This window comes from Diabrotica undecimpunctata, chromosome 10 (genome assembly GCF_040954645.1).
Source record: "Diabrotica undecimpunctata isolate CICGRU chromosome 10, icDiaUnde3, whole genome shotgun sequence".
Classification (NCBI taxonomy): domain Eukaryota; kingdom Metazoa; phylum Arthropoda; class Insecta; order Coleoptera; family Chrysomelidae; genus Diabrotica; species Diabrotica undecimpunctata.
The window spans coordinates 34,361,521-34,433,609 of NC_092812.1; the positions used below are offsets into that span (position 1 = coordinate 34,361,521).

Below are 72,089 nucleotides of genomic sequence, written 5' to 3' on the forward strand. Positions count from 1 at the left end.
AAAGTTTCATCAGAAAAAGTTTAGACTCAATTTGATCATTAGGAATGATCCACGTGGCGCCCTCTATGACAAAACGTAAAATTGTAAATAAAATACTATTTCTTGTCTAAGATTATGCCTCTGTGCCAATTTTGATAGCAATTTATAAATATACAGGGAAACTATTAGCAAAAAACGAAAAACAAAAATTAACTTTAACGCCCTGTATCTTTTTTCTCGGCAACATTTTATTAAGGCATATTTGGCCCAATAGCCAATACAGTGGTGTGTCGATATCGATTTGTAGGTTGATTGACTTATTGTAATGGAGGTTACTAAGAACGTTTAATTAGTTAATAGAGAAGGGATCAAAATTTTCGTTGGAACACACTGTATGAATGTAAATAAAACCGTATTTTTACTTGTCTTCGCAGTGCTTCAAATATTAGAAGAATTTGCTATTAACTTGCGCAGCAGACCGTTTAAGTTACAGCTTTAATCCCCAATCCAAAATGTCGCAAATTCGTGAAATATACTATAAAAATTTCTAATGTACTGATTTTTTACTATTGTACTGTTGATTAAATATAATTTTATGCTTTGACACGAATAAAAAATATATATCAAATACGTTTCTAACAATGTTAACTAGTATTCAATACTATTTAATAATATCAAAAATAATTTCGAAACTTGTACATTTACTAATGGCCGTGGGAATCATAATTTGCAGAAATGATTCTCCACAATAATTCCCGAGAATTAAAAAGCAACGAACTTGCGAAGGATTAAGAATATTAATCTCAGTCACTCATGACAATCAATAATTTCACCTACATCACTATTTATGATCTTGCGATTTTTAGCTACAAATCCTGAGTAGACGTGCATGCCCCTAATATGGTTACATTTTCTCTTAAGTACCAAAAATGCAGCGGTGAAAGTTCTAGGCACGGGTTGTCCCCATACAAGAACATTTTATGATCAAGGAATATAAGAGAACTTTACACAAAAAACTAATAAAGTAATTGCATAGATCATTAAATCTTATTTAAAAATTGCGTAAACGAATATACAGTAGTTGATCAAATAGTAGAACCATCTGCATCATATGCGTAGAATCATCATGCGTAATATATGCAATATGCAGACGGTAACTATTGCCTTGTTCGTAAATTTTGCATTTAAAAATCAATTCATATAGTAATAATAATCTAAAATGTCTTCCTGCTAGTATTTCGTATATCCATCAGTTCTAGGATTTCTCCTGTCATTCATCTTCTTCTTACCATCATCTTCTTCTTAACATTTCTTATGTTGTCTTGTAGTTTTACTGTTTGTGCGGTTGTGATTGTTATTGTGAAGGTGTGCCTAACAATCTCAACTATCTCTTCTGATTTAGTAGATGTTTCATTGAATTTTTCTTTGAGACTATCGCTCAGTATTTTTTTATCTGTGCTTGTACTTCTGGATATTTAAGTTTCCCGAAATTAGGTTTAATCTACTCTTTGTTTGATTTTCTTCAGTTTAATTGAGATTTTACCGACATCAGGATTGTAGTCAAAACCGATGTCAGAAACGAGATATATTTTAACTCCATTGATTCCATTTCTATAACGCTTGTCAATAGGTATAGAATCAAGCTGGTTTCTTATTCATCATCATCAATGGTGCTACAGCCCTATAAAAGAGCCTCGACCTTTCCAAGTCTATTACGCCAGTCAGTTCTATCCATTGCCAACTATTGCCAGTTTGCTGCGCCTATTTGTCCACCATCCTCATCTACACCATCTCTCCATCTGAGTTTTGGCCTACCCCTACTTCTACTTCCCACAGGTTGTGACATAAGGATTCTTCTAGGAGGGTTGTTCTGCTGTGATCATTTCCAGATGTCCTGCCCATCTTAGTCTTCCTATTTTTATAAAGGATACTACGTCTTTACCACCAAATATATGTTTATATCTGTGATATATCTCGTAGTTTTCACCATTTTCACAGATGCCACCGAATATTCTTCTCAGGATCCTTCGTTCAAATATAAGCAGGAGATTTTCATCTGCCTTGGAAATGGTCTATGTCTCCGACCCATATGTCATTTTGTAAGAAACCCATAGGGTTTCTTATTAAGTTGTTTTAATTATCTCCAGGTGGTTTCCATGTACATATTCTTATTTTTGGTAGTTGAAACCAAGTGTTTGCAATCATTAGGTTCTCTTTTTGGCAAAATGAAGCCAGTGTTTCTCTTCTATCATTTCTTTAACTCAAACCAAAGTTTTCCAAGTTTTCGATTATGCCTTCTATTCATCATGTACCCATCTTGGCATTCAAATCTCCCGTAATAATGTTTATACCATTTTTCGTTGTTATCTTCATCAGCAGTTTGACCTCTTGAACAAATTCTCGTATTTCTCTTTCTGGTTTTTCTCCTGTAGGAGAATAAACTTGAATAAAGTTAATATTTCGGACAGTGGTATTCATTTGCAGCATAGCTACTCTATCAGATATAGATATAAATTCCTTTACAATTTTTTTGCTTTTGTCGTCAAATATAAATGCCACTCCATTATAATGATGGATCGTCATTGCCATCTTATTGTTATCAATGTGTGTCTATCCAGATCTAGATCATCCAACTTTAGTAATTCCCAGAATATTGACTCCAATTCTTTTCATTTCTCTTACGATGTTATAATATTTTCCTTGGATAAAAACTGATTTTGTATTTCAGGTTCCAATTTTTAATTTGTTATTCTCTGATAGTGGAAGAGATAATAATGGTGCTGGTGATAATGGTATATGGCAAACGAACATATCTATAGGTCAAGAATTACAACGTAGTATACTTACAAATTGGCAGAGGGGTGCGGCAGGGAGATACCTTGTCGCCATAACTATTTATAACAGTTATGGAGTACGCATTTAAACGGCTAGAGTGGGAATCAAAGGGTATTAACATCGATGGAAAGATATTCAATCATCTCAGATATGCCGATGATATTGTTCTCATAACAGACAACTTAGGAGAAGCCAGAGTTATGCTACAACAACTACAGCAAGTAACCCAGAAAGTCGGTTTAAAAATAAACTATGGAAAAACAAAAATGATGACCAATCTCGTCCCCAATGAGCTAATAGAAATCGAAAAGTCGCCCATAGAAATTGTGGAAAAATGTGTGTATTTGGGTCACGAAATAAGGTTAACGCAAGATAATCAAACATGCGAGCTACTCAGAAGAATAAGTCTGGGTTGGGCTACATTCGGAAAAATGAGAGACGTATTTAAAACAAATATACCGATCCATTTAAAAAGAAAAGCTTTTAACCAGTGCGTTCTACCAGTCCTCACATACGGAGCAGAAACCTTAACTCTCACAAAAACATCAGCCGAAAAATTGAGAAGGACACAACGAAAGATCGAGAGATCAATGCTTGGAATAAGCTTAAGAAATAGAATAAGAAACGAGGAAGTTCTTAGACGAACCGAAGTGGAAGACATTATCGAACATATTACAAGGCAAAAATGGAGATGGGCAGGACATGTTGTAAGAATGAAAGACGACAGTTGGACAAAAAAATTGCTTGAGTGGAGACCACGGGCTGACAAGCGAAGCCGAGGAAGACCCCCAACGCGATGGACCGACGACCTCAAAACAATCGTGACCAATTGGATAGCAGAGGCGCAGAACAGAAGCAGATGGAAAAGTCTAGAGGAGGCCTATGTTCAACAACGGACAACTCAGGGCTGATTAATGATGATGATGATGATACTTACAATTGAAATACTAATTAAAACTCTAATCCTTCTTCTTCTTCAGGTTCCTTCTCCTATCGGAGGTTGGAAATCATCATCGCTATTTTAATTTTATTGGCCGCGCTTCTGAATAATTATAATGAACTGCAACCGAACCACTCTCTCAAATTTCTTAGCCAGGATATTTTACGTCGTCCACTCTAATCCTAATAATCCTAATTCTGGCGCTTATATTTATATTCTCGTATTAAGTTATAGTAAACAGCCGTGCTTTACTAATGTCAGTATTTATGATGTTGACGATCATCATGGCAATCTGCACTTTGCTTACTGCTACTATGAAAATATTTCTTGTTGTTTTGTTGAACCACGTACGTAGATCCTTCAATCAGAAAATTCTTAGGCTTCTTGGGCCTTAAAGTATATATTGAACAGCAGCGGTGATGGTATAAATCCCTGTTTGAATTTTAAAACATCGGATTCTCCTGAGCTGCCTATTAGCAAGCCTTACTGGATTTTTCAATTCCAGTAAGGCTTGCTAATAATAATTCGTAGATCACATGTGTTTATTCCAGTACTTGTTAATATCTCCATCAGCTTGTCGTGCTTTTTTGTATCGAGCCCCTTATGATAATCAATAAATCATGTATAAACATCGCGATTCACGTCTCTACATCTTTGAAATATCACTTGTCTGCTAAAGAGAGCCTCTGCTGTACCCACTGAATTCCTAAAACCAAACTGTGTACGGCTGATTTTATCTTCGAACAATCTATATCCTTTGATGTAAGAATACGCATTTGGTTTTCTTTTATAAAGCAATAAATGTGGACTTCAGCCATGTTTTCGGTGTTACTCCTGTTAAATATATGTCATTAAATATTTTTTTAGGAGTTGAATACCGTCAGTGTTAAATAGTCAGGTTCAGGAACTTTGCCATCTTTTAGTTGTGGTATTGCTTTTGCCATTTTATCTGATGTGATTGGTAAGTGGTCATAAAATATGTAGGATAGAGGTTTTTCGGACCCATTATCATCAAAAGGTTCTTGTATGAATTTGGTCTACATGAAAATCTCTTGATTTTCATCTGTGACGATGTTCCTGTGTTGATCTCACATTTTGCTAGCTGTGTTGGATTTCTGAAGACGTATTAAACGTATTGTGTTTTTGTTTCAACAACTCTATATTTTCACACTGTGCTTTTAACCAATTTTCTTTGGCCTTTCGTTCAGGTTATTCATATTTAAGTATTTAGGAGTTTATATATTATTATAAATTAAGTATATTATATTGTTTTTGATTATTATTTGAAGGTGATTTAACTTACTACAATTCTTGTTTTAAACACTTCAAAAATTCTGTCCTTTTTCCATTTTATGAATTCTTGTTTTCGGATGGTTCCTAAACTACTATAGATACCGTTATAATCTTTTGCTATAAAAATGTGTTTTCAAATCGAGTATATAAAATATACGTATATCTTTTTATTTTATGACGTTTCACGACTTTGGTTAAGAAATCATTGTTTAAAAATCTAGTTAAAATTCCTAAATCGCATCTAAATCATCGACTTTTCCAATACCCTGTACATCTTGCACAAATATATCAAGCGAAAGTGTTTATAATACGTTTTTAATGCTCTTTCGTTAGTCTCGAGCTAATGTAGGAGTGACATTCCCTTATAAGAACACTTGTTTCCGTTTTTTTTACTTTTTCCATTACGCTTTCTTTCACCTATTGAAGTAAATAAGTCTGTCAAGCATTTCTTATAGATCGCCAAGTAAATTTATTTTCATAACAGTTGCACTTGGATATATAGTATGTCTTGTATGTATGGACATTTTCTCCTTTGTCGTTTTTTAGTTGGCAAGTTCTAAAAATCTCAGATTTTATCCTTAGAAGAATATGTCACAAGGTGAGAAATCGACACTTTGTACAAGGTCAATGTTGTGCAATTTGGTGGGGTAAAAAGTTAGAAAATGAAGAAAATAAAAATCGGCACCTAAAATGTCCCTACCGCAGAGATAAACCGCAGAATTTGCATGGTCAACAAATGCTATTTTGGGCTCAATCACCTTCTTAAACCCTCAATTATATCAAGAAATACAAAGGTAAAACTCTACAACACAATAATATGCCCAGTCCTAACATATGGTTTATAGACCTGGATTCTAACAAAAAGTAATGAAAACAGGAGCAGTGAATATATAACAAATATGGAGCAGTGAAATACAACTTCGATCTTTATAGAATATACCAGGAACCAGATATCGTAAAATCTTAAATACTCCTTGAGAAACCCGTTGGTCAGAAAAGAAGAAAAAGATCCAGAGCAAGATTGCTTGATAATATAGATGAAGACATGGGAAATATGGGAATACGTGATTGGCGCAACCAAGCAAACAACCAATAGTTCAATTAAGAAAGAGAGACTTGCACACACTGTATGTATGACATTAAGGTGATACAATTCATTGGAGCGAGGAGAATTAACTCGCGTAAACAAGAATCACTCTACCTCGCTCCAATTCTCCAGACCATCCAGTTTCCCCTCGATAGCGCTCTGATTCGCCATAGAAGCTCTCTTGTCAGCAAAGTGTTTGTCATGTGGCAGTCGTGGGTACGAGGCCTCCCACACGAAATCCTACCCTGAACAATGCAGTCCAACGTAAGGCACTCTATTCCCGCTATCTCTAGTGACTTCTGTTTTCTGGACTGTCGAGTTAACATGTGGTGTGAATGTTAGACCTTGATCCATTGTGACTTTTAGATATTTAGCTTCGTTTTGCTATTCAATGGGTCTATCTTTCACTGTTAGCTGTTCTTCTGGGTTATCTCTTCTCTTTTTGAAGATAACCGCTTGGGTCTTTTCTGGATGTATTGCTATTTTCCATTGGATACTCCATTTTTCTATCGTATCCTGTGTCATCTGTAGATTTCTTATAGCCATATCCAGGTTCCTATGTTTTGCAGCGATTGCAGTGTCGTCTGCATAAAAGCTGATTATAATATACAGGAGGGGTGATAAGACTACCCCCTGTAGTACTCTAGTTTCCGGGATTCCGTGTTCAGATTAGTGAGTTTAGATTTCGTGTAGAACTAGTCCTATCTGGACCCTGAACCTCCGGTCGCTTAGGTACTAGAAGATGAGTTTCGTCATGGCCCCGCTGTATCCATAATTTCTCATTTTGTATGTCAGTCCTTCATGCCACACTCTGTCGAAGACTTTGCTTACATCCACAAAAGCTGCTCTTGTATATTTCTTGTCATTGACTGCAGCGGCTATGTATTCTTTAAGTCTGAGTACTTGTAGTTCGCTGGAATGTTGATCTCTGAATCCAAATTGTGCTTCTGGGATTAACCCTAGCTTGTCTGTCTCTGATTGAAATCTGATTTGGATGACTTGCTCTACTATCTTACCGATTGCTGAAAGTAAGCTAATCGGCCTGTAATTTCTTGTGGAAATGTGTGGTTATTTTCTGGCTTTGGTATCATGATTACATGGGCTTCCTTCCATCGGTTGGGAAGAGTCTGTATCTTAGTATTGTTTTCGATATTGCTTATAATTGCTTTCAAAGAAAGATATTTCAGGGCTTTACTAGTAATTTCGTCTGGATTAGGTGCTTACTTTAATGAACTGTTTCTAATTACTTAATTAGTTTACTTATTTCTCTTGGTAATGTGGGATTTATTATTTTCTATTGTTTTTTGGGCGTTTCTATTTCTGTTTCTTCGACTTCTTCGATAAAGTCTATGTCATTGTCTTGGTGATAATTTAGTGTACACACACTCTCTTTTTCTCTCAAGATACCTTCTCATCATCTCGGCTTTCTCTTCTACTTAGTAGACTATTTCGTTTTCTCCAAGTAGTGGGGGTATGGGTTTTCTATCGTTTCTTAACGTTCTTTGGAACCTCCATATTTCTTGCATATTTTGGCCCCCTTCCTCCATTTTTTTTAAGTAATTGTCCCACTGTTGGCTTCTATGTCCTATTACTGCCTGTTTGACTTGTCGATTCAGTCGGTTTTCCTTATTTTTATCTTTCTGATTTCTTTTTGGCTCTGTTCTTTTCCCTTATCATCTCTTTTATTTCCTGATTAATGGTTCTAAATCTTCCCATGTAAATTTCATATTCTTGTTCAGTAGTGCTATTCCTTAGTACTTCTTTTTTGATATTTTCTAGCTCTAGAACATTTTCACCTATTTCTTGTGGATTGTTAATTGTAGGAACGTTTTCAATTCGTATGCTAGCCATTTGAAGTTAGATCACTTCGTTTTCTTTTTTTTTTTCCTTGTTGTTTTGTTATCTTCTTTCCATGTACCTATTTCTAGGAATAAAGGGTTTGATCTCTTAATCCTTCGTTTAAGTTTTGGATGTCTGTTTGTAGTCCTAAGTTTTTAGCCCCTTATATATCCAATTGAGTTGGTAGAGCATTCCCTGGAAAGTAGGTTAGTTCGATAGGCACAATTGCCATGGTGTCTTCGTTGTTCACTAGATAATTAGTTAATATTCTTCCAATTAGGGGATCTGGCGTTTAGGTCCCCTATTATTATGGACGGTTCTCCTATGTTCATCCACGACGTTGTTGTTTAAACGATCTGTTGTCCTTACGTATGCTGAAGTGATCCTTATGTCGACTTGTCTCATCTGGATTTTTATTGTTGTTGTTTTCATAGCTTTTAAGGCTGGGATCTGTTGTAATGTATGATTATTCCTTTTCTTACTAGGATAGCAGTTCCTCCTGAATTTGCTCTGTAGTTATTTCTGTAGATGTTTTATCCTGGAAACTTGATATTGATGGTATTATTTAGTTAGTTTCTTATAATGCTACCACATCCATTTCATATCTTGTATTAGTTCGTCCAGCACGTTTACATTCGTTCTTATGTCGCCTGAGTTCCAGGAGCATATCTTCAGGTATCCCCTAGCTTCGTACCTTAGTTTAGTGTTATTTTTACATTTTTGATTGACTTACGATTATTTATGTTATAAAACCAGAATAATGATGATTGGTACAAGTTCTGGAGAAGTAGAGGCAATTTTTGTGAGCCCAATGTTCAGCATTGGACACTACAGACTGTGTATTATTGACCGATATTACAGGAAAAATATGAACTGTACATGCCAATCTGCGTTATTTTTTAAATATTCCCTAATTCTAATATGTTGCTCTTTTTTTTTTTCGAGTATTCCACTATTAATATTCGTGAACCTATCACACTCCTTATACAATTTTATTGACAACACTTTACGACTCAATTTGCGCCAAGTTCATCTACAGGATACATTTTGGGACACCCAGTATAATTAATAGCTCCAGTGTTATAAACTAAAACTACAGCAGCAGCATATTTCTTGAAAAAAGTAGGTTGTTTGTATTATCGGTACTACGGCGGCCATTTTTCATCCCAAAGATAATATTTCCTTATCAATGTACCTGTTATCTTACTCTAATCTTATTGACTCATTCAAGAGCAAGAGTTCATGCTAGACTATCCGTAAATGTGGAAGATGATGTTCAATTCACTTTGTGTAGTTATTTTTAAATAGCAATGAGAATGAGACGTTGGTGGTGCCTCTTTGGGATTATTCCAGTAGTAGAAATAGTTTTAGGGATGGTAAGGATGTCGGAACGATGCCCAGATGTATGTATTTGTGCGAACCATGTTACCGATTGTCAGAGAGCAGATTTGACTGATTTACCCAACGGTATAGACCCAGATGTAAGTATATCAATTGAATATTGAATATTTGCTAAAAACAATATTTGAATAAAAGATATGTTTACTCGAGGCAATATTTTGTATGATAGTCATGCCGAATACTGATAAAATAGATAAAATCATTGATTGTTTTTTCTGTTTTCTAAGTTAAGTTGTTGTTTAGTTCATATAATTGTTATAAAAATTGAAAACTCTGCTTTTATATATAGTAACTACAAAATTTAGTCATGTGTCTGAACTGAACAAACTGAAAATGCCTTTACAATCATTGTATTATTTATGGTTAAGTGTATACACATGTATGTGTATGTATATATATATATATATATATATATATATATATATATATATATATATATATATATATATATATATATATATATATTATATATATATATATATATATATATATATATATTATATATATATATATATATATTATATACAGTTTTTCTTTGAATATTTCTTGAGTGGAAGTCCATAGTATGCCCTATGTATGGGGTTTATTCTTCCTCAAGTCTTCCTCTTTTCTTTAGATTCTTCTGACATCCTTTAATCATGTTCATATCATCTGAATTTTTTGTGTCAATGTCTTATACCATATAATAGATATTTTTAACTGTTTTTTAATCATCTCGTATCAGTTCTTCTTCTTTTGCAAATTCTTCTTCACAGGATTATGCTATTTGTTAACTAGCGGTCATTATATGTATATTTCCAAAATAATGTTTCCATCTTATTGACAAAATTAAAGGGAAAATAATTGTCATATTAAAAATTGCTTTTAAAAAAACAGAAATTTCAAATAAAATTTGATCAGTTGTAGGTTTATTTCCAAAAGATACAGAAAACAGGCCACTAGGAAATAGCTTAGGTATAATAATAAACATATTGATTTTCACCGTCACTTTTATTAAGTCGTCAGATATACGCTACGGCCGGGATGATTATTGTATCTTCGGAATTTTTTAATTTAGGTAGACCAAGTTAATGGGAGTGGTTAAGGCCTCCTATGATGCAGGTAATAAGTACATTGGCACCTTATACAGGACGCTGCAACTTCTAATATCTAACGAAATTTTAACATTAACTCTTTTGTAAAATAAACTGTGTGTGGATTTTATCATAAATTATTAGGTAGTAAATAAATAAACAACAAGAGTTTTGGAGATTCTATATAATCGCTCGGAGCCGAGCTTCGGCATCCTCTTCGATGTCTTCTTCAGGGCTTCCGAGACCTCAGTCTCCCGAGCCCCCAGATACTACTCCACTGATCACTAACCAATGCAATACTATAATAGTAATGGATGGTTTGGACTGTATAATTCCTGTAGTTCATTATTTGATCTTCTTATCCATAACCTGTCTCTTAAAATGAAACTGTTCTTGTTGTACGTCTTCTTTTTGATATAGCTTGTTCTTGTCATTTAGTAATTCGTCGAATTTTTTTTCCATTTATCCAGTATTTCCACCTATTTACTTATATTATTTCTTGCTTTATTTTAAACAATATAGATTTTTGTTCCTATGCTCTTTTCTCATTTCTGCGTATTAATAAAGGTTTCGTACTTCTTTATTTTTGTAGTTATCTTCTATGTCTTTTAGTTTATTTTCTATTTGCTCTATTTATTTCTACTAACATATTTTTACTTTCTTCTTTTTCTCTATATATCTATTCCTTTTCTCTATTGTTATTTTCGTAATTATTTCCATCCTTAATTAATTTTTTCTTCTTTGTGATTCTACTTCAATTCGATAATATTAACCCATATTTTTTACTCTTGATTTCATTTTTTTAGTTTTTTGAGCAATATCTCTTATTTTTTTCTGGACTTCTGTTTTTTATCGTTAATATATCCTTTAGGTCAACTATCTATGTTAGGGATACCCAATAAGTTGGTTAAACTTATACGAATGACTCTGGAGGGTTCCAAAGCTATGGTGAGAATAGATGGAGATATGACGCAGGCCTTTGATATTGAAAATGGAGTTAGACAAGGTGATGCCTTATCAACAACACTTGTTAATCTAACTTTATGATGTTGCCATAATAAGCCGCAACAAAAGGGTATTAAGTGAAAAAGTTATAGAACTGAAACGAGAAGCTGCTACGTATGGTCTGTATATAAATGAAAGCAAAACAAAATATATGGAGTGCACAAAATCGAATGAACATGAGAATCTGAAGGTAGACAACCATACCTACAAATATGCCTCCACTTTTTCCTACCTAGGCTCAATAATAAATGACAAAAACAACATCAGTCAAGAAATACAAGCACGGATTCTTAGCGGTAATAACTGCTTTTATGCATACAAAGACTTAATGAAAAGTAAATTACTGAATCGTGAGTCTAAGCTGAGAATTTACAAAACAGTAATTAGACCAGTGGTCACATATGGATGTGAAACGTGGACCTTCTTAACCACTGATGAAAATCAACTGAGAATATTTGAGCGCAAAATACTAAGGAAGATACTTGGACCAACCCAATGCAGTGATGGTTCGTGGAGAATTAAAATGAACCACGAGCTGGATGAACTAATGTAGAGCGCAGATATTGTCAGATTTGTAAAGTCACAAAGACTAAACTGGCTTGGTCACCTAGAAAGAATGTCAGATAAGCGAGCTATAAAATTAGTACAGAGATGGAGGCCCCAAGGAAACAGAACAAGAGGAAGGCCCCGTAAAAGATGGATAGTCGACGTAAAGAGGTATCTTAAAACCATGAACATCAGGCAGTGGCGAAGGAAAGTATCCGACAGGGCAGAATGGAAGAACATTGTTAAGCAGGCCAAGACTCACAAAGGGTTGTAGCGCCATTAGAAGAAGAAGAAGAAAAAGATATCCTTTAGGTGCTTTAATATATTTTAGTTCTTTTCTTAGTCCGCTCATAACTACATTATTTTTTCGTCTGTGTTTTTCCATAATTTTTACGCTTTTTTTATTCCATTGAGTTTCTCCTTGATCTCCAATTTTCTTGTTTTAACTTTGCATTTTATTTTCTCTTTTTTTGTTTTCCATAATGAGTTATCGATTGTTATTGGGTTTAGTTTTCAGAGAAGAAATAGAAATTCTAGAATACCATTAGTCTTATGTATTTTATAAGCCAATATTTGTGTATTTGCATAGTTGCCAATAACTCTTTCATCATAATTTCATCATAATGCCTTCAAATAGATTTTTTGCTCCAAAAGTCAGAGAAATATTTATCCTTTTACTCAAGCAGTTGTAGTCAATTGGTCAGTTATGTAGCCAATTGGTTAAAATGGGACGAAGCATGTCTACAACAATTGCGAAATCTATAAAATAAATTGAACATCTATAAACAGGTACGTACACCTAAAGAATAGTTACTTGTTTCACTGTCAATTGGCTATTTCTTAGGTAATATTGTCAATTACTCCCCCTCTAAATACCAAATAAAGTTTAGATACGATTGTAATTTAATAAAACTGTCTTCAAGAAGTATTAGAATAAAAAAATATATAAACTAATATTCGACTGCAGACCGCATAGCAGTGCTCGTTTGCAGAACCCTGTAGAACATAGAACAAATCGTAAAAGTGGTTTCTGTAATGAATGGTTTAACCCTTTTATTATTGGCCGTCATATTTCTTGTAATTGTTATGTTAGGCACTGAATTACTGCAGAGATAAAAACGGAAGGTAGTCCATAAAACCATAGCAGAATGTAATATTTGTGAGTTCCTTAAAACATCTAAAAGTTTTAATTTTTGTTGATCGTTTGCTAAAGGTAAAGTCCAATCAGAGTTTATCTGCCTTAAAGACCATTTGTTGTATGTTTAAAGCCATCACTTCGTATTTAATTTAAGTTTGTATCAAATAATTTTTTGTAAATATACCGAAAATTTACCTTTTAAAGATCAAAAGTCAATGTTTGTTCAATTACACAAATATCTTCAAAAGCCATAAATTAAAAAGTCAACTGATATTGTATATGAGTTTTCTTTCTTTTAGAAACTTTTTATGCCTTCAGTTCTTACTTTTATTGCTCTTCTTTCCATTTCTTCCAGTTCTTTCGATCATAATCAGAAGATCGCAAATCTTGTCGTCCTCAGAGTTTTAAAAAATATTTGCAAGTACTTTAATTGCTTCATTTTGTACGTAGAGATATTTTCCAAAACAACATAAATATTATTTGTTGACATAAATGTAATTAGATGGATCTATGACAAGTTTGTTTTGATATATTATTGCAAATTACCTGAGAAAAAGTAGACAAACACCGGTAATGAATAAAAAACCTCTTAAATTATAATAATATAGTAATTACTGGTTTTGTTTAATTTTAAACTATTTTCCTCAATTCGTTCAATATGCTACGTTACATTGATTAGTCCAGTTACCTCTCTTCATAACCTTTTCTGGTACTAATAATAATATAAGAGAAAAGTAAAATTTTGTTTGTTGCAAAATAAATATTTATTTTAAAATGTTTAAACAAAGTACCCGGTTCAATAAACAATTCACATATTAACTAATTGAATTGTTATAATCTCTGTAACGAGGTACCGCAAAAAAACATCAATTTTCGTTGATTCATCACCATCGTCAGTAGCTCGATAAACCTTTCTGGGTCCTGGCTTGTTCTAGGATTTTCCGCCATTCTGTTCTGTTCCTTGCTTGGTTGATAATCTTAAGTGTTTTCAGATTTTGTTCCACTTGTTCCATGTATCTAAGGTTGGGTCTTCCCTTTGATCTTCTTCCTACTGGTGTTTGCCTTATTATATGTTTTGGTGTTTCAGTCTCCAACATCCGTTCAACATGGCCCATCCAGCGCAGACGTCCGATCTTTATGGATTTTATGACCTCGGGTTCATTGTATGCTGTGTATAGTTCAAAATTATATCTTCTGCGCAAAATATGTCATTTTCTTTCACCCCCTTATATATCTGTTTAAGGATTTTTCGTTCAAACGTACCTAATAGGTTCTCATCGCTTTTCGACAGTGTCCGTGTCTCTGATCCATATACAAGAACCGGTTTTATCAGGGTCTTGTATATTTTGCATTTGATTTTTCATGTGATATTGTTAGATCTTAGATGTTTAATTAGTCCATTATATGTTTTATTCTTCTCTTAACTTCTTCACTGAAATTGTTATCTGCGGTAACTAGTGAACCTAGATATGTAAAATTTTTCACGCTTTCGATGTTATAGTCTCCTATTGTCAGATTCTGTAGGTTTCTTTGGCCTGTCGATTTGCTGGCTTTCATGTATTTGGTTTTTATTTCGTTAATGCTTAGGCCACTGCTTTGTTCCGCTCTTTCTATCGCATTAAATGCTTCTATCATCTCTCTTTCGTTTCTAGTTATGATATCAACATCATCTGCAAATGCCAATAGTTGTACACTTTTTGTTATTATTGTTCCTCTGGTGTTAACTTTTGAAAGAACCAAAATGACTATCTACAGAACACTGATTAGACCCGTAGTAACCTATGGATGTGAAACTTGGGTAATGACGAAAAAAGATGAAGCCCAACTCAGGACATTCGAGAGAAAAATACTAAGGAAAGTATATGGCCCGGTACAAGAGGAAGATGGCACATGGAGAATCAGGAGAAACGACGAAGTTAATGAGTTAAATGAAGGTTATGACATTGTAAGATTTGTGAAAAGTCAAAGACTGTCACGGCTGGGACATGTGCAGAGACAAAGCGATGCAAAAACAACTAAGAAAATGTTACAATGGAAGCCCATAGGAAGGCGAAAAAAAGGAAGGCCCAGAACGAGATGGTTGGATGACGTGGAAGACGACCTGAAAACAATGAACATAAGACAATGGAGAAGAAGGGCACAAGAGAGATCTGAATGGAAGGACATAGCCAGACAGGCAAAGACCCACCCAGGGTTATGATGCCAAAAGAAGAAGAAGAAGGTGTTAACTTTTGACTCTCTAATGTGATATTGAATAGAATGCGGGATAGGGCATCTCCCTGTCGTAGGCCCGTTCTCATATGAATTGTATCTGTTAGTGCGTTTTGAATTCGAATTTTGCTTTGTACTTTAAGTGTTTCTTTTACTAGATCAATGAGTTGAGTTGGAATATTAAACTCTTTCAGTGCATGGATCAGAAATTCTCGATGGATGCTATCATAGACACTCTCAAAATCAATGAAAAGATGATGTGTGTCTATAATAAATTCACTAGTCTTTTTCAAGATTTGCCTCAATACGAAGATCTGATCTATTGTGGGCTTCTGTCCACAGAAACCACATTGATACCCCTTAACTATTTGTTCCGCATATGGTCTCAATTGGTCATACACAATATTTGACAGTATTTTATATGCCACAGTTAGTAGCGTTATTGCCCGGTAGTTTTTAGATTGAAGCTGATCTCCCTTTTTATGTAAACCTATTTTACAATATTTAACATGATATAACTGTTTTAATCATTACATGACTTAATTTTGTTTGTAATTGTAATGTTGTTTAATTTTGATTTAATATTGATTTACAATAACTGTTAAATGAAACTTCTTGAAATTTTTATAGCTGAATACATGTGGTAATGTCCTAATTATCACTCGAATTTATAGTTTTTTGTGCATTTATAGAAAAGTTATTAATAATTTTCAAAAAAGAAGACTTATGAAGCTAGAAGACTATGAAAAAAGTTATTTTTACAATAACTTACAACAAATTAATAAAAATAACTTAAAAAAAAACCCTTTTTGAAGGATTTTCTAACCTTTTTCAGTAAAATTGTGTCAATTACTTTTGATCTCACGGACAGTATAGACTTTTGTTCAGTTGATGCCTGAAACAAGGCCAAAACCATGTCATTATTTTTGGTCCAAAAATTGAGCTATATTAAAGAAGATTTTAAAAATAAACAAATCCGGAACTTTTACCAAGAAATAAAACGTGAGCGAACCAAGCATAACACCACATCAAGATATTAAAGAGGTAAAGTGGGAGATCTATTAGAAGGAATTGATGAAAAATTAAAAAGACGGGACTGTTCAATATATATTATGTGAAGTGATCTGAGAAAACTAAAAGAAACTGATATATACCAACAAATCAAAAAACAAGTGCACAAAGAAGTTCAGGAAGTAGAAAGGCAAAAGCAATTGACAACAACAGATAAATGGAGGAAACTAGAGGAGATCTTGAGAAATATTACAAAACAAAAACTTCAAGAAGACACATCATCTAAAAATAAACAACGGATCACACAAGAGATAAAAGAACTGATGACGAAAAGAAGGGCACACAAGAATAAAAACGAACATTACAAAAAAATTAATAAAATAATCAAACAGAAAATCAAAGAAGCTAAGGAACTGTGGCTATCAGAAAAGTGTGAAGAAATAGAAAGGTTAGATAATCAAATATACAAGGCATATACAAGAAGAAGGGTACCGGAAATATCATGGATAAAAATAACAAAATAATAACGGAATGTATAAATAAAATAAACAGATGGGAAGAATACATAAAAGAGCTATTCGAAGACGATGAGAAAATTTAGGTCATTGAACCAAGAGGAAGAAATGGGCCACCAATCACCAAAGACGAAATTAAGAAAGCTCTAAAACGTATAAAAAATGAGAAGGCCATGGGACCAGATGAAATACCTACAGGAATCTTAAGAATATTAACAATAAATCATATGAGCACACTAATAGAATTATTTAATGACATTTATTATACGGGAAAGATTCCGAAAGAATGGTTAATATCAATATTTATTCCAATACCCAAAAAATCAAACGCAGTGAAGTGTGAAGAGCACAGGACATTTAGCTTGAAGAACCATGCTCTAAAAGTGTTCTTACGAGTGATACACGAACGTATCTATAAAAAGCCAGATGATAGAATAGCTGAAAACCAGTTGGAATTCAGAAAAGTCTTTGGCACCAGAGAAGAATTATTTACTGTACAAACACTAATCGAATGATGTCGAGATGTCAATTGCGACGTATTCATATGACTAGTCGACTTCGAAAAAGCTTTCGACAAAGTACAACACCGAAGAATGGCAAAAATGCTGCGGAACACAGAATTAGATGACGAAGACGTGAGAATCATTGCCAATCTATATCGATATCAGAAAGCCATGATACGAATAGACCAACAAAAATCGAAACAAATACCTATAAATCGTGGAGTAAGACAAGGATGTGTGCTTTCCCCTATACTTTTTAATATGTATTCAGAAGAATTGTTTAAAGAGGCATTAGAAGACGTAAATAAAGGCATATTTATTAACGGAGCACTTCTGAATAATTTTAGATACGCAGATGATACAATAATCCTTGCGGACAGCAGAGAAGGATTACAGATCTTGGTTGATAGCATTACCCAATACCGCGAAAGGTATGGAATGGCACTGAATACAAATAAAATAAAAATCATGATGGTAAGCAACAACAAAATTGAGGAAGACAGTGTTTATGCTAAAGGAAAACTTTTAGGCAGGGTGCACAGATATCAGTACTTAGGTTGCGAACTAAATGAAGAATGGGATAGAAGTACGGAAATAAAACGGCGTATTGAGATAGCTAGAAGTTCTTTTAATAAGATGAAAGCAATATTATGCAATAGAAAACTCAACATCGAAATTAGAACTAGAGTATTGAGATGCTACGTGTTCTCTGTCCTGTTGTATGGAGTTGAGGCCTGGACAATTACAGAGGCGACAGAGAAAAAACTCATTTATTTTGAAATGTGCTGTTATCGAAGAATGTGGAAAATATCTTGGACACAACAGATAACAAATGCGTAAACGCTACCAAAAATGAAAAAAGATAAAGAAATACTCAACACTATAAAGAAAAGAAAAATGAGCTACTTTGGTCACATACTAAGAAACGAGAAATACGAATTGATGCGGCAGGTCATACAAGGGAAGGTGGAAGGCAAAAGAGGACCAGGGAGAAGACGCACGGCCTGGCTGAAGAATCTGAGACAATGGAGTGGGAAAACGTCAATAGAACTTTTCAGAATGGCTGCAGATAGAGTCAAATGGGTCATGATGATCATTTACACCATACACTACACCGAAAAGAGCTCTTTCGTTTTGGTCTAGACGAATATACCAGATATATTCATCTGGCAATTTTTTTGTGTTCCAGATTCCATTGTATAGTTTGAAAATTATATAAATCCCCATGTCCCCCATTTCTTTGTGTGCTTTGAGTGCTTTTACCTTTGTTCTGTCTTCCGCTTGAGATTTTCTAGTTTTTAATTTCTTTATTGAAATTTCCGTTTCGGATTTTTTGGCTAGTTTAAAGTTCTCATAGTTTGTTTTGTATTTCTTCTATTTTTGGACATTTATTGCTGTATCATTTCTCTTTAGTTGGTACTTTCCCTCTCTCTGTGTGGTATTTTTACATAACTTTCTTTTGTCCATTAATTGTGATATCTCATCTGCCATCCAATGAATTTTAGATTCATCTGTTTATGTTTATTCAAAAACTCTTTAATTATTGATGTCGTTTTAATATTCTCAAAAGCTTGATGATGAGAATCTTATTAAATTATCCCAGATTAGATGATTATACCCTATATTCAAATTAATCAACAGTATTTGTGTTTTAATCCGAGAGTAATGACTTACTATTCAACTTAAAATACGGTGTTTTCATGTCTACCTTTTACATAGTTTTACATAGACACTGAATATGTCAAAAACAGGATGCACGGTTTCATCTCTATTAATAGTTTCAATAATATTATTCAACAAATTGACATGTTTTTGTTACTTTTAGGATTCATGTATTTGAAAAAGCTTTTAAAAGAACAAAATGGTTATTTCAAAACAGTCTTAGAAAAAGATAAATACACTGCTGAACAAAATTCTTGACACTTAATTTTTAGAATTAATAAAGATATTAGGGAAGTTGAGAACTCCTAGCAGTGCAAATGAAAAACTATTTTCTGGTTTATTTTTGTATGTATTTCCCTTGAGTCCAGTGTATTTCTCAGCCATTTTTAAACTGATTATTTGGAAGTACACTTCAAAATACTCATGTGGGAGCAATAACTTCTTGATTTGATGAAAAACACCAAGAGGTTGTTAGAGGTTAGTTTTGATGAATAGAGCTGATGTCTAAAGTGTTTGTACTTTAATTCAACCACTTTCATTATCAATACATGAGCAGGTATACGATGGTTTTTATTCTGTTATTCTTTAAAAACCATACTGCGTTTGTTCAAGATTTTCTTTGCATTTGCGTCTGATGGAGCTGTAAAATATTTTTAATGAAGGCTAATTAGACTACTTAATCGACATTCTAAGTATGTTCTTTTTTGTCTAGGGATTTCGATAAACTTAGATCTAAACCAGTGAGAGGAATCACCCCGTTATTGTATATTATTTACCAGAAGATGTTTCATATTACTCAAAAGCTTTTCTATTTTTATAGCATGTTCTACCATTGATATCCAGAGTGTAAGTGTAAATTTACCATATCGATTCAATGCTTAAGACAGGATTCCAGTGATAGAATTGAGCTTAATATACCAATCAAAACTAATGAAAAACTTTATGATGAAGCAGGGAAACTAACTGTAAATATTCAGCAAGCAGCATGGCACAATACCAAACAAATTTTCGAAAAACCAAAGGTTAAAATTATCCCAAAGAAATTCGAGAACTGGTGCAAAAAACAAGAAAAGTCAGGAAATAGGAACAATCTTGGAGTATTTAAATGAAGTTGGGAATATCCCGATAAAAAAAATACTATTAATGAGATGTATTGAAGGTTGAGTAATTATGTCACTAGTGCTTTTGATAAAAGATGCGTTCAGCTCATTAGTATCCAAACAATTTGAATTTTTTAATGTTCTTATAACTGCGGATACTTTTGTTGATTGGTTGGAGACAGAAAAAATTAATTTGATGAAGCTGGAAATTTTTGATTATTCAAAATTGTGTCGTCTGGTGTATTTGGAAGGGATTTTATAATATTCGCTGCAATTTCAACAAAAAAGTTATTGAAAGAGTCACAAGATGGAATATGGGCACGTAACAGTTCTGTTCACGAATAAATTAGCTATGTTGGTTGCAGCTTTGTGGTGAACACAATATTTATTGTGCTTCCTTGAAGAATGGTTGGATTTATTTGAAAGTCAGAAGGTAAATTGCAGGTCAAAAGATCATTTGGAAGACGCCATAACTTGTGGCTGAAAGTCCTGAGGAGATGGTTTGACCGCCCATCCACAGAAATCATTCGTGCAGCAGTTTCTAAAGCTACAATTGCCATTTGGATCGCCAACCTTCGAAAGGAGACGCAATAAGAAGAAGAAGAATAGACCTTTGAGATTGATAAAAAGGCACTGCAAGTGTCCGTTTTTTGCAAAGCAAGATTGAATATCTAGAACTAGCTGGGCTATTGCTCCGATTGTACTGTATGCACATCGAAATTCATATTGAGTATGAGGTAGCTATGAAGTCTGTAAAATGTTCAAGCCTTAATTTAAATATTATCTCTCATAAGTTCTTATAATATAGGATAAAAATAATTTATATAATTGAAATCGCATGTTTACAATGATATACGCCAGAGACTCTAAATTTGTAAAATATTCTGACTTTCAAGTACTATTCTGCTTCGAACGGTATAAATTCCAGATGTCTGTATGTAAATTACTTTATTTAAATTGTACTTAAAATACACAAACAATGTAATTGTTTGTCGAAGGTAAAGTTCAAATATATTTACCGAAAAATGTTTGCTGTTGACTTTTATTCCTAATGTAGTCCATTACATATCTATATTTTTTATTCATATAGCTCGAAATCGCCATCTTTTATTTAAATTTTACTTTTAGTTAATACATTTAATTTTATTCAATCATTTTTTCCTTTTTTTGCAAATCTTATAAATAATTTAATAATATTTTTGGCTGTGCGTTGTTTCCAACTTGTTTTAAAGTGTACTCAGAAATAATATTTATCGGACCCTTGGAACAGCAATGTAGAGTTTTAATTAGAGAAAAAACCATCAATAATATTAGATATGTTGATAATGTAGCGATCATGACTAAATATCTTCAATTCCTTATAAACCGAGACACTAGAGAAAACGTCAATAATGAAGTCAGCCTACATACATCAAAAGGAAAGCTGCTTGTAGTAAAAGTCAATAAAAATGAATATTTAACCCTACACATTGTGCTACCCAATTATCCTTGGTCAATATATTCGAATCGTATGGTTTCTCAATACACGTTAATTCTCCTACAAGAATTACTAAAACAACATCTACCATACATAATTGATTATATTGTCTTAGATTTCTCACCCCTTGATGTACGCTCTACAATTATTAATGTCAGGACTATCTGATCATGAAGCAGTATATACTAAGTTTAACACTCTTGCGAAACCCCAGCGTTTAGGTAGGATTTCTTCCGCTCAGAACTGTTGTAGATTCCAAAATTTGTGCTTGACTTCTGGGTGGCACTTTCCCTCTGTGAACGTGGAGTGGTACCAAAGGTACCCGCATATCAGCCAAGAATATGCTTTCACTACTGTACATCAAGAAATTTACTACCAACGTCTTTGTCACAAGGAAATCAATTAAGCATCTTCCAAAATAACATATTTTTCTTTGTTCGAGTCGCATCTTCGATATGGCCTTCATTTTTGGGGTTCTAGTGCGGCTGCCCAATCTGATGTTATTTTTAAATTACAAAAAAGAGCAATACGGTATCTTTTGGCCTCAGTAGAATAACACATTGCAGAAGCTACTTCAAAAATCACGGGATTCTAACACTTCCCTCTTTATATATTTTAAGAACTGTTTGCTTAATTCGTAAATATCTAAATGTTTTTCCAGAAAGACCTAATCATGACTACTCCACCAGAAATTCAACCTTTGATGTGTATTTACCGATCCCGTCCACTGAGTTAGTAAACAAATCTATATTATATTCGGCGAAAAGCCTATCTATCTGAAAGACCATAAAATTACTCAGTGGAAGAGTTTCTTAACGAATAACTAAGAAATTACAGTACATTTAGGTACAAGCAACTAAAGTATTTTTATATATATATATATACATTGTATATTTGGATTGTATATTTTATTATCTTTTATTTTGTGATATTGACGATTTCTGTAATTGTAGTAAATTTTAAATTGTTATTGTTATTTTTTTGACTTTTTGTAAGCTTTGTCCATAAAATTGTATAATTTTTCAGTGACAATAAAACATATTACTATTCTAAAAGTTATATTCCTTTTGAGGTGCATTGAGAAGAACAAACTTCACAAATCAAATTCCAATTATTTGTGCCACTTGTTTAAAGAAACTTTGATTCGCCTATCGAGTAAAAAAATTAATATTTCTGTTAATAAACTAACGATGAATCTTTATTTAGTATTGTTTTGTAAAACTTTAGTTTCCTTATAAATATTTTTAAATTAATATTAGAGTGTTGTTGAATCAACCAATGAACAGTCATATAAAACAGAATGGTAACCAAGTCTGGGCTAAACATTTTGTACGCTGTGTAATATTTGTACATCCAAAGTAACTTAATGCACTCTTGCAAGGTTGTCCTACAGTTTCAAATACCAAATATACAGGATTTTCCTTATAACTGTAGATATGGTAATTGTAGAAGAAGTCAATACTGTATTTTGCTGTGCATGATTTCAGATTCATTAAAACATCTCTCTATATCAATTGTCGAGTAGTTTGCGCCAATTATTTAAATCTATTAATATTCTATCACTCAATACACCATTAAACAAATCAATAATACAAACTTAAGGTCGTTTTTCAAAAATATTGCAAATAAAATATATTCCAGAAGAAAGGTCACCGATCTAACAATTGAACATCCATAATTAAGAGTTTATTTTACATTTACCATATTAGAAAAGAACCAAAAATGTTTTGGAAAATATGCCAACATTAAATGAAGTGAAATTTTGTATTACTTGTACGTCGGTTATCTGACCTGGCCTATCTTATTTATCGGGTATTGACCATTGATTTCGACGTATTGAAAAACTGTTTGATACAAAAGTGGTGAATATGGGGAATGATCACATATTGTTTCCATCCTGTTTCGCAGACCAATTATGCATGCGTCAATGAATTTGTACTGTATAAATAAAGATATAAAAGACATAACAATGCGTTTAAATAAATGATTCATCTAACAATTGAAGAGTGTTGTTTCGAGGCGCGTGTGGTCTTTGTCTAGACCATGAACGAAGTTTTGTGAACGGTATATTTTAGTGAGACGTATTCATGCATATACATATGTATATATATATATATATATATATATATATATATATATATACGTGACATTTGCTTGCTGGTGATAGTATAGATTTTGTATAACTATTTTTATTTTACGAAGTCTTTGTAGTCTATTCCTACTGGCTGAAGAATTTCTGTCAATTTTTCTAGTCGAATGCATTCTCTTTAAGTCTACAAAACATATCTACACAGGCTTATTGACATCTATACACCTTTGAACCAGTAATTTTAAGCTGAATACTACCTCCAATATTATTACGGAAACCAAATTTCTTTTAACTAATTGCTCCTTCAATTCTAGCATAAATTCTGTAGTCGACGTAGCAAACAAACAAGGACTTCGAATATAAATACATGGAATATCCAAGGATAGAGAACCAGACGAAGTCATAGAAAAAGTACCAAAAATAAAATCAGATCTATTACAATTCTTACTGAAACAAAGAAAAAAGGCTAAGGTAGCAAGGTTTTATACATATTTATAGTGGAGTAGACAAAAACAAGAGAGCACAAGCAAGGGTACCAATGCTGCTGCATAGCACCTACACTCTTCACAATATATCTAAATAAGCGCACTCAGTGTGGTCGAGAAATGCTGCAATATGGGCATTCCAATCGAAGACGAGAGATTTTACACCATACACTTTACTGGCGAAAAAGCCATTCCGTAAGAGGGGACAGCGGTATGAACTGCTAAGGCTGATAATACAGGGAAAGATAAGAGGAGAAAAGAGTATAGGAAGAAGGAGAGTGTCATAATTGAAGAATTTAAGGGACTGGTTTAAATGCAGTTCTATAGAACTCTTCAGAGCAACAGTAGATAGAGTAAAGATAGTGATGATGATATCCAACCTCCGATCGGGAGACAGCACTTAAAGAAGAAAGAAGCCATTCTAGCTGAAGACGAGAGTGATATAGACTATATACTTAGAAAACGAACAGGAGTACACCAAGTGAGGTCTTACAATTAATATACAAAAAACCGAGTAGTTAGTTGCAGGAGAAAAACCAAAAAGCCTACAAATTGGAAATGGGGACTATAAAATCAAATGAAACCTTCGAATACTTGGGAGGCCAAATAACATCAAAAGCAGCGAGTAACAGAGAAATACATTGTACGATGGGGCCAATCCAAATCAGCCGCTAGACAGCTACACAGACTATTGTAGACACTAGCGAAGCCAAAAGACTAAACTGGTATGGACACCTGCAGGGAATGCCTGAAAATAGATGGGCAAAAAACTAGAAAAAAACGAGGTAGATTAAGACGGCCATTGAGAGATGTCGAAAATGCAATGACCGCCAGATATATAAAAACGATGGAAATTAGGATGCGGCGCCAACTGTAGAAGACTCGTCTACGTGAAATTCAGAGATCCGAATCAATTCTTCAAAAATCAACACGCTTCTCAGAGTGCACGAGTTTTATTAAATTTTAGATTTGTTTAATATTTACCTGTCTACCTTTTATATCTGATAAATCCGGCAACAGCGCACTGTAAGTCTTCAGAAATTTCAGTTGAAATGGAGTTTTTAGTTAACTTCTCTAGAAACTTTTATTTGTTTTGTTGTTGTTTTCATTTTTGGCTCCAGTATTAAGGGTAACATGTGCGTGCCACTACAATACAAACTAAACTGGAACGATATGTCATTGTAATGAGAGCTTTATTTTATGTGGGATTACAGACCCTGTAGAGCAATTTTAATAATATAAGGTTTTAATATAAGTTATTTTTTAACAACAAACTTGACTAGGTAATTAAAATCCCAGAATAATAGTATTTGGTTTAAAATCCCATTATAAAACCAATGTATATGTTTTACAATCTCTTCTCATTTTGAACTGCTTTTATAATACGCTTATCATAATTATCATGAATTAATAGTGCCTCATTATAAAGGCACAACGATGAATTATATATTTCTGAATTTTGCCCCATTAGCAATAATCCCGCAATAGTTGTACAGGAGAAAATAAAACGTTCAAAAAAATTACAGGGTGGACAAAGCTTGATCTAGAATCTAAACAAAATATCTAAACTACGTTTAACTAAGACTGGTGACAAAAAACTTCCGACAAGCCTTAGAAATAAGAAAAACCATGGCCTACCCTAATTATGTATTTTTCAATGGTCCTATATAAAGCTCCATTTGCTTTCCCGGTTTCTACTATACTGTTTTGGCTAGGAAAAAATAGCAAAAAACATGTTCCAATTCATTGATGAAACCTAAAACATATCCGTTAACTACCGAAACGTGCTAAAAATATTCATTTTGTGAGAAAAGATTTATTTTTTCTCTTCTTTTTCAAGCAAACAGTAAATTTTAATAACTTATTTGCTTGCCTCTGGTCCGTAGAATATTGCAGTGTTGTGTACTCACAGTTCTTCTCTGGTCTCTTCATAAATAAGCCAAGAACTGCCAAACCTTTCTATACAAGGATTAGAAGCTATTTAAATCATTTAAACTACACGTTCCCAGAATGCTTTTCCTCCCAATCGTCCTCAATTCCTCCATGGCAAATAAAGAACCCTCAGTGCCTAACCCGCCTCATTTCTTTCGACAAACATTCAACAAACCCACAGTTAATCAAATCTGCCTTCAACGATATGCTTGACAACTACAAGGATTATACGCATATGTACACAGACGCATTTATATCAAAGGAAGGTACTGGTGCTGCAGTCATAACCCCAACATCGACAAATAAATACAAACTCCCTTCAGAGTACTCCATTTACTCTGCTGAACTATATGCTCTATACCAGGCCACCCTTGCTGTCAACGCATCCAATAATACCAATTATATTATACTCACAGACTCTCTAAGTTCCGTAGAGTCAATCCAATATGTCTATCCAAATAATCCTTTAGTCATCAAGATAAAAGAAGAAATCCACACCGCTCAACTGAATGGAAAAAACATTATATTATTCTGGATACCATCCCATATTCGAATTCCAGGAAATGAAGAGGCAGACAATGCTGCAAAAGAAGCTGCAAGTAGTGATAGTGCGGAGTGTACTAAAACATTTACGAGTGCGGACGTGAAAGCGGCGGTTAAATATAAAGTGCGATATATGTGGGAAGAAAAGTGGAAAGTGTCATCGGCCCAGCTACGGGATGTTAAAAAAATCGATAAAACCCTGGCCCACATTACCAACAAGTCGGAGAGACCAGGTAATATTAACGCGACTCCGACTGGGTCATACGCGATTAACTAATAGCTACGTGTTCTCCAACAAACAAGAACCAATATGTGACAACTGTGATGAAAAATTAACAACCAAACATATATTAGAGAAATGTCCAGCACTAACGCCAAAGCGCATGTTGTACAATATACCAAACAAACTTAGTGATATTTTAGGTCTACAGTACAATATTTCAAACATAAAAGGTTTCTTAACCTCAATTAACGTTTTAAATGCTATCTAAACTAACATTATAAATGTAATACAAATTATTGTTCGCTATCATTGTTTCGCTAATAGCCAATTTGGCTGATGCGATTTTGTTAATAAAAAAAAAGTTCTTCTTTGGGGATTAGTAGGTTGAATTCCCAATAATGAAATGTTATAATTCCCACAGTAGAGGTAATAAGACCCCTCGTCAATGACAAGCTTTTGCTATTTCTAATCTCTGGGGTATTAGTAGTAGTGGGGTCCGAAGTAATTAACATGAATTAAATCAATTTTATTATAGAAAGAGTTACTACAATACCCCTCTATATAAATGAATGCACAGAATATCGCTTCTTTTGCCTTGTTCTAGTTTAAGCTCTTATTGTCTTTTAATATTTCCTACAAACACGACATCATTAGCATATATTAAGTATTAAGCACCAAATAGGGAAATTTTCCTTTACTGGGTCCACTACTGATCAGAACAAATATTGACTCAGCACTCAACCTTGATGTAGGCTTACTTTAACATGAAATTGATCTTAATATTAGTTGTTACTCCATTATACAGATATCTCTATCTGTATCTGGGTACTGCATGGTCAAAAGTCAGCATCCATTTGGTATCACTGATTAAATTTATGACGTTACTATGTCCAGATCTTGTTATTAGAAAATCTTAGATAACTGAGGTATTCTTCATTAATGGCTAGGCCTTTGTTCTTCCAGTTTATTTTGCTGAATATATTTTCTAGAGCTGCAGTGGAGAGCTTTGGTGACATTGCGTCTCCTTCTCGGACGCATCTGGTAATGGGAAATTCTGGAGTGTGTTCATAAATTTTTACCTTAGCTTTTGCTTGTCTGTATATATTTGCTGCTTTGTATTGTCGCCAATTCTTTTTAATGCCTACTCCGAAGAGATCCTGAAAAAAGCTCTTGAGGGTGAAACAGCTGGAATAAAGGTAAATGGAGTTCCCATTAACAACATTAGATATGCGGACGACACTGTGATCTTAGCCGAAAATATTGAAGATCTTCAGAGACTGGTGGCCAGAATAGCGGAGTATGGAAAAGAGTATGGTCTAACAATGAATGTCAAGAAGACGAAATTTATGAGAATATCGAAAACTCAAAGAAATAACGAGAATCTTCTAATAAACGGAACCAACAAGTGGAGAAATTGGCATATCTGGGAACAATGATTACATTCAGGAGATCAAAATCAGAATAGAAAAGGCTAGAGCAAATTTCAACAAAATGAGAAGAGTGCTATGTACAAGGGATTTAAAATGAGAACTAAGAGTTAGGTTGGCGAGGTGATATTTTTTTTTCGACTTTATTTTATGGAATGGAATCTTGGACCTTGAATGCGACATCAATGAAAAAACTGGAATCATTCGAGCTGTGGGTGTACAGAAGAATTCTGAAAATATCATGGACAGAACACAGTCACAAACAAAGAGGTTCTGGGAAGGATGAACAAAGAAATTTTAAATTCAATAAAAACAAGAAAATTGGAATATCTCGGACATATTACACGTGAAGAGAAATACACCTTGCTCCAACTGATTATGCAGGGAAAGATCCAAGAAAAGAGAAGCATAGGGAGGCGTAGAATGTCATGGCTGCGCAACCTGAGAGAGTGGTACGGATGTACATCAAATGAACTTTTCAGAGCAGCCGTCTCAAAAGTCCGAATAGCTATGATGATTGCCGACCTCCGCCGCGGAGATGGCACTTGAAGAAGAAGATATATTTGCTAAAGTCTTTATGTCCGGTTTGTAAATGCCTTGGTTGGTCAAAGCTTCTTTTACTGCCTCGGGATATATAGAATCGAAAGGCTTCTCGAAATCTATGAAAGTTAATGCTAGCGGTATTTCATATTATTTAGCTCTACTCATTAGTTCTAGAAGAGTATGGATATGATCCAGGGTACTGAATCCGCTTCTGAAGCAGCTTGCTCTCTTGGCTGTGCAGCATCTAATGTATTTGTTAATCTGTTGTTAATGATTTTTGTGAACATTTTTGTATATGATTGGTAGTAGACTTATAGGTCTGTAGTTTTTGATATCCTCTTTGCTACCTGTCTTATGAATGAAAATTATGTTTGCTGTATTCCAGTGGTCTGGTATGCATCTTGATCTTAGGTAGTTCGTAAATATGCCTGTTAGGATTTTCCAGGTTTTTTGCCAGCGTATTTAAGCAGTTACACTGTTATGCCATCTAATCCAGCTGCTTTACCGATTTTAATTTTTGTATTTATCGATTCTACTTCTTCCTGAAGGAGTTCTGGTACATCTTCTTGGTTACTGATAGCTTCTTAAAGTGTTTCAGGGGCTTTGTATAGTTTGCTGTAGAAGTTAGTCACGAGTTTTGGATTGTTAGAGCAACGATTTGTGTCTTCCCAATGATTAATGCTTTTCTTGTTTACTTATAGTTTTTTCTGTTTTCGATTGCATTTTCTACCAGTCTTTCATTGTGTTTTTTTTATGTCTTCCTTAATACTTATTGTCTTACAAAGTTCTATGTATTGTATTCTCTGTATGTTGCTACTCACTTTAATTTTCCTTCTTTGTTTTAGCATTATTTTGGTTTTATTAGACAGCTTACTAGGTTCATTTTGTTGTTACGGGTTCATTATATCGCATATATGTATCTATTACCAGTAATTACTTTTGTAATTGGATTTTATAACTGTATTAATAACTCTAATTATATTTTTAGGTAATGAGCCTAGATATGTCCATCAACAGCCTAGAAAAAATTCCATTAGGACTGAAATATTACCCTCACCTAGAATATGTAAACATGTCACACAATTGGATAGCAATCTTGGGCCATCAAGACTTTAATGGATTGTCTAATCTAACAACTTTGGACTTGTCCTTCAACAATTTTCTTGACTGGAGGGATATACAGTCACAAACATTTGTGAATTTAAAAAAATTAGAGTCGATGAACTTTTCTAGTAACCCTCTAAGGGTTCTCTCGATATCCCATTTTAATTTACAACCTTTAAAGAGCCTTCTACTAAATAATTGTTCCATTGAACTAATACCTAAGGGATTTGTAAAAGGTATTCCTAATTTAGAAGAATTATATTTAGCACATAACCCAATTGGCAGTTTAAGAGTAAATATGAGCTCAAAAACGTTAAAATTATTCGATTTAAGTAACTGCCACTTAAGTCGGATAAGTGAATATGCTTTTACATACCTAGAAACATTGGAAACATTGTATCTAAATAGAAACCGGTTTCTTAGAAATATTACTATTAACTCAGATACGTTACTTTACTTAGATTTATCTGACAGCTTTTTAGAGAGTGTACCACATGGTAGCATGCGTGAACTTAGAAGCTTAAATTTATATGGAAATATGTTACGAGAACTCAGAAATAACAAATTTATAAACACTCCAAATCTGGTAACCCTTAATTTGTCTCTAAACGCAATTACCTCGATAGATAGAAATGCGTTTAGAGGTTTGGAATACGTTAAAGTTATAGACCTGTCATTTAACAAACTCAATATTATACCTGTAGGTGCTTTCTTTTCTACCAAGAGCTTAATAAGATTAAATGTATCCCACAACTATTTATCTTCAATCGACAATTTGAACAGCATGTCATTGAATGGTTTGGATGCCAGTTATTGCGAAATCAGCACTGTCTCACAAGACTCACTTTCTCGACTGCCAAAGTTGTCTTACTTATCTTTAAAAAGAAATTTTATAACCACGTTGCCGGACAATTGGTCAGCTCAGTACCTTCGCTCGTTAGATTTAAGCGACTGTAGAATCAAAACTATAAACAACAAAACTTTTTCACAAATGTCTTCCTTGCAAGAAATTGATCTTTCCAGTAACCGCCTAACGACAGTACACTACACAAATTTCCCTCGAAATATACTAGTAATATCAATCACAGATAACTTATGGAGATGTGACTGTTTAGTGTTGAAAGATACCTACGAATGGTTGCAGCTACATGGTTCTTTCGTTGATGAACTAATCTGTGATTCTCCTGAAAGTGTAGACGGGCAAAATTGGTTAATGGCGTGTCAGTCACAATGGTATCCATCCTCGGAAAAAAAAGATCACCTATGGTGGTATTCCATTGCTCTATTAATATCAATGTTAGTTCTTCTCCTGACCATAGTAGCACTAAGAAAAATAAATGAAGCAAGAGAGAAAAGATACCAAGAAATAGAGCAAAGAAGACTGCAGCAAGAAAGAGAAACCCGGGAAGCCCGCGAGAGGATGTTGCAAATGCAAAGAGAGTATAGAGAAGAAACCAATCAAAATGCCCCAGATCCCAGAGAAAGTCAGGGCCCTCCGTCGTACACCGACGCCTTACTGCTTCCAAGACTTGACTCATCTCACCCCAGCTTAGCAGGTAGTTACCACTCATTTGGTTCCAGAGGCAGCCTTCACGGTAGTAATCCAGAAGTCAATAAAAAAGGTAAAATAAGACGAAAGAAAAGGCGGAGAAGGTCCGAGTCCGAAAGGCCTTCAGTACGCCAAGTTAGTGAAGAGTCTAATGAGTCGGAAGGGGGGCAGAGAGAACCGCCCCTTGAAAGCGATTTTTAATCTGTAAATGTTAAGTATTAGATCAAATACCAAAGAAAAGCGAGTGTTTTCGCTTAATAGTAAATATGCGCAATTAAAATATTTAGAAGGAGATTTACAAAGTTGTTTTGCTAAAATCTATGCAGTGTTCAAACATTGGGGTATTTCTGGCATCGTTCTAGATTTTACCTATTTGTTAAAACTACAAGCAACTTGATAAACGGTTTTACAATCATAACCAATTGTGTGTTGTCTTATAAAATCTTTTCTTACTCTTCAGAAAACACATTTGTCCAATTGTGACTCATATTTTATATTAGAAGCTGGTTATGTTTAGGACAAATATTATATCTAATGTAATTTGTGACATTATAAAATACCGACTTATCGATGTTTTCTCATTACGGTACTTCCTGAATACCATTTTCCTAAAATTGATCAACTGGTTGTCTTTTGTTTTTATTTCCATATTTTTGAAAGTCTTTTCTTGGTACTTTTCATCCTTTGCACCACTTCTCAAATAGCATAGACAGATTTGGCACAGTTATCTGACAGATATTTTGAGTATGTCTTATATCTAGGTTTCTAAGAAAGCCTACTATCCATTTAGGAGAGATATTTATTACCTGATTATTACCATTTTATATGAGATGATATCTCAGTCGGCAGTGTCCAGTGGGAACATCTATAATTATTAGAAGTACAGTCTTTTGAAGCTCCAAGAGTATTTTTGTATAACGGTTATTCTAATAACGTTTTTGTTTACCTCTAGAATAAAATAAGTGTCTTCTTTATTTTAAGGAATTCTCCATTATGCGGGATTTTGGTACATCATAGAGTGGCTCTGGTTCGGTCAAAGGAGTATAGTTGCTTCTTTAACAGCGCTGTTAGTAATCGCATTACCAACATATCCCTTGTGTCCTCGCTTCCACAACGAAGTTAATTTATTGTTAACTATAGCTCTGCTACACGACTTAACACAATTTTGATAAACGACAATTTTGAACAGGACAATGTAGGAGTATTTCCTTGGGCTCTGGACAGTTTGGCTTTAGGACCACTAACTTATATTACTACTTGTTTTATTTTTGACTCATCAGTATAAAACCTAAGGATATCTCTTGTACCTATTTTACATGTATGTACAGAAGAGAAAGATCCAACAGTACCTCTAAAGCTGTAATAGGCCACGATTTCATTGCACTTATGATTACTTCATGCAAGTCTTCGCACTTTTTGCAACTATGTAATTACTTTTTGCTCCACCAAACCAGCGCATCAATTTCACTTCTTCTGGCGAGATGGTCTTTTTAAGATGTATGACAAGATAATGCAAGGTACCTATGGTGGATTTGCTTGGTTATAGGCAAATCGTTCTTCGTGAAGGGGTATACTTCTCTTATTGTCAAGTACTAATTTACGTATATAAGTGTTTAGTATCTTTTCATACTCTTCAGAAGACAGAAGGCTAGGCTAATATGTGAACATGACTTTGGTATCTCTGAATACCAATGTTTGCCACTCTTAAGAATAAAACACACCGTAATTTGTCGTTATTCTTTTGGAACATAACCTAAAATTAAACTGATTTTCAATATTTTTCAAAGGTGAGGCAGCAGAAATAATAGCATCGTGATAAATAGCGAAAAGGATAATTCCACATTATTTCTAAACGAACTATAAAAACAACGTTAAAAAACCAGAAACGTAGATTAATTACATGTTCTATTTATATTATTTAAAAAGTGAGAGGAACATTGTAGTTTTTAAGATATTTACTATATAAACAATTGTAATGTTTAACGTTTAGCAAATTTTAAAAACAAACAGGATTTTAAAATGTACTTATATAAAGCACAAAGTATAGTTGCGGTAAAAAATATAGTAGAACGCTCAGATTTATAGGTTTTGATAGTTCTGCTTTAAAATATAGTCCAGCGGCTGGTTGTTCTGGTAATTAAAAATATTTATTTTTTACTTAGGTCTATACTGTTTTTTAAAACGAGAGTCTTGTCATTCCTACACTTGTAATTTGTTGAAATATTAATTGCATAACACAAAAATTAACAAGGAATCACTTAAAATACTCATACACTTAATTAGTTTTCTCCTTCTTTCGTTTCTGCGTCACTACCATCATCTTCTTCATGTATTATGTCCTTTTAGAACGTTGATTACCATCATAGCTCTAGGTCTCTTAAAGCTTCGATCAATATAGAGTTTTTAACACAGTCAAATACCTTTTGGAAGTCAATAAAACAACAGTACATGTCTACAGATATATCCCGACAACTTTGAGCAAGTACGTAATGGCGATCGTAAGCGGTTAATGATAGCGGTTAGTAATATTTTTTCTACAACCGGTAAAATGGAACTTTTTTAACTAGTTAAATAAAAAAAACCATTTAATGTAAATAGTATTTATAATTTGGAAGCTAAAATTACTTTCGGTATACTCTTTATTAATAATTCCTGAACATATAGTGTTTTAGGGCGGCATTCTAATATAAATTCTTGATTGTTGTGGCTGGCGTATTCACATATTTGTGTATACATTCTATAATTTTCTATATTTCAATTTTTTTTTTTAATAAATTTGGTGATTAAAATATTTAACAATTTCATTCGATATTTTATGTCTCTCTGCGATTTATCCTCGGAAAAGCCATAACTATAGCGGAATAAAATATGTTTCCAATCATACTGCAGGCAAGGTGTTTGGAGATCTAGGAAGAAGAGAGATATCTTAGGTGTATGAGCGAAGAAATTTTTTTAACTCGTAATATTAAAAGACTTTTTAGGGCAACAGTCAATAAAACAAAATAGCCATGTTCGTATCAAATATCCGTAACGCATAGGCACTCCAAGAATATGAAGAGATTATTATAGTGGATATCGTTTATATCCGAGTAATTAGAACCAGCTATAATATTTTAATATCTATTAGAATTTGCCAAAATTTTAGATAAAAATTTATATTATTTGAAAGTGTATTTCTGGATTAGTATCCAATCGTAGACAATGTGGTTTATAGCATACAGTACCTAAATTGATTAGTTAATGATGACTTTGGTATCTTCAAATAGTTGCAAATTGTCTGCTATTTAAGCCATATTATGAATAAGTCAGACTGATTCTCATATATCTCTGATCTTTGTGCACAAATTTAGTATGACCGCTTTTGCAACACTTTTAATATCAAAAAGTGTGTTCGGGGTATAACTCTACTATTTGCTGAATTATTCTTTTGATTATTACTTAGTGAAACGCACAAATCAGGAAAATTCTTTAGATTCTAACGTACAAGTGCGATAAACTGACCATCCTCACGAAATCAATGACAAATAAAAAAATTGTTATTAAGTAATTTTTAAAAAATTCCTAAATGTTTCAAAGAAAAGTATCAGACAAAAATTTATTGCGTAATCCCGATATTACGTATAATAAATCTATTAGTAGATTCCATTAATCTCATTTGATATATTATGTTTTTTATTTATTGTTTGTTTATTGCAGTACAAATAGCTAATCAATAAAAATTTACGCATTTACATTAATGTAATCTAAAAATGTGATAATACTTTTGTTAAATAGTTAATAAATTGTTTTAGAAGTCACTACTAGATATTTATTTCATACATTAAAATAGCACTTGAATTACTATTAAAAATGCCAGGTAATAGTTATAAGAAAACAATAATAGTTTACAATGAGCAAAGAAAAAAGGCCAAATAGGAAATGAGAGCAAAAAAAAATGTCGTACCTATATAAAAGTATCAAAGACAAAATTTTAGTTATAATGATGTAATTGAAGATGCTAGAGAACCTCAGAATCTGGATCAATACAACATCTGTGCAGCTTTTCCGCGCTGCTGCAGAGAAGATAAAGATTGCCATGATGATCGCCAACTTTCGTAACGGATAGGCACATCAAGAAGAAGAGAAAGAGGAGAAGATACAAATATGGACTACCATTTTGTTTATTGCTGATATCTTGACTATTTTTTGATAGAAAAAGTTCAAATTACATAATTGGCATGTAGAATTGTTTTGCTCTTTTGTGCTAGTACTAATATGGACTACTAGTAAAAATATTTTTATTTTTATTTTATAATTTTTTATGTTACACACACACATATTACACAAGTTGCACATAAGGCACTGAATCCATTTTTCACCTCGATAATCCTCACAAAATTTTCCGTCACAGAAAATACAATTTACATCCGTATTTTCCGGATCCGTTACACCAGGAATCTCTTCCAAATCCATATCTTCATCAGCTGGTTGAAATTCCTGCTCACTATCGTTGTCAGAAGCATTTTCGATTTCCTTTTTATGCCGCCTATCTGACTTGTTTTTAATTTTTTTCTTAGTCACCTCCCTGTGGACTTAGCCGTAATGTGTCGTTTTACTGCTTGTAAATTTAATTTCTTTTAGCTGTTTTGCTGGTCTAATGCTTTCTTCTAGCTATGGGCTAGCTCATATTTGTAGCACCACACAAATATGGACTAGCTCATATTTGTAGCACCACGCTAGCCCATATTGCAACATAACATAACCAAACATATATTCAAATATTAATAACTAAAATGCAACACAAATTAAAAGTCGAAAATATTATGAAAATATCAGCCTTTCGCTTACGATGTGTGATAAAATATTAAATTTATTCTTAGTTTTCACCAAAAAAATTTGAAATACAAACATACCTGAAAAATTTCTTGAACAGCGTTAACACTAACATGTGATTGTTTCAACGGTCACTGGACCTAGGTCACTGTAAGCTTTATTAGTTATTATTTTAGACTAAAGAGTGTCTAGTCAAGCTATTGACATATAGATGGTGGTGTGTACTTCATATTAATTGCGATAGTCCACATTAGTACCATAGCCCATATTTGTACCTTCTCCTCTATATGTACTTTGTTCATATCTTTTGTGTCTCATAACATTGATTCAGATAACAGCAATAAAATTAGACAAACCCTTGTAAATATTCACCAATTGCGACTATTTTGGATTTGGGATGAAAGCTTTGACAAAGGTCCGCTGTGAAGAGAAACTTTTATTTAGAGAAAAATAGAATTATTAATGCAAAAATAGAAGAAATCTACAATTTTTATTATTTCTAAGTTGTAGTGGTAAGTATTTACTGATAAAGTAATAACAATAACACTAAAAATGTTTCTTCATCAGAATATTACCTTACAGTATAATCAAGAATTAGATCCATACTTCTAATCACTGTCGTCGGTACCTTCATTTGGATTGAAAATGATGACTGGGTTAAGTGCTTTTATGCGAATTTCACTCATCCAACATTCTTCTATTAACTTTTCACATTTCCGCACATTTTTTTTTGTTCAAATTGCAGTAGTAGCACTATTCAATGCTTCTTGCCATGTTTCCAAAATTGCTACTTGACTGTAACCTTTATGTCCAATATAATATATTGTAGTAAGTTTTGCATATTTCACATAGCATATGGATTTTGAACTCTCGTTCTACCAAATCCGTTTTATTCCACGTTTATCAAAATCCACGTTGCATCTAAATAAACAAATGAAGCGTGTTCTTTTTTAAAATTATTATAGTTTTTTAAAAACTAGATTCTTTTGTGAACGACACTAGCTCTTTCACACAAGAGTTTTCTATTCTCTTCCATTTTGAACCAATCTGGTTGAAACCTCTCCAGAGACTTACCCTGTCAATTTCGAATATATTTCTGTCTTTTAATTTCTTAACATGTTTTTCCTTGTCACGAACTTTATACCATATTTCCCATTAAGTTGGAACCACGTGAAAAACTTTTTATTATTAATTTTACAAAAAAAAGATTCTTCATAAAAAGTTCTGCATGTTCTAAAATCTAAAATAAAATCATCAGATAGCAAATTTTACCAATAGTATACGAGGTATGTACTGAGTACAACATATAAAATTCTAACAGCCTTCATCAAACAAAAACTCACTCAATTTACAGAGAAAAAAATTGGGGACTACCAGCAAGGATTCAGAGAAGGCAGATCCACTACAGATGCGATGCACATAGTTACACAAACAATCGAAAAATGCCACGAACACAACTTGGAACTCCACATCCTCTTTGTAGAGTTCAGACAAGCCTTTGACTGTTTTGGAAGAAATGAATTATTTATTGAAATGAAAAATCAAGATATACCAGCAAAATTAATCAGATCAACAAAAATGACCATGGATGGAGCTCCAGCTACAGTAACAACAGAAGAAGGTAGCACAAAATCAATTGCAATAGAAACAGGAGTGCGGCAAGGCGATTCCCTGTCAACCACATTATTCAACATAGCAGTAGAAGAAACAGTTAAGGCCAGCAAAATTAAAGGAACTATAGCTAAAGGAACTATAGCCCACTCCTCAACACAAATAGTTGCATATGCAGATGAATTAGTTCTTATGGGAAGAGACAAGGAAAGATCAAAAGAAGCAGTAACAATCCTGGCAAAAAAAAGCACGGAAAAAAGGTCTAGAAATTAACAAAGGAAAAACAAAATATTTACTCTGCTCTAGAAGAGAAGATAACAGGACGAGAGAAATCAAAATAGAAAACTGCACTTTTGAATGAGTCCAACAATTTAAATATTTGGGAGTAATAGTGAATGCCCAAAACAAGAAAAGTGGAGAAGTAACGGAACGAATACTAGCAGGCAACAAAACATACTTTAGATATCATAGGCTTATGAAGAAGAAGAACTTATCCAGAAATACAAAACTGAAAATATACAGTTGCAATCAGACCAGTAGTTAATTACGCAGCTGAGACAACGTGCCTCACGGAAAAGAATGAAGAAAAATTGAGGAAAATCCTCAGACGGATTATGGGCCCGATAAGAATGGACAACGGAGAGAGGAGAAGAAGAATGAACCATGAACTAAGAGACATAATGAAGGAAGAAGATATAGTTAGATTTATTAAAGCACAGAGGTTGAGATGGCTGGGACACATAGAGAGAAGGAAAAACGATCTACTGATTAAGAAGATCACCAGATGGAAACCAACAACTGAAAGACCAAGGGGAAGATCCAGAGAGAGATGTGAGGATCAGGTCATGAGAGATATCAAAATTCTGGAAGTGAGAAACTGGAAGGAACTATGCACATATCGAAATGACTGGAAGAAAATTGTAACGAAAGCCAAGTCATACAACAAACTTTGACAACACCAAGCAAATCAGAGAGCTCTAAGTAAGAGCGGCAAACATTCCACCCGGAATGAAAAGCCCTGATGATGATGATACGAGGTATATCAAAAAATATGAATATCGCTCAAGTCTAAAATACATTTTTATTTCATAATATCGAAAATTGTTTTTACGAAAAGTTGATCAAAACTAAAAACTAAGTTTAAATATACAATTACATACATTTACATTGAAAAAATAAGTTTTGTTATTTTTTACTAATCTTTTTATTTTGAATGAACATTTTTATCTCTTGTGGTCAAGAAACACATGAAAACCTTATGGTTCCTAAATGTTTTTGCCAGTTAAACACGTAATTAATGCATGTGCATTTCTTTTGCAAATAGGAACATACATAACTAGTGTAACTAACATAACATTATTACTGGAAATAAATAGATATTTATTTTTCCATCATTCTACTAATGCTATAGTTACGTAAAATCTAGGATGCACTGATAAACATGTGATTTGTTTATAGCAAAATATGTTTGACATTTACTTTCAAAACACCAGTTGTATTTAGACAAATTTGTTGAAAAGTATTTATAAAATTTAGTAGAAATGGCTGCAACATTAAGTACAGAAGATAAAATTGAAATTGTTTTGTCTGTGAGAGAGAAAAAATAATTTTAATGGAAAACGCAAAAAGCTGGTTGCAAAAAGTTGATACAACAAATTGTAAATAAAAATACAATAGCAAGAATTTTGAAACTAAATAAATACAAGCCATTTAGACCAAAAATCTCTTTCAAAGGGAGTTAGAAGATGACGCTTTTTTACGATGCATATAGTTTTTTCCGATGAAGCTACATTTTCATCAAATGGGAAGGTTTCGTTACAACATTGTCGCTGGTGGTCTGACGAAAATCCAAAAGTTAGTAATGTCTGACGACCAATATTTATTTAGGACGAACGTGTGGTGTGGCATTTATAATAACAGGTTAATAGGACCTTTTTTCCACCAAGCTATGAACGCTGACCATTAAAACCCTGCAGTTTTTACAAACTCCTATCAATGATTTCATGGACGTACTGCCCTTACAAGAACATCAATGTATTTATTTTCAACAAGACGGTGCCACATGGCACAGTACTTTAAAAGTTAGGGTAAGTTATGTTCAGATCCAGACCTGCTTCCTTACAGCTCTCAACGACACTGACAACTAATGTTTGCAGATGTTCTTGAGTAGATGCTAAGAGTACTGCATGTCGGAAATATGTACTAAGAGTGTCGTCTGCATATCGGAAATTGTTGATGGCTTCATCATTTGTTGATGGAAAGTAAATTTTTAAAAATTCTTTTGGAGTAAATGTTGAAAAATGTTTTCCAATACAAATTTGCAATTATGCAAAACGTCTCTGCCATTCAAGCCAATGTCTCTTAGAACTTCGATTAATATAGAGTGCTGAACACGATCAAATACCTTTTAGGGTTAGGGAGTATCTTAAACATATGTTCCATGGAAAAGTTATTCATAGACTGTATTTTTTGGCCTGCTAGATCCCTTGATCTAACCCTCCTTGATTATTTCTTATTGGGTTACTTGAAAGAAATTTTTTACAAGAAAGCGCCGTTTCAAGATGTTAACCATTTGGAGTGAATAATTTTAGAAACATGCTAGGAAATTTCTCCACAAATGATAAGAAATGTATTACGTGAATTTGCTAATAGAATAATTAAAAGTATTGAACGGGAAGGTGGATATGTCGAGGCATTAGTAGAATGAGGGAAAAATAAATATCTATTTATTTCAAGTAATAATGTTATGAATTTATAACTTAGGTAGTTAATACAAAAATAATGACCTGCGACCTAAAGCCGTACAAAAATATTGGTACCAGTAGTAGGGACAATCTTTAATTTTCGAAAAATTTTGACCCCATTTTAGGCCATTTGATACAGTACGGCATTCAAATACATAGTTTCGAATCATTATTTAGATTACTTTTTTCGCAGTGCCGTACATAACGGCTGGTACAGGGGAGAGAAATATAGGGCGCATGCCTTTTTTTAAGTAATACAAGAAAGGTGATTTAAGCCAATATGAAACTCACTGATTTCAATTAAGTTGCATAAAATGACAACATTTTTGGACATGACGCACATTTTTTACGATACATGTACTTATGAGAGGAAAATTAATTTCCCTCTGATAAGTGGGATATTACGGTCAAAAATTTCTGAACGGTATTGATATATTTGGTTAATATTGACATCAATAATCATCAAAACCAAAACGCCGTACAAAAAAATGGTTCTAAATGGCTTTAAAAGTATTATAGTTCAGGTTGTGAGGCCGCTCCCGTAGGAAAAAATGTTTCTGATTTTTTTTACGGATTTCTGTTAAAAAATGTCCCCTTTAAACCAATAAGAAGTGTGCTTGGGTAAATAACGATCCAAAAATATGTGTATGAATTCATAGCTCCGAATCATTATTTTGATTACATTTTTTACAGTGCCGTACATATCGGCTTGTACAGGGGTGAGAAATTTAGGGCTCAACCTTTGATTTTAACCTCTATTCGATGAGGTAATTGAAAAATGTACATCAATACCAAATATATATATATATATATATATATATATATATATATATATATATATATATATATATATATATATATATATATATGACTTCCCGCCCACACCGTTCAGGCCACGTCAACCCAGACCACATCAGCGCATACCGTTCCCGCGCATACTGAAAGTATAAAAGTAGCCACACAGGGTAAGACCAGTTGTCACTCGACACTGAGGAGTAGGCAGATTGAGACCTTAGTGCCGTTTGACGTATTTATACGGAACAAGATACTGATACTTTCACGAGTGAGGGGAGTAGGCAGATTGAGACCCCGAACTCAAACGGAACCGTATCACTCTTGATAATGGCTCCAAAATGGGTGCCAAAACGTCGAGTAACAAATTCTCAACGCTGTTCTTCCCGAGAACTTAGTAATTGGAAAGCAGGTAGTAAAATTAGATGTATCTGGAAACACGTCAATATTCCGTTGACACATAATGCAGTGAAAACAGTATAATATTTTTCGACAAATAATTATGGTAAGTAAAATCGAAGGATGGTAGTACCACAATCTGAGATTGCTGCGCAAGGCCGGCAAGAATGGAGAAAAATATTAAACACGACCCAGACTCACTTAGAGTTGTAGAGCCCAGAAAGATGAAGAAGAAAATCGAATGACGCAAATAAATTTGTGTAAAACAAGCATCGTGAATGAAGAATGTCAGAGAATGGACCAGGATACAGAGAGTAGAACAACTTTTCAGGATAGACAAAGTTTCGCCAACGTCAAGGGAATTTTAGTGAAAAAGAAAGGTTTTAGTGAAATATTTTGGTTTCTTCATTTTTTCATTTATGTTTTATTTAATTTAACTATTTAATTATTTGTAAAATCAAACTGATGTCATTTTTAAAAGAACTTTTTGTGATATAAAAACCGATAAATAGATACGCCTTTGACACCTAAAAATGCATAAGAATTAGATGAAAGTTTCTAAAGATAATTTTTGCTGGCATATGTTATCTCTAAATGCTTTTTAAAAAAGCAGTTTTTTAATGTAGTGTTAGGGTTTTATCTAAAAAACAGATTTTATCATTATTAATGACTTTTCTTTAATATTAATACAAAAGATGATTGTTATACACAAACAATTCGAATTATTGTTAATATGTATATGTATAATAATCTATTTAAATTATAAAATGATTCTTTTTAGATATTATATCTAAATATAGCCATTGTGATATGAATTTGCTCGCAACAAACGCTCGCTATAAAACACAATTAGGGCTACAGTATAAACCAAATTGTCCCCCTCATCTGAGATCACTAATAGCCATAATAGGTTTGCCTTGGTTCAAAAATAAATGCAGGGACATGTTTACTATTGCAAATTTACCAATTCAGTTTGTTAACGTCAATCGAAATTAAGATTTTTTTTATTACGTTATTTAGGCTCCTTTTTTAAGATTTTTAGAAGGGCATTATAATATATCTTTATTTTTATTCATTATTTATTACATTTATAATAAGTATATTTTGTGTAATGTTTTGACAGTGTGCTGCCACATCTATTGTAATGAGCTGATGAATTGAAGACGGCCATGGCTCAACTGTTTTTCTGTCAAATGCTTTATATATTAAACTATCAAAGCACTTTTCATCGCTTTTTGACACATCTAATCAGATTAAAATCTGTTTTATTTGCTCTATATTTGGCTATTTTATATAATCTTCCTCTTATTAAGTTTACTGTGTAAATTGGTTTAGGTATATAAAAATTGTATAAGTTTTTCTATAAAAATTATTGTGACTCATTCGGTAATTTTTGCATCCAATGCCAAAAGTGGAGTTGACTTTACGGCGACGTTATCTGAAAGATTTTTACTATCTTTAGAGCCATTTAGAACCATATCAGGATAATGTTTAGTAGAGAAAATGGCGACGATCGGTAAAATAGAAAACCGTGTAGCGATGCGAATTCCACTAGTAAAACCGCAATTGTTGTTACTGTAGATAAATTATTTATTTGTAGTGCTCATTGAATGGACCGTGTACATTCTTTGTTAGAAACGGAACGATGAGAAGAAAACCTGATCGAAAGCCAATAAAGTAATCAAACCATCTGTTTCGAATACTAAAAGAACTAAAAAGATAACCAAAAACAAAAGATTTTTAAATACTTTGTTTTAATAATATTATTATCTAATTTAAATATTATAAATAATATTTGATTAAGAAAACAAAGGATGAATGAAAATTAAATATAAAAATATAAAACTGTGTATAAAAATGAACATTTGTAATTTAAATGTCAAAAAGAAACCTTTCAAGTATTCACGCATATTTAGGAAGTAAATATTGTGTGCGATGAAAAATAATTAGTATCCTTGTCGCTAATTACAGAACCATCCCTATTTTTACATGCTATTATCCTGGGTTTGAATTTCTTTCTACATCGGTTTATCTGTTGGTAGAATCTTCTTGAGCCTTTTCTATTATGAAACCCTTTCCTAATATTAGATCCCTGTCTGTAGAGTCTTGTAAGTGCTGCAGCCTGTTGAGTGACGTGAAAACTAACCTCTGGTAGTGTTTCCAGTAGTCTGTGAAGAGATCGAGTGTCTGTAATCTACTATTACCTGTCAGTGAAATTTTTAAGTTTTTTGTGAGTCAAAAGTTTTTAATTTGGTCTGTTCAAACTGAATTTTTATCTTTAAGGTAAGAGAAAAGTAGAAGAAAAACTAACCGACCCTATTGAAGCTGGCAATGGGATAAGATAGGGAGATTCGCTAAGTCCTCTATTGTTTAACGTGATTATGGATGAAATAATAAAAAAAGTAAGAACTAAAAAAGGATACCAAATGGGAGAAAAACAACTTAAAACAAAATGCTATGCAGACGATGCAATACTACTTCTTAAAGTGACGACGATTTACAACGTATGCTATACCAATTTAATATAAATGCCAGAAAATTTAACATGTTAATTTCCCCAAAAAAGGCAAAATGCGCAAATTGACTAAGATCTAAATTGGAAGGTCAGATAATAGAACAAGTGTTGGAGTTTAAATGTCTAGGGATCACGTTATCTAGCTACAGAAAGCTCGAAACTAAAGTGAATAGAACAAATAGAGCCGAAGGTGCCTGAATGAAACAATATGGAGAAATAGAAACATCAGATCAATATTGACATACACGGCAGGAAACACGACCTGACACAGAGAGGACAAAAAGGATGTTAGAAACAGCAGAGATGACAATACTTCAGAGACAGATGACAGAGATGATAAAATTTATGGTAAGACACTATGGGACAGAGCTAGAAGTGCAGATATACGATGTAGATGCAAGGTGGAGAACATCAAGAACTGGCTAAGAAATAGAAAAGTAGAATGAAACGATGTAAGTAAAGACGGCAAGAGACGGTTCTCCAATAGGAAGACGATCAGTAGGAAGACCACGAAAACAATGGAACGACAATTTACTGGATGCACTGATAGCTACCTGAATTCTTTGTAGATACACGTAACTATGGTGGCATAAAAACCAATCCTAACCTCAAAATTCGGACTAGAGAGTTCTCACGTGGTTGCTCCTAATATCAGACCCTCAAGTGTGCATCATAGCATCATGTCTATAGCCTTTCTTTTTTAATATTTTAGATGACACCACCTGCTTTAAAAAAAATGCAAAACCTAGGACTCAGGTATGATCATGCGAGCTGTCATAGCTGTGAGAAACGGTGAAATGAGCTACAAACCAGCTTCAAAATACTTTGAAGTTCATAAAGACACATTGGAACGTTATGTTAAGAATACCGAAAAGACTCTTGAATCATCAGTCGCTGTGTCTTTAGGTAGACGGGCCGTTTTATCCGCAGATATTGAAGAACTGTTAATCAAATATTGCTTAGAAATCGACTCTAGGTTTTAAGGTTTAAGAAAAAAATATATTATAAGAATGACGTTTTAACTGACTATAAGAAATTCTTTAAAGCATCTGTTTTCAATAATAAAAGAGTTAGATGGTAAAAAGTGGCCAAAAGTTTTTTTAAAGCGCCATCCCCAACTTTTCTTCAGAAAACCCCAAAGAACGTCTGTTGCTCGGGTTAAGTAATTCAGCCCGGAAAATGTGAATTTTTTTTTTCAGATTTACAAGCCAGAACTTTTAAAGATAAACAGTTATCCGATCAGGCTGTTCTGGCGAAACTTGGATCACAATTGTGCAGTATAAATCTGCAAAAGTTTTCTCGGCGAAGGGTAAAAAAAAGTTGCCAATGTAATATTTGCCGAAAGAGGGCATCTTTTTACTGTAGTCGTCTGTATGAATGCTGCTTATGTATCGCCTTTAATTGTATGGTCAAGAAAAAATTCCAAGGATGAGTTTATGAACGGAACACCCGCTGGTCTATTCCTGCTTATCACCCATCGAGATGGATTCAGACCACCATATTCACAATGTGGTTTGAGCACTTTGTAAAGCACACAAAGCCCTCAAAAGATGACCCGGTCCTCCTTGTCCTCGACGGCCATAACAGCCATACGAGAAACGTGAACCTTATAAACCGGCTGCTTTCCCCCTCACTTAAGCCACAAAATGCAGCCCCTGGACGTTGGATTTTTGTTCCCATTAAAAACACTTTACGCAAACGCTACTGAAGATTGCCTTTATTCAAACCCTGGCAAGGTTGTGACAAACTTAAAGGTCGGAGAGTTTGTTCGGAATTGCTTGCAACATAGCTGCCACAAAGAACAACTCTGTCAACAGTTTCAAAAAGACAGGATATGAACAAACATATTTTTAGTCACCAGGACTACTCGGTTCACATCCCGGACTCTGTAAATCTACTTCCAGAACAAGGCCCATCCCAAGCAGAACCACAACTATACTGTAGCAGTTCTGAGCAAGTTTCGTCAGCCCAGAAGACATAGTCCTGTTTCCATGATTACTCCCCAAGGACTCTTCAAAGCCAGGCAGAACTCATAAAGCGAATTTAATCACATCCACGCCCTACAAAGCAAAACTAAATGAAAGTATTGCTGAAAAATCAGCATCTATAGCAAAAAAACAGTTGTTCATAGCAATGCAATATCATGCAAGCCGAAATTCTATGAACGGTAAAAACAAGAAAAATACTCAAATAAATAGGTAAATAAAAACAGAGGAAAACGTTTCAGGTGGAGGAATGGGTAACGGAGTTCCAACAGAAAAAGGGAAACTCCCAGAGTAAAACCTAAATCAAACCAAACCAAAGGAAAACATTACGTTCGAGAAACGAGCAATGAAGAAGATAATAAGATTTCTCTCCACGACAGCAGCGATTTTATAAGTGCTAATAAATCAGAGGATAAGTTCAGCAGATGAACAACAGGGTTTTCGTAGTGAAAGATCGTGTACAGATGCAATATTAGTTATAAAACAAATTACTGAGAAATCACTAGGGTACAATAGACCAGCATTTTTTGTGTTTGATTGACCTAAAGAAAGCGTTTGATAGAGTAACACTCAAAGATGTAATCCATCTTCTGTATAATAGAGAATTGCTCCTAAATATTATAAAAACTATCAAAAACATCTACCAAAACAACAAAATAGAAGTCAGAATAGATGGACAACTTACAGAACCTATAGAAATAGGCAGCGGAATAAGACAAGGGGATTTATTGAGCCCCATGCTCTGCAATTTGATCATGGATGAAATCATCTAAAGCGTTAACAAAGGAATAGGATACAGAATCGGAAACAAAGCAATAAAAATACTCTGTTACGCAGACGACGTAATATTGATAACCCAAGATGAAGATAACCTGCAGAGACTGGTCCACAGACTAAACATAAGAGCAAAAGAATTTAATATGACAATCTCATCTCAGAAAACTAAAACAATAGTAGTTAGCAAAGAAGCAACCAGATGTAAAATAGAAATTGATGGCATCAGTATTGAACAAGTAATGGAAATACAATGCCTGGGAATTACACTGTCTAGCTATGGAGACTTGGACAACGAAGTGAGAGATCAAGTACAAAAAGCAAATAGACTGGCAGGATGCCTTAATAACACTATATTGCGAAACAGACACATTAACATTGAGTAGAAGTAGTCAAGAATTTATAAAGCCAGTGCAAGACCCATAATGACATATGCCTCAGAAACAAGACCTGACATAGCCACAATGCAAAGGCTACTGAAAACTCCAGAGATGTAGTACTGAGAGTACTGAGAAGAATTACAGGAAATACGCTGAGAGATTGAAAGAGAAGTGAAGATATTACAAGAAAATGTAGCGTACAGTGTATAAGAATGGACACAAAATAGAAAAAAAGAATGGAATAACCGCATAAGCAGAATGGAAGAGACCCGTGTCGTCAAAATAGCAAGAGATAAGTCACCAATCGGCAGAAGAAGTATTGGACGACCGCGCAAAAGTTGGAGTGACAACCTTCCATAGAGGTATTAATCCGCCAATGAACAAGCAGAATTGCTTATAAAGAGGAAGAAAAAGAAGAAGACAGCAGCGACGACATGGACGATATTTATGCAGAATGCCTTTTTTCTGGGCTCATTGTTGGGTAAATAACAACTTCTTGTGCAAGCAGTGTAAACAATTTCTGTTAAAAACTAAAAAAAAAGTAATTTTTTCTAAAATTCGCCAAAACGTAATAGTAATCAAAGTTTTATTGCGTGATTAATTTTTTTTGAGAACGTATTTTAATGTTTACAGTGAATTTGCTTATGTATTAATACAGTTATTTCCATAAAAATGCTTTAAAATAATTTGTATCAACTTTATAGCCTGTATAACGTAGTATCTCATATTAAGACCTCTTTTTTAAGACGGGAATTTTGACATTTTTTAAAATTGGTATAAATTTAAATTAATGAATTGAATTGAAATGAATTTTTAATTTATTGGTAAAAAAATGGAAGTATCATCATCATTCTGGTTTTACAACCCTGTGTGAGTCCTAGCCTCCACAAGAATTTCTCTCCAGTCGTCCCTATCCATCGCCTTTCTCGGCCAAGCACGTATTCCCATGTTTCTCATGTCTTCGTCGATGTTATCAAAGAACCTTGTTCTGAGTCTTCCTCTTCTTCTCTGACCAATGGAATGGGATCCATTCCATGATAGAAATCAAGGAGCGATAAACTCCTATCAAGCTTATAGAGAAGCATAATAGCGTTAATTATGAGTCATTTATTGCATCCAAGACTTCTTGAATCCATAAACTTCACCATTACCAAGAGGTTTAAAAAAAGGGTCTCATATTTGGATCCATTACCCTGTACTACAAGATATTATATAAACAGTAGTTGTGCACTAGAAATCCGACAGATAATTTATTCTCGTATTTTAAACAAATGACTAAACATAATAAAAATAAAACTTGGGAAAAAAATGCAAAGAAACTTTGGGGATCAAAATTAGAACAAACATAGAAGTTAATAAGATCCTTGCGGATAAAGACAAACAAATAACATTCAAACGTTCTGCATTTTAGGACTCTTTTCGCTCACTACATGACCAGCCCGTCGAAGTCTCTGAAGTTTAAAGAATTATAAAATCGCTTTGAACAGTTGATAGAGTTCATGGTAGTACCTGGGTCTCCATACTCCGTTAATAGGTCCAAATATCTACCTTTGTACTTTTTTCTTAGAAATACTTAAAGCTTTTCTTTTGTGTTTTCTCTCTTTACTCATGTCTCGTATCCATAACGTACTATCGATCTGATAATAGTTTTGTAGACTACGATTTTTGATCTCAAGTGTGTGTTTTTGGATCGGAACACATGGGCGAGTGAAAAATTGGCTTTAGTTAGCTTGACTATTCTTCTTAGCTTGACAATAGCAGAATAGCATAGAAAAAATTTTAATATTCATGAAAAACAACAAGGCATCATGACCTGAATGTATAGTGCAAATTTTTGGATTCATTTTTAGAGATTCATTTATTGTCAATCTAAATAAAACACCCTGTATATTAATGGCTGGATTTTTGCATTAATTTTTACAATACTTTGACATTTGTGAGTATTGTCGAAAATCCAATTCCCTTTTTTTGTCCAGCACTGTGGTTAATGCTCCACCGTGTATACAATAATAAATAATTCATCATCAATTCCCATTTTTGTCCAAATATGAAAAAACACTTGTGTATTACATAATTATTAAGACTAGTATTGGGTTGTCAATCTATTTGACGCAAGCACGGCTTAATCATTCGCTATATCCGATTACAATTACATGTATTATATTAAGAATAATGTATCGCGTGATTCGAGTAGACTTGTCACTCGAAACCTATATATAATAGCATGTAGAAATATTTTCTTAACTAAATGCTATACCCTCAAGAATATTGCATGATTGACAAAGATACGTATCAGCGAAAACAAAAAAAAATCAGCATTTAGAAAAATGAAACCCGTTTGGAGTATTACGAGAAATATGCATGCAGCTTCCTCTTGCGGTATGCATTTATAATGAATTGTAAAGATGAAAATCAACAATATCTTCTTTCCTCGATTATAAATCTCCACAGAGCAATAAAAATGGTAAAAAAATATAGATAAATGATTCCAGTATATCCCTTTCGAGTTTCAGAATATTATCAACCGTTGATCGATTCTGTCTTAATCCATTCTACTTAGTAACCAGTAACCTATTTTTTCCAATCTTCATATTAATCTGAATTTTTTGTTACTATTAATCTAGTATTAACAATTTTTTTTTCTTGTTTTACCTGTAAAACATGCTTTGGTATTATATCAGGACAAAACTGGTCCATATTTCCATTCCTTTTTGTAACTATTTATATTTATTCATATCGTGTCGATAAACAGGAAAAAAGTAGAACCTGTTTATTTACTAGTCTTGTTGTTGAAAGTAAACTAATTATTTTTGAACTTGTCTGCAGGTGGATGTTTTCCAAAGTTGTCTCGTTCTAAAACGTGTTTCCAATAGCTTTATTCTTCAATACCCTTCCAGTTTAAATCATAATGTTTTCTTTCAATTTTCTAACATCAACTGCTTTTTCTTGTTTGCTCAATTGCTGATCTGCGGGTTCCTGGAAGTAGTAGGAAAGGAAGACCAAAAAAGACCTGGGGAGAGACGATTAGGCAGGACATGTCGGTAAAGGGTAATAATATTGATATGATACAAGATAGACACTTATGGAGAAATGTAATTAGAGAAGTCGATCCCGCATAGGGATAAAAGCAAAGAGAATGATGATGATGAACAATTTTTTGTTAGTTTGCACATGAAACAAGTAATTGAGATTAGCCTGTATGATTCCACACTATATCATAATTTTTTGTCTTTTAAGAGTCTGTTCCATCCATTTGAAATTGTCTATATCAAGTAAATGATATTTGGTTGATTTCGGAAGATGTTTTAGAAATATGGTTGGGATATCATCGGATATATATTATATGAGGTTCTTGAACTCCTAAGTGGAGCATAGAGCTTCAGTGAAAACGCGCCATCGGGTTCTATTTTGCGCTAAGGCCTTCACCTCATTTCAAGACTTTCCTTGGCCTCTTATCTCGTCCATGATGGATCTTCTCCAAGTTTGTACTGGGCGACCTCTTTTTCTTTTCCCTTGGGGATTCCACTCTAGGGCAGTCTTTGCGATACTGGAACTATTTTTTCGGAGTGTGTGACCGATCCAACCCCACTTTTTGGACTTAATTTCATTTTGTACCCTCTTTTGTTCGGTCAGGTGTAGCAAATCTTCGTTTCTGATGGTGTTAGGCAAGAATATACGAACAATTCTTCGTAGACATTTGTTAACAAAGACCTGCAGTTTGTCTGTGAGGGTGTTTGTCACTTTTCAGGTTTCACATCCGTAGAGTAGAACAGACATGACATTTGATCGGAATATTCGGATCTTTGTCCTTGTAGTATACTCGCCAGATCTCCAAACAGGTTTGAGCGTGCTGAAAGCTTGTTGGGCTTTTCGTATCCTCATACGAATATCGTCTTCTGTACCTCCGTTTTCTGTTATGACATTTCCAAGATACGTAAAGTTTTCGACATTTTCAATCTGCCTATTGTCGATAGTAAATAGCGTGTTGTTCCTTGCATTTATTCTCATGGACTTGGTTTTACTAATATTGATTTTCAAACCTATTTTATTGGCTTTAGTGGAAAGTGTTTCCAATTGGTAAGCCAGATCTTGGAACCTTTCACCTAATAGGCAGATATCGTCCGCGTATTCTAGATCGCTTAGGCGTGTGGTTAACGTCCATTGTATCCCTCTTGTGTCGGAGTCTAGTTTGGCTATGTTAAAAAGAAACGGAGAAAGCACGCATCCCTGTCTAACTCCAGTAAGTACGTCGAATTCGTCACTGTTGATCCCATTGTGTGTCACGCTGCAGTTCGCATCAGTATATAGTGACTTTATAATAGAAATTATTTTTTGCGGGATGTTTCTTAGCTCTAACATTTTCCATACAGCAGCGTGAGAAAAGCTATTAAAGGCACGTTCAAAATCAACAAAAACCATGTATAGGGGTGTGTTCCATTCAACCGATTGTTTCATTATTACCCTCACAGTATTAATGTGGTCTATGCAGGAGGATTCTGGTCTAAAGCCTGCTTGATTAGCTCGAAACTCAACCTTGTTTGTTATTCTTTTCAGTATGATGGTCGTGAAGATTTTATTTATGACTAATGCTTATTTATGTAAGCAAGGTTATTCCTCTCCAATTTTTGCACAGTGTAAGGTTGCCTTTTTTTGGAAGCTTGATAATCTTACCTTTTTTCCAGCCCGCTGGAATGTGGTTTGTTTCCCACACCTCTCGGATTATGGGGAGCAAAAGTTCAGCAGTTAGATGCGGATCAGCTTTAAGTATTTCAGCAGCGATGTTATCGATTCCCGGTGACTTGTTGTTTCTCAGAGATTTGCTCAGAGATAGCTGCTATTCTCTCCGTTTTCGAAGGGGCCTCGCAAGAAATATGCAAGTCTATATTCTGCGGGTTTTCGACAATTTCGTCTGCGTGATCTCTGGGAAAACCTAGCATCTCCTGAAAATGCCATCTCTCTACCTGGTCATCTGTTGTAGTAAGTAATTCGCCTGTCTTGGATCTTACAATGTTCGAATAGTTGTACCCTTTTTGTGTGTCGTCTAGTAATTTGGTGAAGCTCCGTAGTTCTGTTGTGTTGTGCAGTTGTTTCTGCTTGTTTTGCCAGTTCTTCTGCCCACCTTCTTCTGTCTCTTTATTTATTTATTTTTTGATATTCCTGTTGTCGGTGTGCTTTTCTTTCTACAGTTCTTGCTTGCAGGATATATTTTTTTCGTTGTTTTCTTTCCTAGATAAGATTCCATGTTTCATCTGATATCCATTCTTTTCCATCTTTCTCTTTTTTACCCAGTTTGTCTTCAGCTATTTCTGTCAAAACATCTGCGAAATCTTCCCAGCTATTTATTTCACGTTCTCTTGTTTTGAGTTGAAGTTCCTCTCTATCATCGGATACAGGATAAGAATCTAAGGTTTGAAAGTGCTTTATTAAGTTCTTGAAATGTAAAGCGACAATTCCTACATTAGGATTTTCAATATTAAAAACAGTATAGGTTTCCGATGATAAGTGTGAAGAGTCTGCCCGGGGTTTTTTGTCGTTAGAGAGGTTTTCGTAAAAATCTGCTAGAACTTTTGCAATATCTTCATCTGTGGATATTACATCAACTGCTTAATCAAATTTTTTTGATTTTTTGCCAAAGTTCCTTGAGTTGTGTTATTTATTTCTGATACAAACTTTTGTCATGAGTTTTGCCTTATTTTTTTTATAATTACTTTAAAGGTAGATTTACTATTCCTTCTGATCTCTTCTCATTCTTTAGACTACAAAGGTACTGGTGTACGTTCCTGTATTTGTTCTTTTTTAACCAATGTCCAATATAGCGTTTTCTAAAATTATTTTATCTACTCATTCAGTGATTTAATGGTTTGGTTTAGTGGCATACAATTGAGACCTAAACCTACGGTTAGAAATCAAGAAAGAAAAATATCTTACAAAGAAAAATCAAGAACTGATGATTTACCTGGCAAGAGTATGTTCTAGCCGAAGCTGTATTGAAGATTTGCTTGTAAGAGCCTAATTGAGGCCATTGAGAGGTTTTTAAGGCAGATACAGAGTTAGCCAGCCAGCTCTCTGTGATATAGGTTGGGCAACACTTTTTCTCCTTTAGCATGCATACCATAGTCAGGATAGTGTTCACCTCGGTATTTACGAACGCTATAGTCGCAGCACAAATCTGACCGTATAAAAAGCTAGTTGTAGAGCGACTATCTGGTGAATTTCCTATTGAGCATGGTGTCGGTATGCAACGCAAAACAGAAAAATTATTCTCCATTTTGATATATTTCGTGTTTTGCTTTTGCAATTTTTTATTTTTGAAATTGTGATGTCTTGTTCTTTATTTATTTCTTATATCTCAACTAATAAATGTCTCGATTAACTACTGGATAATTATTTTCCTTCATCAATGTCTGTTACTTATACCCCCAAAGATTTTTCTATTCCAGATCTGCATCTTCCTTTTCACCTTGTTTATAATCCATATTTCACATGTATAGAGTTCGGGTCGAATTATTATTTGACATGTTCAGATTCTGAATGTAATAATCACTTTCATTTGTTGCCTTAAATAGTATTTTTAATCTTTTATCGAGATACGTCTTCTTTATTTGTCCACTAATTTACCTGTTTACTGAACAAAAAAAGACAAAAATGGCGGCAACCGGCTGGATGGTATTTCCATTGAGCATCAAAAAATATCAAACATCATTTTTAGCTAGATTTTTTCGTTGGTCGAACTATTGCTCTATAGTGAATCATATACACTAAATATAACTCATAACTCTTATTTGATATAGTATAATAACATGAAAAGTTTTAAATGCGGCATTCTGTCTGCGTAAAATTTTGTAACAGTATTCTTTTCTTTTTTTGCAACAGATTTTATGAGTTTTATCACACTAATAAATCACTCTGTATGTCAGTATACGTATGATACTCTCGTCTATTTTCCCCCACGCAGCCACACATTTTGTTATTTGGCACTATCCTTGACGAAAACTATGAATGAAATAAATCATTAGACTATCTTCGGCGAAATCTTAAATTATATAGTGGCAGATGCTCAATAAGCTATTGATTAGCCTTAAATACAAGGTACTAAAACAAGGTCAATTATCAAATAGTCGGTCAACGGTCTCAAAGAAATGAAAATTAACGGAAATCTAGCTATGGGTCGATGACCACATTGTCTAATATTACGGCCAGACATAAAGATATAATTTTTTGCACAATTGCAAAACACTCAGTTGGTCTAGATACTAGATACAGCACGAGGAGTCACTAAATTCTACACTTCTCAATACACAGTGTTCAAAAAAATTTTAATTAAGAAAACAAATGGATTATTCATACTGATTCTTATAAAGGGCAACAGAAGTTTTTTGAATATGTTTCATTGGTGAGTAGCTTCTGTTTGTTTATACAAGCCCTTTTCCATATCAGTTGGCCCAACGTTAGATTGGTAAGAAAATTAAATTTTAGAGAACAAAAATAAAAGGGCAGCGTGAATTTTCTAATTATAGAAAATATTTAATAACGTAATGAAAACTATTGATTAAACACAATAATAATAAATTTTAAAAAACGCAAATTAAAAAGTTGAAAAATATAAATATCTGGGTACAATAATTAACGAAAATAATGAGTACACAGAAGTGATTAAGGCAAGAATATAACAGGCAAGAAATTCTTTCAACAAACTGAAAAAAGTACTCTGCAGCAGGGACATTTCAATTTCTTTAAAGATAAGACTTCTGCTACGTGTTCTCTGTATTATTTTATGGGTTGGAGGCTTGGACTTTAAAGAAAGATGTTTCGGACAGATTGAAGGCCTTCGAGTTATGAATGTCGAGGTGTTGAGAAGAATGGGAAAAGATAAAGAGGTTTTAAATACAATTCGTCAGAAAACTGCAATATCTGAGACATGTCATGAGGGGCGAGCGGTATAACTTGTTGCAATTAATAATGCAAGGAAGAATACAGGGTAGAAGGAGTCGCGGAAGAAGACGCATCTCCTGGTTGAATAATTTGAGAGTTACTTCTGCTGACCTCTTTAGAGCAGCGGTTTTGAAAGTGCGAATTGCCATGATGGTTGCCAACCTTCTTAGAGAAATGACACGTGAAGAAGAAGAAAAATGAGGATCTCTTACACTTTCTTCTTGCAGAAAATAAACTTTTAAATTCTTCCTCTTGTCTAGGTGATATTAAATTCTTTGTTCTCTTTCATCGAGTCCCTATTCAAATTGTTCCAACTACTAGATAACTGAATACTCGAGTATCTTCCATTTTGCGTTGTAATTTTTCATTTGCTATTATATGGTCCATTATCGATCTCCAGCTTCGAATATTCCATGTGTATTTATGAATATCGTTATGTCTAAAGAACGTCTTTATGATTTTCATTTTTTTCCTATTAACGAAGTGCCTTAATTCATGTCCGCTATCATTTAAGTCCTGTCCTCAGTTTGTTCCCACTGTATTTGTAAAATAAGTATGCTTCCGATTCTATCGTTCACATTCTTCGTAATCACATAGTCCGTTTTATTACATTTATTAAGTACTCATGAAGTTGTATAACTTGGTTTTCTGTAGGAGTTTTCCATCTCTTAGTCGCCTTTCTTATCTTGTTGTCTTTTTCGCCTCCCTATAAGAAAAACTTTTCGAAAGTATCTATTATAAATAAAACATGCAAAACAAAAGCACGATGTCGATAATCATTTGCAATTATTTTTATGCTATCACCTTGTTTAAAACCCGCATATTCGGTCTAAATTATGTGTAACAGTATCATTTATTGACTGATCATTTAGCTGTCGCTAATGTTAATAACCTTGGAATACCAAACTGTATTTTATCGAAAAGTTTTTATTGAAAGTACTAAAATTATACGAGTTATTGCAAGTTTAGCGATAAAAGAACGGTAAAATGAAAGACGAAATGTTCAAAAAGAAGTGGTTTTGAGGCTATTTACTTGTGGTATGTTTGATATTAGAATCCTATAGTTTTCTGTTCTATCTTATTTTCTTATAGATCAAGTAGATATTAATTTCTTATCTTACGTCTGCATTTTCCTGTCTACCAAGTTTCGTAATGCCTTTCACTCTTAAAAAAATTAAATTTCGCTAATTTCGGTTCTAGAATTATCTCTGTACTTCAATAATGTTCTTTAATGTGCTGGGAATTGTTCTGCGTATATACTGAAACCTACCAATTTTGTAAACAATGTGTGTACTATGCAAACAAGACCACCCTGCTAACTATAAGGGCTGTGTAGTCTACATGGAACTAGTAGAAAACAAAAATATACCAAATGATATTAAACTTACTAACACAAAGCATTAACCAAAGAAATTCTTAAACATACTTAAAGTTGATATGAGTATACCGGGAGCCATTCTCTCTCCTGTTGCCGACAAAAATGTAGCTTCGACTATTTTAAATAGTTTTAAATGTTTGTCCTTGTTTAGTGTAGTGTTATGTTCAACTTTATTGTTAATTTTATGTTTATGACATTCTGGGATTGTTGGATAGCCCGAAACTGACGAAATGCCCCTGAGGATGCACTAGTGAGCAAAAGTACTTGGGCAAGATTTAATTAATAAAACTGTGCTCGATATCTGCTTTTATTTTTCAAAGTTCATATACTTAGAGTTGCCACTTGGATCGCTAATGGCCTGCTAAACCATAAACAAGAAGTAGTTGCTTTCTTAAACCTGAATAAAATTGATGTTCTGCTTATTTTACCGATCTAACTACGTTCAATATTCAGCTCTATACCACATACAGCACACCTCACTCCGATGGTATAGCTCATGGCGGTTCGGCGGTAATCATCTGCAGCTGCATATTATATCATGAATTGCATAAATATGCAACAGAAAAAATACAAGCAGCAATCGTTTAAGTGAATAAAATGCCATGGAACTTAAACATATCTGCAATCTACAGCACATCATGCAATATCCACAGAAGAATTAAAAGCCTTCTTCCAATTACTTGGCAATAAATTCGTAGCCGGGGAGACTGGAATGCGAAACACACACATTGGGGATCAAGACACATACACACACACACACACACACACACACACACACACACACACACACACACACACACACACACACACACACACACACATACGCAGTGATCAACCCTGCCCCTAGGAACATGTGTATACCATTGTAAGAGTGGGATCCACATGTCCGAAGATCAAACCGGTCACACTTCGCTAATCGAAGTGGTACCTATCTGACCCCCAAGGCTTTTCCTCCACCCCTCCTCATCGTGTGACTTACGTGAGGAGGCTTATGATCTGAACGTTACTTAAGGTGCCCTGGGTAGTGGGACACCCTCTGTTTTTATTGACTGCGGTTATGCCACCTAACTGTAGGGGTAGCCACATGTAGGCTTTTCTCCCTATTTACTTTACTGGCTCTATAGAAGTTACTCTAACTTTACGTCGGGACTTAATATCGGCGGCTAGAAATATCAAAAAGTCTTAAAAAAAAGGAATACTGCAATGCTACATTGCTAGACATCTCACAAGCATTTGACAAAGTCTGGCACAGAGGTCTGCTTTAAACAGTAAAAAAACCCCTAGCTAGTAACTATTTCCTTCTACTCAAATCATACATATCAAATAGATATTTATCTGTAAAATTTATTGACCAACAATCCAACCTCTTTCCTATTAACTCCGGTTTCCCGCAGGGTAGTGTTCTAGGGCCGCTGCTTTTCTCACTATACACAACCAATATATCAGACTAATAATACTCAATCGCTTTGTTTACTGACTACTTTTTTTGACTGAAACTTTTTTTTAGTTTCTCTTCATTGTAATAGTAATATTTGAAGTTCTTTACATAATGTGTTTTGTAACAAAAACATTATCCGTAGTATAACTGCCTACTCGAAAACGGTGGTCGACTAAAAAACGGTTCTTATCCTATAATTTGTAAATTTTTACAATTATTTATATAATTTACATAAAATACCACACCAACTATTCCGGTTAGACTTCTCACCGAAAAAACACTTAAGTGGTGCCTTACAAAAAATTTATGTACAACTTATTTGTAAAAATTAATTACATCTATTCCACTGGTACTAATTATGTTTTTAAGCCTTGAGAATAAAAAAAAATAATAGGAATAGATAAAACTAGTTGTAGTAATTTATTGACGGTTATCATTAAAGTTTTCTTGAAAGTGATAACATATTGTTTGTGTTTATATAATATAAGGATATGCCATGTTATCTAAAATGTTAAAATTAAGTATAACTGAAAATTATACAGGTTTAAGAAAAGAAGAGACTTATCTGGAGAAGAAAAGACTAATAAACCAAAGAAATTAGCAAATAAAAAGCATTTTTCGTGACACTAGTTTGATACAAGCATTTAAACAGTAAAACTGATAAAGAATGATATAAAATTTGGTTTGTGATCGGATGTCGAGAAAGAGGAGCTTAAGAAATTATTTCTTTTCCTTTTTTTTAATATTTTAGTTTGGAGTTTGTCGTTTTTGTTTGCAATGCTTGAAAATTGACGGATATGAAAATGGTCTATACAGGGATGAGTGCCTTAAGAACCGGCAAAATAACGCAAAAGATAGAAAACATAATACGTTGTGAAATAAAAAGAGATGAAAGTAGTAGAGGTGAGAAATTATCGATATTAACCTATAATTTACTTTACATTACATTAGAATTATCGAAAATTTCCCACCTTTAGATGTTAGCTTATGAGCTGGTTGACTTCAGTCATAATAATACGTATCACGTAATGTAAGTAAAAACAGTTTAAGTAGGAGTACTTTTTATCCAAAATTAAAGTATTAATCAATAATAAACTATGATTTGAGACGTCGCATACACTCTTCTCAATACAGAATTATCATAGCTTGTTATTCTGTATTCGTCAACACAGAATTAATTATCAAATTACTACTAATTAAACTGTTTACTTACATTTGCTTTATTGCCTTCAATCAGTTTTTACTTTATGCGAAATTTAAAAAATGGAAATATTCGACGTCATACTTGTAATATTATGACTGAAGTCAACTAGCTCATAAGATAACGTCTAAAGGTGGGAAACTATCGATAGTCCTAATGTAATTTAATGTAAATTAGAGGTTTCTATCAATAATTTCCCACCTCTACTACTTTCATCTCTTTTTATTTCACAACGTGTTATGTTTTCTACCTTTTGCGTTATTTTGCCGGTTCTTAAGGCACTCATCACTGTATAGTCCAGTCGTCGGATAGTTAACCTCTAAAAATTATAGGAACAAGCTGAATTTTGCAGAATTTGTTGGTGTGGCAGGAGACGCATTAACTTTCATGATAGAAAATTAATACTTTTTTTATATATAAAACTAATTTCTTAGGCACAAATATAGTTTAGGAAAAGCACACAAGCTATGTACCTGTTAATGATCTTTATTCTTTTCATTAGAATCTTTTCATACAATTTTGAAAGTACAGGCTATAATGAAATAAGGATGAAACCTCATTTGGCGGCTTTCCTGGTTTTTCAATTAATATTACTTCTGCCACTTTCCACATTTTGGGAACATACTTTAGTCTAATGATGCATTAAATATGTATGTAAGCTTAGTAATGGCTTTCTTTGGTAATTGTTTTAATATTTCGTCTGTTATTGGATCGAACACTGGAGCTTTTTTGGGATCAATATTCTCTTTTATCTATTTCGCAATTTCTTTGGTATTAGTAAGTTTGATTTTCAAGAAATCTGGTTCAAAACTATTCACATTGATCAAGTCATTTCCTTTGTTTGGTTGGAATTTGTTTTTGAGATTCTGTGTAAAGCGGCTGGCTTTTTGAGCATTAGTGTTGTTCCAGCTTCCATCAGTGTTTCTGATTGGTGGATTATGTAGTATAGGTCTTTTGAGCCGTTTGGTGGCCTTCCAGAGAAAATATTCACTACGTTTTTCAGCTGTCAACTCGGTATGTCCCAATCGATTCATCCTTGATACGTTGTAATTCTGGCTTGAGATGTTGTGAGGCATTGTTTAAACTTGTCTTATCCTTGAGAGATCTGGTTTGTTGCCATTTAGGAGGTAATTTTCTTTTTTCGGAAATCAGATTTCTGATTTCTTTCAGATAATTTTTCCTTTTGTCCTAATAGGGATGATCGGAGTACTGTTCCATGCTGCTTACTGAATCTGTTTGGTATGCAATTCAATTTCTGCATCTAACTGATTTTAGTTTTCAAAGGGAACGAAAGAACTGAGTCTTCTAGTTCATTTCTGAAGTTCTGCCAATCTGTCCTTGCATTTACCAGTCTAGGGGGGTATTATTTCGTCAATAAGTGTGAGACGAATGGGGGAATGATCCGAATTCATATCCCAGGACTGAAGAAAATAGAGGCAATATTCTTAATTATGAAAACGAAAATTGGTTTTTTAATTTGGGGTAACTAGCTCGTTGTATACATTATAAAAATTCAATTTATTTGTGATTTTTTTTATTTAACTAAGTAGTTTTTAAAACAATTAAAATAAATATTTACCTTGCAAAATTTTACATTCTTCCAGATTTAGCCATAATCCCTCTAAGGGGAAAATTCACTTATCCCAGATACCTACGGTATCAAAAGGATTGAGCTCTGGTGGGACTCTTTCCATGTTATTGAGTCCTAGGTGACTTGGTATGTCGGTGTATCTCCCAAAAATTTTCGCACGCATCTGGACGTCGAAAGTAGCACAGATTTCTGCATGATTTTATATAGATGTTCATTTAGACCCAGCTTTTTTATGTTTTATAGGAGGTTCTTCGGGATGACTCCAGTGGTAGAAAGAGTAATAGGTATCGTCTGGGTACTTTCCATTCTCCATTGTTTCCATATTTGTATTTCCAGATCTCTATACTTGGAGATCTTTTCGTTGTACTTAACAGGCAGATTATTGTTGTTAGGTATCGCCACATCGATTAGTGTTGTTTGTCTTGTTAGTTTACGAGATCTGGTCTATTATGTGCTACAGTTTGGTCTATGAGCACAGTGCGATCCAAGTATAGCTTGTAGTTGTCATTCTCAAGCATACTCTCAGGAACGTATTGATAATATGGGAGATGGTTGGTTTGTAGAAGTCCCAGTTTAAAAGCTATCTCTTAATGGAGGATCTTCCCTACTGCCTACTGAGTCATGTTGTTCCTTATATTCAGTTGCAGCAAATGCCTGGCAGCTCCCTGTAAGATGTTCGATAGTTTCTTGGGCTTGGCATCCTTATCGGCATTTGTCGTTTTGGAAATGAGGGTCTTTGACGAGATATTTCAGGTAATTTTTGGTTGGTATAACCTGATCCTGAATGGCGAGTAATGAACCTTCTGTTTCAGGGAACATCTTTCCTGATGTCAGCCAATAGTTTGACGCTATATTGTCGACATAGTCTTGACTGACTTCATTCGGATGTCGCCCGTGCAGAGGTTTACCCATCCAGATGCGCATTTTTTCGTTATTAGTAAGATGGTTTATGTGCATTTCTTGTTCCCTCAGTTTGATCGGTGTTGTGTCATCTACTGCACAAATCGCGTAATGAGGAGTAGATCTCTTCGTCTGCACCTGAAAATTAGTTCGTAAATTAGTAATCTGTTTTTCTAATTGCTAGCTTATATCAATAAGTCCTCGTCCTCCTAAATACCGCGACAATGTCGTTCTTTCTACTGCACTTCGAGGATGGTTTTTTTTGTGCCTTTGTGAGGTGTGTTCGTACTTTTCGCTGAAGAGTTTCTATATCCATTTTAGTCCACTTAATAATCCCAAATGAGTAGCTAAGCGCGGAAAATGCGTAGGTGTTTAATGCCTTAAACAAATTTTTACTATTAAGAGAGCGGAGCAGCTGTTTTACTCTTCGTATGAACTCTGATGTTAATTCTAATTAATGCTAATTCTTTATTATTTGTTATTATTATTAGTAGAAAAGGTTGTGCTACGATGGTAATTTAAATACTTATGTATTATAGTTATAAATAATATATTATAACAATAAATTTTACAAAAAAAATTAGTTTTTTATTTGACAATAAAAACTACACGTGTTCATTTTTCTTGCATTTTGCTTATTATTTTTACAATAACTTTTCTTGGTTCAAAAAAATTACAAATATATTTTAAACAAATTAGTTATATCAATATAAATATTTATTATCAAAAAATATGTTATGGAAAAATGAAAATACTAATCTGTTCCATGTGTTATATATATATATATATATATATATATATATATATATATATATATATATATATATATTAAAAAAGTTTATTACCTGGTAAGAATTTTTGTAAATACACAATAAACCACAATCGCCTTACAATAATGAATTTTTTATATGAATAAAATCTACTCAAAATACACATAAAAACATTTTTTATTCATAAAAAGCATAAAAAAAATAAAAAAGTAATTTACCCCTGGTGGGACTCGAACCCACAATCCCCGGCTTAGGAGGCCGATGCCTTATCCATTAGGCCACAGGGGCTTGGTATTTATATATTTTAATGTGGAATATAAACAAATTTCCTGTTTTAGTAGATTATAATTATTTATATAATATAATAATTTTTAAAGAATAGGTAATATATAAGATATGATATGATGGATTTGCATAAACCAAGAATATAGGCGTTTTTTTGAAATTCTATAAAAAAAAATATGTTGTCAAAAGGTTTTCAAATCATTAACTAGTAAAAAAAAACTTTCAAGATCGTGCAGTATATACAAAAAAATAAAAATTTTAGCTTTTTTTACTTTTGCACCAGAGGGACCTTAAAAATTATGATAGGAATGTGGATTAGACCTAGAGTACAATACAATTAAATAATATGAATGTTGAAATTTAGCTTTAATAAAGCATAAAGTAACAAAAATACTTAGTCTTCCTCGTGAACTGTTCTTCTGGATGTATAGCGGATCTTATTGTTCTGGTGCTTGTGTAAATCAATGAGATATTGGAGGTAAAAATGAAAGGAATTCCAAAAGATCTTTATTTTGCTTCGGTTATTGGACGCCCACCGGGATAAAGATGGTCAAGCTGAAGTATTTTCCTGGTTGGCCTCTTTTTGATATCTTAGTATTTTTGTCGTCAACTGTATTATTTGTCTTTTTTTATCCTGGGGTGCAACTCCAGTTTGTGATTTTTTTTGTAAAAGTCTATCTTGATGAACAAAAGCGATCTATGCGCGAAATGTATTTTAGAAATGGCCAAAGAATTAACGGAGAATGGGTGTACTCCAACCGATAAGGAAAACATCGAACTGATCATTTGCTCAGAACAGTTATTGTAAATCAACCACATACATCCATTCGGCATTTACATTAACAGGTAGATCTTTCCAAGCTTTCCATAAAATCACCCCAAATCTCAATAATAATGATGATGTCTTTATTAGGCAAAACCTTTTTTACTGACGAATGTTGGTTTCATCTTTGTGGGTACAGAAATTCTGAGAATATAGAGGATATGGAGTCCAGATAACCGGCATTATTTTATTGAAATGCCTTTATATCCACAGAAACTTGGAGTTTGGGCTGCTATAAACAAGCGACGTATTATAGGACCCATATTTTTCAAAGTGATTGTAGATGCTGAAAGATATCGTCAAGAAATTTTAAGGCGGGGCTCAAATTCATACAACGATGCGAAATTTGAATTTTATTATGGACTTTTTCGGCAATAGAGCCATAAGTTTAAATACTCCTATTATATTCCCCCTCGATCGTCTGATTTGACTCTCTGTGATTTGTTTCTGTGACCACATTTAAAAAAATCGATTTTTAAAACTCCTGTAGCGGATTTGGAATATCTTAGGCAAAAAATAGAGTATCATATTGAAGAATTATAATTAAATAATACTCCGTGGTATACCTATATATTTGTGCCGCCCCTGAACTGGGAATCATTAAAATTAACAAGAAATAATTCATATGCCTATTGTGGTGTGTGTTTATTTTGTTGGAATGCATGTTCTGAGAAAAATGGAAAAATTATAATTTTGTATTCGATTCTCGTCGGTCTTATGCATATATGTAAATGATGAAAAACGCGCCGGATATCCCTAAGATGTTCTTTGTTATTGTTGTTACATAGCAACATTAATATCAGACTGATGGTGACGAGGTTATTAATGAATCGAAATTTTATATGTATTGTTGTTTAATTACCGTTGTTATTAAAAGTACCTTTGACTATCTGACTAAATTGATATTTATTGTCAAAGGAATATTATGATTGATAAAATAAATTTGTTACCAGGCCAGGCAAAGATCGCAAACGTCAATCACCTTCAAATGAAGATGCATAATAAATAATTACAACACCGCTTGACCATTTCGAATAAATTTAAATTATTATTAAAAACAATGTAATTGTATATCTAGCACATACCCGAAAGAAAAATACAAGGTAGTTTTTAATGATAGATTGTGTGCAAACCTATTCAAGAGAGCAAAGTCAAATACACGCGAATTATATCTTGCATTGAGCAAAAGCAATTTTTGGTACTGAAATTATTATGTAATAAAACTAACGTTGCAAATGTGAACTGTTAGTTTAATATACTTCGTGTTAAAAATAATTAACCTTTGCCATTTTTTTTTAAATATCTCATTGAAATTGACCGGCAATCATTTAACTTTAGAAATTAGATAATAAGATTCACTGTTAGTCTATTACTAGGAAGAATAATTGAAACCATTGTTGAAACACAATTCTAATACACAATGCAAGCAATTTAATTTAACCCAGTCTGTGAGACTTGTACACCCCTTAAAAATGACACTCGGGTCCGCGCCCCAATTCGACAGACCATTTCTTTTCCCCCTATAGCACTCTGATGCGCGATAGGGGCACAACTATCAGCAAAGTGCTTGTCGTGTGGAAGTCCTGGGTACAAGAACTCCAACACGATATCCTATCCCGATCGAAGGAGTTAAGGCGCAGTTACACGGCGTGTGGTTCGCATTGGCTTGCAATTGTGCAAACTAGGTGTGTCAAAATGGTATGTGGTTCGTACAGATATGTGATGCATTTAGTTCGCCTTTCCAATGCGGAACCAAAATCAGTGCTGCAACAACGGCCATGGACGCTAGACAACAAGTTATTGAGTCTGCTAGCTTGTGCATTATTTATGCGGGAATTACATTACAAAATAAAATGAAAAAACGCAAAAAGAAGAGGTGGTGGGTGGTATCGTATATAAGAGGTCGGCAGAGGTAAGTAAAAAAATAAGACTTTCAAATTGTGTACCTAACCTTAATTACATCCGTTGTAAATGCAGATACAGTGGGTCCCACATGTTATCAGAATTTTTAAAGGAGCATTCCGGATATTTTGAAAAGTATTGACAAAAGTTGGACCTTACATTCAAAAACAGGTTACGAATATGAGGATGAGTGTACCAATCGATCAAAGACTGGCGATTACGTTACGATTTTAGCTACAGGTGATAGTTATAGAAGTTTGGGATTCTTCTTCAAATGTTCCAGACAAACTGTTGCAAATTGTGTTCAAGAAATATGTAAAGCTTTAAATCAAGAACTAAGGGATGAAATAAAGGTATGTATATTATTTTAGTTATAACATCTATTTTTTATTACAACGTAGTTCGAATAACCTAGTTTTAACAGGTATTGTATGAATCGTTTTTTTGATTGTTTAAAGTTGATTGGGCTGACCCATCATAGCGTGGATCATGTGCTTGAATTTGCCATTGTGTAGAGTCACCAAAGTTTTGAGCATATGTAGTTGGTTCAGACATTGGAGAAGGTAGAGAATGTTAAGAATATGGCGACATCTGCTAAGAGTATGGGGAAGGTTGAGATTGATGTGAATGTGATTGTGATGTATGAGCTGATGTTTGTTGCCCTATATTATTCTGCAGAATTGACCTTTGAAGGTTGGAATTTCTCAACCGAAACATCATGTTATCTATCGCATGCATGGCTAATTCTTGAGTGTTACCATCCATTGCCCTCAATTTGGTGAGAAGCAGTTAAACGAATAATTGTAAATCATCCTTTTCCGGCTTGCAATCAACATTTGCCTTTAAAATTTTTAGGGGCTTAATCAATTTGATGTTGTACTTGCTCTCTTAGAGTTACTTTTCTTTTTTTTTCCTCTAGCCGTTTTTATGACAACTGGTGTGGACGGTGTTTTATCTCCACCTTTTATATCATCCTGATTTTGAATAGCACTAGAAGCAGAAGGTGAATGTGATAGTTCATCTTCGTTCTCAATAGGTTCTAAAACAGTCTCGTCTTCAGAGCCTTCATTTGTAGTCTCCTGAAAAGATAAAATAAATAATATGTAAATTTATCAGTAGTTTGTTTATTTTTACGATGGTTTATTATTTCTTTTTAGATTCCCGAAATTGAACAACAATGGATAGAAAAAGCTGCAGATTTTGAACAAAGGTGGAATTTCCCGCATTGCGTAGGTGCAATGGATGGGAAACATGTATTAATACAAGCACCAAAAAACAGTGCAACAAAGTATTATAATTACAAAGGAACATTCAGTATTGTTCTATTTGCACTTGTAAATGCCAATTATTTATTCACATTTGCGGACATAGGATGCCAGGGACGAATTAGCGATGGTGGAGTTTTTCGCAATACAGTCCTATTTAAGAAATTGAACATAAACCAACTGCATTTACCTCCTGCAAAACCCTTAATGCCTTTAAGCGAATATATGCCATATGTTATAGTGGTCGATGATGCATTTGCTCTTAATCCTAATATTAGGAAGCCATATACAGGTGTTCAAGTAAGGGGCAGACGCATAGTGGAAAATGTCTTTTCTCTTTGCCATTATGTCGTCGGTATTTAGAGTTTTCCGAAAACCTATTCTGCTTGAACCAGAAAAGGCCTCATTAATTACTATGACCTGCGACCTACTTCATAATTACCTGAGAAAAAGTAAAGTATCCAGGTCAACTTATTCGCCACCAGGTTCTTTCAATTCTGAGGAAAATGGAGGACTTATTCCAGGATTATGGCGTGAGGGTCAAGGTAAAATAAACTCCTTTTCACCCCTACAAAAGCAACCTCGAAAAGCGTTTTTTGTTAAATTTTTTTTGGTGGCTTTCGCCTTTTTATTATTAGTTTCAATACACAATGTCATCTTATAAAAGATGAAAGACGAAAATATAATTTTAAAAACTTGATACATCTAAAAAATGTACAATCGCCACCAAATTATTGTAGAATTTATTATCTTTCTTCATTTTTAAATGCATATCTACAATCTACTCATAAACAGTATATTGAGTAATTGATAAATGTGATTTGGGTACCGTTCAACGACAGTTGTCCATTTTCACGTATGTAACCAGGTCTTCTGGCCAAGTCCTCTTCAGTCTTTGTTCCTCCATTGGTGGCTGATATAATCTACTGATAATTTTGCTGTGGTGCTTTGAATTAAGAATTTTGGCATTGTTGGCGTGAAGTGATATAACATATTTTACGGTTGGTGCTCCTAGAGCATTGTGGATGGTTGCATTGCTCACATGCCAAGAGACGTTAGCTATCATACGCACTGTTTTTATAATTTTAAATAAAAAATAAATTTTGCAGCTTTTCAGATGCTATATCTGGGTCTTTGTTTGAAGAAACTAAAACGGCTGTATCATCGGCAAAAGTCGCCACTGTGACCTCATCTGTAATAGGTATATCAGCAGTAAAATTCGGTACAGGAAGGGACCGAGGACACTTCCCTGAGGAACTCTGGATTGGATTGAGTGATAGGTTGAGAAATCATTATTGATTTTTACTTGAAACGAACGTTCGATAATATAGGACTTCAGGATAAGGTACATATGGCTAGGCAGTAAAGATTTTAATTTATATAGCAAACCGTTGTGCCAGACTTTATCAAAAGCCTGCTGAATATCGAGAAATACTGAGACACACTCTTTTCTTCCAAACTTTTCTTAATTTTATTTACTAGTCTATGACACTGTTGTACTGTTGAATATTTTTGACGGAAACCAAATTGATGTTCGGGTATTATGTTTTCGAGTGATACAGTTTCACTTATTATATTTAGCAGGAGTCTTTCAAATATCTTGGACATCAATGGTAAAAAGCTTATCGGACGATAAGAAGAAGGTTCTGTTGACAATTGTTTATCTGCATGTCCTTAAGAAGTCGTTTCTACTTAATGGGGTTACTAAAAAAAGCAAGTAGCAGATATAACCAATAGTAAATAGTCCTTTGTTTTGGATTATTTATTTATGGTAGATACCTCTCGAAACTTAATGACACCACTCAAAGACAAATGACTTTTCTACAAATGAGATAAAGTTTTCTACAATAACTTGTTGGCGACTATACTAGAAGACTTTTTCTATTGATTTATACTGTTTTGGAGCTTAAATGGCAGGTATTGGGTCTCGAGAGTAACAAGGAATGCCAATATACAGCAAAACTCAGAATTACCCACAGCTTTCACGGGCGAACAAGCAAACGCTGCTTTCTGAGCGATGCATGGGATAGTACATTTCTCGAATTTGAACTATTTTGGATTAGGAAAAAAAACTTTCACTTAAACGCTCCGCTGTGTTGAGAACATGATTACCAAATTCCTCCAATATTTGAAGCACCGTCGAAAACAAGCAAAAATACGTTCTGGAACGTCAGAAAATATATTATATTTATATGAGACAGAAAGTTGACACTTCAAATAATAGTAGTAATTAAGTTTTCGATTAGTTGTCATTCAGTTAAAGTTTATAACAACTTTTGTAATATTTTAATAATAATATACTTAAAACTTTCGTTTCCAACACTTCCACAAAATTAATTATCATTTATGATCAGTACAGCTGTTTAGACAAAGTGCCTTTCTCAAGTGATGGATTTTTACTATGCACCTACAGTCACTTTTGAAATAACTGTAGTTGGAAAAACAAAAGTTCACATGAGGAAGGCCCTGACAGTGGCATGATTATACCACGTTTTAAACCGCTCTGTTATTTTTCAATTTTTAAATGTAAAATACGGAACAAAAATTTGATATCCTTAAATACTATCAACACACAATAGTGCAGTGATAATGCCAATCAATTCAACCCGACGTGAGTAACAAAAAACCTTTATATAAGATATTACAATAGTAAATATAACCTATACAATTCGAATCAAGTTCAACCTACTGATTTTATCAACTGGTTTTTTGGAACCGTTCGGAACTGATCCACGCCCGTTCTTTGGCCGGTGACAGGACTGGACCTGCGGCAACGCGGGAAACAAAATAAAAATGACTTCCATTAACAACATGACTACTTCTACTTCAAATACACCAAAAAATACTTATTCCAATGTAGTAAATACGTTCAAACACCCAACAGAGGACCAAGCAGTAGTACTCTGCAGTATCGAAGGCATCAAAATCCACAATTACATCGTAGCGATTGGATCACTGGTTGGTCCACGTAACGTCTTGTTTGCATCTAGAATTCCAAATAACAGAATATGTATCTACCTCTCTACCAAAAACGTAGCCGATATGCTTCTTCATTCCTACAAATATATTAATATAAATGAGTCAGAAATAGAGATAAGAAGATTAATCACACCAGCACAACGACTTGTAATTTCTAACGCATGTCCTTCAATTCCAAACAGTATCATTGAAACAGAATTACAAAAATTAGGCATCACTGCAGTTTCCAAGATGACTTTCCTAAGAGTTGGTATGGCAGAAACCGAATATAGCCACGTCCTAAGCTTCAGACGGCAAGTATTTATTTTGCTCCTTGATAATACCTCCATTCCTGACTCCTTCAATGTATTCCACAATAAAACTTTTCGTTTATTCCTCTCTATTGATGGACTAAACTGCTCTAAGTGCAAGACTATTGGACATAACGATACAGATTGTCCCATCATAACAACTGCTAACTCCTCAACCGTACCCTCAGAAACCTCTCCAAATACTACACCTGAGATAGATGATAGAGATCCTGAAACACAACAAAACATGGAAACGAACGCCAGCATAACTGAAACTATAGAAAACGCAAGTCAACCCTCCTTACCAAAAGAAACAATATCATCAAATCTAAATAATATTAATAATCCTGCTGAAACTGTAACTCTACAACCTTCAGTTAATATTAATAAACAACTTACTCAAGTATCTACTTAAGTTACAAGACAAATCCCATCCTCACCTGACATCGACCAAAATAACCCAGAAACGGACTCACAAATCTTTACTCCTCCTATCACACATAAACTAAAAAAACCTAAAAAACAAACTAAAACCTCTAACGACGACATTATTTGTTCTCTAGAATTGATAAAAGACAAAATTAAAAACCGATCACCCCCATTCATATTAAATTTTAATGAAATATGCGACTTTCTAGTTAATACCCTTCATGCTAAACATCCTGAAACTATCTCAAAGAACTACTCAAATGAACCTTCCGAATTAACCGATATCCTTAACTTTATTCATTGTTACTCTCACAACTCTAAATTTAAAAACAACATTACCAGATTAAAGAAAAAACTTAACCCCACTTACACACCTTCAACGGAAGAGACCGAAAAATCCGATGGGTAAATCACTAATCCTTCAATGGAACCCAAATGGGTATTTCGCTCACCTCGAATTACCCAAACTATTAATTTAAAAATATTCTCCACTAATACTGTGTATACAAGAAACTCACTTCAAAGAAAATTCTATAATAAACCTAAAAAAATCTACTGAATTCCTGAGAATAATCCTGAACCTAAACAAATTAAAAGATATCATAGAAATTGTCAGCACCACCTTACTACTCCCACTCAAACGTTGTGAACAAGTGATAATAACTCGACTACGATTAGGAAATACTATACCAACCCATACTCACTTAATAAATAAAGAAGCTATCCCTTTCTGCCACAACTGCAAGACACAAATCACTGTGAAACATATTCTGTTAGAATGCAAAACATACACCCAAGAAAGAAGAAAAAATAACCTCTCTACCAACATGAAGGATCTACTAAGCTGCCAGTTCAACGAAGTGCTGAAATATTTGAAAGACATTAAATTTTACAATATTTAATAGAATATATTTAAGTTTATATACATTGTAAGAAATTGAATACTTGTAATTTGTGTTTGTACCCCCTGCTAATAACTCTTAGTAGTTGATGCAGGGTTATTTTTGTTTAAATAAAAAAAAAAAAAGTTCACATGTTTTATTGTTGAACTTCCATCAAGTAACGGTCGAATCCATCACTTATTGTAAGATTGTTGCTTTTTAAATAAAAGTAGATATAAAAAAAGTGTAACAATTCTCTTAGATCAATAATGGCTTGAATTTTATTAAAAGAATCCAAAGCAAATACTCAAAAAAACTGTTTTAAGTTTGTGGTACCTACTTGTTTTCTTGTATGTTACTAATTATTCAGCATTAACGAGCCTGTTAATTTGTACTTAAAGAAACTTTTCATTCACAATCAGAAATTTCCTGTAGTTGATTACAACCGAGAGGTAAACTCCAAAAGTGTTACACAATAATTATTTTGATAATCAGGCAGGTAC

General features: G+C 33.7%; 1 protein-coding gene and 1 non-coding gene across 2 annotated transcripts; one reads left to right on the plus strand and one right to left on the minus strand.

Moving 5' to 3' along the window:
* Positions 1–9,192: 9,192 nt before the first annotated feature.
* On the plus strand, positions 9,193–35,307 carry LOC140452508 (podocan). Its single transcript, XM_072546817.1, has 2 exons — positions 9,193–9,454; positions 29,846–35,307. Exons 1-2 carry the CDS (start codon positions 9,284–9,286, stop codon positions 31,709–31,711), a joined length of 2,037 nt encoding a protein of 678 aa, XP_072402918.1. The 5' UTR covers positions 9,193–9,283; the 3' UTR covers positions 31,712–35,307.
* Positions 35,308–62,947: 27,640 nt separating this feature from the next.
* TRNAR-CCU (transfer RNA arginine (anticodon CCU)) lies at positions 62,948–63,020 on the minus strand. The gene has a single exon. It is a non-coding gene; the product is annotated as a tRNA-Arg (tRNA).
* Positions 63,021–72,089: the final 9,069 nt, after the last annotated feature.

What these genes read in the sequence shown, in the direction of transcription:
- LOC140452508 (XM_072546817.1), top strand. Translation starts at nt 9,284, where the DNA reads ATGAGAATGAGACGTTGGTGGTGCCTCTTTGGGATTATTCCAGTAGTA. An exon ending in CCAACGGTATAGACCCAGAT is followed by an intron (nt 9,455 to 29,845) that starts GTAAGTATATCA and finishes TTATATTTTTAG; the next exon opens with GTAATGAGCCTAGATATGTC.